At 36.2% G+C, this 72,089-nt stretch overlaps 1 protein-coding gene and 2 long non-coding RNA genes across 3 annotated transcripts; 1 reads left to right on the forward strand and 2 right to left on the reverse strand.

Annotated features, from left to right (window-relative positions):
* The first annotated feature begins 21,591 nt into the window (after positions 1-21,591).
* On the forward strand, positions 21,592-24,887 carry LOC133789556 (uncharacterized). Its single transcript, XR_009873608.1, has 4 exons — positions 21,592-21,908; positions 21,999-22,069; positions 23,504-23,569; positions 24,631-24,887. It is a non-coding gene; the product is annotated as an uncharacterized LOC133789556 (long non-coding RNA).
* A 4,972-nt stretch (positions 24,888-29,859) lies between these two features.
* On the reverse strand, positions 29,860-32,348 carry LOC133791627 (uncharacterized). The gene is made up of 3 exons (XM_062229546.1): positions 30,954-32,348; positions 30,619-30,857; positions 29,860-30,148 (listed from the first exon to the last, which is right to left on the reverse strand). Exons 1-3 carry the CDS (start codon positions 32,346-32,348, stop codon positions 29,860-29,862), a joined length of 1,923 nt encoding a protein of 640 aa, XP_062085530.1.
* Positions 32,349-33,120: 772 nt separating this feature from the next.
* LOC133789557 (uncharacterized) lies at positions 33,121-34,039 on the reverse strand. The gene is made up of 2 exons (XR_009873609.1): positions 33,957-34,039; positions 33,121-33,311 (listed from the first exon to the last, which is right to left on the reverse strand). It is a non-coding gene; the product is annotated as an uncharacterized LOC133789557 (long non-coding RNA).
* Between the last annotated feature and the right edge of the window lie 38,050 nt (positions 34,040-72,089).

Below are 72,089 nucleotides of genomic sequence, written 5' to 3' on the forward strand. Positions count from 1 at the left end.
CCGTAAGGATAATGGCGCCAGATTTTTAACGCAAAGACCACCGCTGCCAACTCCATATCGTGAGTTGGATAGCGTTGCTTATACTCCTTCAACTGAAGTGAGGCGTAGGCTATCACCTCGTCGTTTTTGCATCAACACGTATCCCAATCCTAGCTTTGATGCATCGCATTAGACAACGAACTTATCGTCGGGTGTCGGTACACTAAGTACTGGTGTTGAGCAAAGCTTATCTTTAAGCAACTGGAAGCTTTCTTCACATTTATCGTTCCAGTTAAACTTTTATTGCTTCCGGGTCAGGTTGGTGAGTGGAGTGGCTGTCTTAGAAAAGCCCTCTACAAACTTTCTATAATAACCCGCTAGCCCTAAGAAGCTTCTTACTTCCGACGCGTTCTTTGGTCTAGGCCAATCCTTCATGGCCTCTACCTTTGATGGATCTACTGAAACTTCGTCTTTCGATATGATGTGCCCGAGGAACGCCACTTGCGAAAGCCAAAATTCGCATTTCTTGAACTTGTCGTAGAGTTGATGCTCGTTCAATCACGTCAAAATCATCCTCAATGTTCCTCGTGCTCTACTTCATCCTTGGAGTATACTAAGATATCGTCGATGAATACAACGACGAATTTATCTGAGTAATCCTTGAAGACCCTATTCATTAAGTCCATAAACGCGGCTGGTGCATTAGTAAGACCAAAAGACTTAACCAAGAACTCGTAATGTCCATAACGAGTCCTAAAGGCTGTCTTAGGAATATCTTCTCCCTTTACCTTGAGCTGATGATACCCGGACCGTAAATCGATCTTAGAAAATACAGTCGCGCCTCGGAGTTGATCAAACAAATCATCAATCCGAGGTAGCGGGTACTTGTTCTTAATCGTTACTTTGTTCAGCTCATGATAGTCTATGCACATCCGCATACTTCCGTCCTTCTTCTTCACGAATAGTACCGAAGTTCCCCATGGTGAATGGCTTGGCCTAAGTCTAGGAGTTCTTGTAGTTGCGTCTTTAACTCCTTGAGTTCCGTAGGTGCCATCCGGTATGGTGCCTTAGAGATAAGCTCGGTGCCTGGTACTAATTCTATCGTGAAGTCTATCTCTCGAGTTGGTGGCAATCCTGGCAAGTCATTGGGAAATACCTCTAGAAATTCTTGTATAACTCGAACATCTCCATCCTTAAGTGGCGTCTCCCTTTCCACGTTTGTGATGCTGGCTAAGAATGCTTGACATCCTTTCTCTATCCTTTGTTGAGCTTTGAGAGATGACACTAACGGGCTGCGTAATCCTGAAGCTTGTCCCATGAAGCATCGTCTCTGGCCGTCGGGAGTCTTGAACATCACCTTCTTGCGTTTGCTGTCGATCGTTGCGCCATGCCGTACTAGCCGATCCATGCCTAATATTACATCGAAGTCCTTGATCACTAGCTCTATCAGGTCTCCTTCTACTTCTATGTCCTCAATCTTGATCGGTACGCCTCATACTATTCGTGATGATAGAACTACTTTGCCCGAAGGCAACTCGGTTACAACCTAGTTCTAAATCTTTCACTAGGTTTGTCTAGTTTTTCTATCATTCCTAACGAGATATACGAGTATACTGTTACCAATCAAGCGATACTAGAACATATACTATCGAGGATAGGATCTGACCTGTAAATCCTTGTTACTAGCATGGGTTCCTCCTTGGGTCAAGGCAAAGACCTTGGTCTGGAACCATCGTTTAATCCTTCTTCTCCTTACTAACATTAATCTGAATCCTTTCTACTTCTATTGCCATTTCTAGAATATTGGCATAGGTAGTGGTTCCCAGGTTTGCTAACTTAACCCCTAATTCCATCTTTGGTCTAAGTCCTCTGACGAACTTGGTCAACCTCGTAAAGTCGGTTGGGACCAACTCTGGTGCAAACTTGACTAATCTGTTGAACTGACGAGCATATTCTTCTATCATTAGCGATGGATGCCGAGGTGTAATACTTCTTGTGGAACAGCTCCTTAAATCTTGTCCATATCATGGTGGTGACATCGTTAGTCTGCTGAACTAAGTCCCACCATATTCTGGCATCCTTCCTGAGTAATGACGAGACGCAGGATATGCGGTCCGTATTACTGAGGTTCATGCGCGTAAGAATTGGCTTCACATTCCTTAGCCACTCTTCTGCCTCAAAGGGGTCTATAGTCCCTTCGAAGTTTGGAGTGTGCTGCTTGCGGAACCTTCTCATACACTGACTCCATATTCGGTACTGGATGTGGCGCGTAGTTCATCACTGGCCATCCCCCATATAGACCAACTTGTTGGGGTGCTAGGGCCATTTGTTGTAGCTGCGGCTGCGGTTGCGGCGGAGGCTGAGGCTGAGTCTGCGCCTATTGACGTTGTTGCTGCAAGAGTTCCTCGACTTTTTGTCGCCGTCTAGCGATTTCCGCGGTGTTGTCAGCTGACGGTGTCGGCGCGTTGTGGCTAGTAGTAGCACACACTCCTTTTCTGCGAACTGGAGGGCATCATTGGTGGCTGGGACGGCGTTGGAGGCATGTCTGTTGGTGCGTTGCAGATCTGCTGAGTGGCATCTTCACCAAAAGTTCTAACAGTCGAGAACATGTTAGAACTTACCCTAATAGGCTCTAAGGCAAAAACTTATTCTAAAATAAACATATCTCGGACCTATTTATTATGACTTATGAAAAATTATATAGGTCTTTATTTATTATTAGAGTGGGTTTCTATACTTAGAAAAACAAGTCATCTTCATTTTCTAAGTGTGTTTCTAATCTTCCTATATGACTTAATTCTCAGGCTCGAAACTTATCTTTGTTCCAAAGTTAACCATATTGAGGGAGGGCTGGGATCAGTAAAATCGTTCCCACTACTAAGGCCCCCTAACTCTCAATAAAGAAACTTGGTTCATTGATTTGTATCCACCCTCACTGAACTTAGTCATTATTTATTTTATTTATTACTTATTACGATTGCGAAAATAGAATCAAACTCATACATGATGATAAAATAACATGGAATTAATTTGGAAAAATAATTTTCACTTATTACAATCATAAATAAAGAAAGAAATAAAACAAATAATGAAAACTATTATTCTAAAAATCGGGATCTTCTACATCCGATCCTTCATCTAGCATATCATCATCTATCTCCTTATAATCATCATTGTCTTGAGACTCAAAATTTCCTCGGGGAAGATTCAAGAAGATTCTATGTTGTTGCTCATTAGTGAATTGAAACTCTAAATCATAGGTGAACTTAAGTATGAGAGAATAATATCTTAGGGCTGCTTGTAAGTCATCATCATTATTTATATTCTCCCATATTTCTTCTAAAGTTAAAATTGCTGAAGGAAAATCTTTTAAAAGCCTAATTACTAGGACATATTGTTATGCAGCTCTCATCATGATTTGCTTAGACTCTTGAAGGTGACCTATCTCTTTGTGGAACAAGATCAATCTTCGAGTGATCTTTTCTAGTGCTCCTACGGTGTTTCTTGGCTCCCTTATTCTTTTTAAAGCCTTAATGGCTCGGGTATCCTCATTGCTTAAAGCTCCGTTCATTCTTAACTAAAAACATAAACACTAAAAGTGTTAGCTATACACATAAGTAACATAACTAGTAACTTAAACACTTACTTGGCGGTCCGATTCGGAGCTTTGAGCGTGTGTATCGAGGAGAACTTCATGCAAAGGAACCGTTGCTCTGATACCAACTGTAATGACCCACTACTCTAGACTTTTTGGACCATTAACGAAACTATACATAAAACTTACATTTTTGCGAAAATACCATAATTTATCAGAAACTTGTAGAAACAAAGTTTACTTTCATAAAATAAGTAGGGTATGGGTACCCATTGTCTTTAAAACAAAAATAACTTAAAAACTAAAAAGAGTTACATAGAAAATGCGGAAAATACATTTAAAACCATAAAAACATAAACAAGATTACATCCTCGAATCGAATAACGCTCGGCCCCTTGACTCCATTCACCATCGATACACATCCTCTAAGCGTCACGAATCTTACCGCCTCTAAAGCTTATTTTCCTGCACATAAAACAGAAAGGAATGAGCCTAATGCCCAGCAAGGAAAAAAAAACTAACACATAGTCATACACATAAATTTCATAAGAAACATAAAAGACTTAACATGATACACATATAACATACACTTATTATAATGGCCATTCTTACTTGGGGTCCCATAGACTAAACAAGCATATGCCCATGGGATTAGTGGGGTCCTACTAGCTAAGTAGGTCATATGCCCATAACCCATTTGGGGTCTTGTTAGTCATATGGGTCATATGCCCAAGCCTACAAACATACATGCATATATATCATAACACATTTAACAACATAAAACATAAGATAACATAAGCATATAACATATTGATTCTAGCCTATTTTCCTTACCAAAGTTACCGGGATATAATGGACTGAGTTGTGACTTTTTGGAACACTCCTAAAACCATACGAAAGAGTGAGTCGAAAGAAGAAAGGAGATGAAATGAAAGGGATGGAAAGACTAAACCATTAAAAGTCACACTTACCAAACTTATGTGCTTCAAGAACTTAGATCCCCTAACCAAAATGAAGATTAAGGTTAGAGATTGAGTAGAAGACTATGAGGAAGAAAATAACATAATACAGAAATGAACTAGAGTTTTGGTTACCTCAAAGACTTGAAAGACCAATCTACACCTCAACCGAAATACTATAGAACCTCTCTTCCGAAAGTGTTTGATAAGCTTATGATGTTTAAGCTTATGATTTTCCCAAACCAGGTGTTTACACTCTCACACTCACTTAACACTAGCAGCTTCTGAACTTAGAGCAAAAGGTGAATAATGGCTGGGTACTAGGTCCTATTTATAGAGTTTGGAGATGAAAAGATCTTGATTTTACTTGAATAAAAATAATGGCTTTTTAGGTGAAAATCATTTGAATAATCGTTCAGCAGAGGCTGAAGATTCGTTCAAAAGATGCTAGACTGTTGAAGGAGTTTGAATGGCTGAAAGGAAATGAATTCAAAAGAGTTTGAATTTATGCTGAAGGAGGCGATATATCGCCCCCTGTAGGCGATATATCGCCTGGGCCAGTATGCCCGAGGCGACCGTGCATCGTTTCGTGTTTTCCGTATCTACGTGCTGCGATATATCGCCCCCTATAGCTGCGATATATCGGCACACGCTGAATATTTAAACATGAAATTACACATTTTTAGCTAAGTTTGAATGGAGTAAACAGCCTTGACTAAGCCCTCAACGTACTCAAAGCTGCTGACTGACCCTATAACATTCAAACTTTACTCCTTATTAGATTTAATCCCCAAAAATACTTAATCCTTAATCACCATTCATAACATGTGTTTAAAATCCTATTGGTTGATGTCTAAACCTTATAATATAATAAATATAATCCTTAATATCAGTCACTTTAATCAAACCTTAGGTTATACTTAATATTCTTAAACTATATATTAAACTTAGAAAATCTATAAGTACTACTATGAGTGTCCAAATAATTCCCGGTCTGAACCAAAAATCCATAGTAACAAAGATAATGCTATAAATACTATCATACTATTATCTATCTTAGCTAAGTAAAGTTCTTGGACTCTACAATTCTCCCCTACTAAAAAGAATTTCGTCCTCGAAATTTACTTATCACATAACTCCGGATACCAGCCTTGCATGTCCTCCTCTAATTCCCACGTTGCCTCGCGTTCAGAACTATTGCTCCATAGGACTTTGACTATAGGAAGGTTCTTAGACCGTAACTACTTCATCCCTCTATCTAGGATGCTAACCGGTCATTCCTCGTAACTTAAGTCTTTCTGGAGCGCTATCGTATCGTACTTGAGGACGTGAGATGGGTCTGACACATATTTGCGTAACATCGAGATGTGGAAGACATTGTGATTATCTGCTAGTGCTGGCGGTAGGGCTAATCTCTATGCAACTGGTCCCACTTTGTCCAATATCTCAAAAGGACCTATGAATCGGGGACTAAGCTTGCCTTTCTTCCCAAACCGCTTGACACCCTTCATAGGAGATATCTTCAGGAAGACTTGATCTCCAACTTGGAACTCCACATCGCGTCGCTTGGTATCCGCATAGCTTTTCTGACGGCTTTGAACAGCAAGCATACACTATCTAATAAGCGTTACTGCTTCTTGTGCTTGTCTAACAGCTTCGGGCCCTAGAAGCTGCCTTTCTCCTACCTCGTCCTAGTGCAACGGTGATCGGCACCTTCTTCCATATAGCAACTCATAAGGTGCCATTCCGATCGTTGAATGGTAGCTGTTGTTGAATGAGAACTCGATCAGTGGTAAGTACTTGTTCCACGATCCTCCGAAATCAAGTACACATGCGCGTAGCATATCCTCTAAAATATGAATCGTACGCTCGGACTGCCCATCTGTCTGAGGATGGAAAGCTGTACTAAGGCTTAACTTAGTACCCATATCTTGCTATAAGCTTCTCCAAAATCTTGACGTAAATACTGATCCTCTATCTGACACTATCGTCTTGGGGATTCCATGCAATCGTACAATCTCCTGGATGTAGATGTCTACATGTTGGTCTGCCGTATATGAAGTCTTAACAGGCAGAAAATGAGCCGACTTGGTTAGTCTATCTATGACTATCCAAGCGAAATCATGCTGCTTATTCGTCTTTGGCAGACCCGTCACGAAGTCCATGGCTATATCGTCCCACTTCCATTCCGGTATGCTAAGCGGTTGCAATAATCCTGCAAGCCGCTGATGCTCCGCTTTCACTTGCTGGCATACCAGACACTTAGATACATACTCCGCTATGTCCTTCTTCATCCCTGGCCACCAATAGATTGCCTTGATGTCATGAGTCATCTTGGTAGACCCTGGATGAACTGAGTACGGGGTACTGTGCACTTCTTCTAGGATCGTCTTCTTAATACTCTGATTGTCTGGCACGCATACCCGATCCTTATATCTCAATAAACCTTGACTGGATATTGAGAAATCTGTAGTCTTGCCTTCTCTGACTGCATCCATGTGCGCTGTTAGTGTGTCATCATGCCTCTGACCAATCCGTATGTCCTCTAGCAGATTCGATTGGATAGACAAGTTAGCCAGCTTGCCTACACTCACTTCTATTCTGGCACTAATCAGCTCCTGCTGTAGCGGCTTCTCTATTCCGGCTAAAGCTGCTAAATTACCATAGCTTTTCCTGCTGAGTGCATCGGCAACTACATTTTCCTTCCCTGGGTGGTATAGGAAATCGTAATCCCTTACTAACTCCAACCACCGGCGCTGCCTCAAGTTAAGCCCCCTTTGAGTAAAGAAGTACTTTAAACTCTTGTGGTCTGTATAAATCTCACACCGTTCTCCGTAAGGATAATGGCGCCAGATTTTTAACGCAAAGACCACCGCTGCCAACTCCATATCGTGAGTTGGATAGCGTTGCTTATACTCCTTCAACTGAAGTGAGGCGTAGGCTATCACCTCGTCGTTTTTGCATCAACACGTATCCCAATCCTAGCTTTGATGCATCGCATTAGACAACGAACTTATCGTCGGGTGTCGGTACACTAAGTACTGGTGTTGAGCAAAGCTTATCTTTAAGCAACTGGAAGCTTTCTTCACATTTATCGTTCCAGTTAAACTTTTATTGCTTCCGGGTCAGGTTGGTGAGTGGAGTGGCTGTCTTAGAAAAGCCCTCTACAAACTTTCTATAATAACCCGCTAGCCCTAAGAAGCTTCTTACTTCCGACGCGTTCTTTGGTCTAGGCCAATCCTTCATGGCCTCTACCTTTGATGGATCTACTGAAACTTCGTCTTTCGATATGATGTGCCCGAGGAACGCCACTTGCGAAAGCCAAAATTCGCATTTCTTGAACTTGTCGTAGAGTTGATGCTCGTTCAATCACGTCAAAATCATCCTCAATGTTCCTCGTGCTCTACTTCATCCTTGGAGTATACTAAGATATCGTCGATGAATACAACGACGAATTTATCTGAGTAATCCTTGAAGACCCTATTCATTAAGTCCATAAACGCGGCTGGTGCATTAGTAAGACCAAAAGACTTAACCAAGAACTCGTAATGTCCATAACGAGTCCTAAAGGCTGTCTTAGGAATATCTTCTCCCTTTACCTTGAGCTGATGATACCCGGACCGTAAATCGATCTTAGAAAATACAGTCGCGCCTCGGAGTTGATCAAACAAATCATCAATCCGAGGTAGCGGGTACTTGTTCTTAATCGTTACTTTGTTCAGCTCATGATAGTCTATGCACATCCGCATACTTCCGTCCTTCTTCTTCACGAATAGTACCGAAGTTCCCCATGGTGAATGGCTTGGCCTAAGTCTAGGAGTTCTTGTAGTTGCGTCTTTAACTCCTTGAGTTCCGTAGGTGCCATCCGGTATGGTGCCTTAGAGATAAGCTCGGTGCCTGGTACTAATTCTATCGTGAAGTCTATCTCTCGAGTTGGTGGCAATCCTGGCAAGTCATTGGGAAATACCTCTAGAAATTCTTGTATAACTCGAACATCTCCATCCTTAAGTGGCGTCTCCCTTTCCACGTTTGTGATGCTGGCTAAGAATGCTTGACATCCTTTCTCTATCCTTTGTTGAGCTTTGAGAGATGACACTAACGGGCTGCGTAATCCTGAAGCTTGTCCCATGAAGCATCGTCTCTGGCCGTCGGGAGTCTTGAACATCACCTTCTTGCGTTTGCTGTCGATCGTTGCGCCATGCCGTACTAGCCGATCCATGCCTAATATTACATCGAAGTCCTTGATCACTAGCTCTATCAGGTCTCCTTCTACTTCTATGTCCTCAATCTTGATCGGTACGCCTCATACTATTCGTGATGATAGAACTACTTTGCCCGAAGGCAACTCGGTTACAACCTAGTTCTAAATCTTTCACTAGGTTTGTCTAGTTTTTCTATCATTCCTAACGAGATATACGAGTATACTGTTACCAATCAAGCGATACTAGAACATATACTATCGAGGATAGGATCTGACCTGTAAATCCTTGTTACTAGCATGGGTTCCTCCTTGGGTCAAGGCAAAGACCTTGGTCTGGAACCATCGTTTAATCCTTCTTCTCCTTACTAACATTAATCTGAATCCTTTCTACTTCTATTGCCATTTCTAGAATATTGGCATAGGTAGTGGTTCCCAGGTTTGCTAACTTAACCCCTAATTCCATCTTTGGTCTAAGTCCTCTGACGAACTTGGTCAACCTCGTAAAGTCGGTTGGGACCAACTCTGGTGCAAACTTGACTAATCTGTTGAACTGACGAGCATATTCTTCTATCATTAGCGATGGATGCCGAGGTGTAATACTTCTTGTGGAACAGCTCCTTAAATCTTGTCCATATCATGGTGGTGACATCGTTAGTCTGCTGAACTAAGTCCCACCATATTCTGGCATCCTTCCTGAGTAATGACGAGACGCAGGATATGCGGTCCGTATTACTGAGGTTCATGCGCGTAAGAATTGGCTTCACATTCCTTAGCCACTCTTCTGCCTCAAAGGGGTCTATAGTCCCTTCGAAGTTTGGAGTGTGCTGCTTGCGGAACCTTCTCATACACTGACTCCATATTCGGTACTGGATGTGGCGCGTAGTTCATCACTGGCCATCCCCCATATAGACCAACTTGTTGGGGTGCTAGGGCCATTTGTTGTAGCTGCGGCTGCGGTTGCGGCGGAGGCTGAGGCTGAGTCTGCGCCTATTGACGTTGTTGCTGCAAGAGTTCCTCGACTTTTTGTCGCCGTCTAGCGATTTCCGCGGTGTTGTCAGCTGACGGTGTCGGCGCGTTGTGGCTAGTAGTAGCACACACTCCTTTTCTGCGAACTGGAGGGCATCATTGGTGGCTGGGACGGCGTTGGAGGCATGTCTGTTGGTGCGTTGCAGATCTGCTGAGTGGCATCTTCACCAAAAGTTCTAACAGTCGAGAACATGTTAGAACTTACCCTAATAGGCTCTAAGGCAAAAACTTATTCTAAAATAAACATATCTCGGACCTATTTATTATGACTTATGAAAAATTATATAGGTCTTTATTTATTATTAGAGTGGGTTTCTATACTTAGAAAAACAAGTCATCTTCATTTTCTAAGTGTGTTTCTAATCTTCCTATATGACTTAATTCTCAGGCTCGAAACTTATCTTTGTTCCAAAGTTAACCATATTGAGGGAGGGCTGGGATCAGTAAAATCGTTCCCACTACTAAGGCCCCCTAACTCTCAATAAAGAAACTTGGTTCATTGATTTGTATCCACCCTCACTGAACTTAGTCATTATTTATTTTATTTATTACTTATTACGATTGCGAAAATAGAATCAAACTCATACATGATGATAAAATAACATGGAATTAATTTGGAAAAATAATTTTCACTTATTACAATCATAAATAAAGAAAGAAATAAAACAAATAATGAAAACTATTATTCTAAAAATCGGGATCTTCTACATCCGATCCTTCATCTAGCATATCATCATCTATCTCCTTATAATCATCATTGTCTTGAGACTCAAAATTTCCTCGGGGAAGATTCAAGAAGATTCTATGTTGTTGCTCATTAGTGAATTGAAACTCTAAATCATAGGTGAACTTAAGTATGAGAGAATAATATCTTAGGGCTGCTTGTAAGTCATCATCATTATTTATATTCTCCCATATTTCTTCTAAAGTTAAAATTGCTGAAGGAAAATCTTTTAAAAGCCTAATTACTAGGACATATTGTTATGCAGCTCTCATCATGATTTGCTTAGACTCTTGAAGGTGACCTATCTCTTTGTGGAACAAGATCAATCTTCGAGTGATCTTTTCTAGTGCTCCTACGGTGTTTCTTGGCTCCCTTATTCTTTTTAAAGCCTTAATGGCTCGGGTATCCTCATTGCTTAAAGCTCCGTTCATTCTTAACTAAAAACATAAACACTAAAAGTGTTAGCTATACACATAAGTAACATAACTAGTAACTTAAACACTTACTTGGCGGTCCGATTCGGAGCTTTGAGCGTGTGTATCGAGGAGAACTTCATGCAAAGGAACCGTTGCTCTGATACCAACTGTAATGACCCACTACTCTAGACTTTTTGGACCATTAACGAAACTATACATAAAACTTACATTTTTGCGAAAATACCATAATTTATCAGAAACTTGTAGAAACAAAGTTTACTTTCATAAAATAAGTAGGGTATGGGTACCCATTGTCTTTAAAACAAAAATAACTTAAAAACTAAAAAGAGTTACATAGAAAATGCGGAAAATACATTTAAAACCATAAAAACATAAACAAGATTACATCCTCGAATCGAATAACGCTCGGCCCCTTGACTCCATTCACCATCGATACACATCCTCTAAGCGTCACGAATCTTACCGCCTCTAAAGCTTATTTTCCTGCACATAAAACAGAAAGGAATGAGCCTAATGCCCAGCAAGGAAAAAAAAACTAACACATAGTCATACACATAAATTTCATAAGAAACATAAAAGACTTAACATGATACACATATAACATACACTTATTATAATGGCCATTCTTACTTGGGGTCCCATAGACTAAACAAGCATATGCCCATGGGATTAGTGGGGTCCTACTAGCTAAGTAGGTCATATGCCCATAACCCATTTGGGGTCTTGTTAGTCATATGGGTCATATGCCCAAGCCTACAAACATACATGCATATATATCATAACACATTTAACAACATAAAACATAAGATAACATAAGCATATAACATATTGATTCTAGCCTATTTTCCTTACCAAAGTTACCGGGATATAATGGACTGAGTTGTGACTTTTTGGAACACTCCTAAAACCATACGAAAGAGTGAGTCGAAAGAAGAAAGGAGATGAAATGAAAGGGATGGAAAGACTAAACCATTAAAAGTCACACTTACCAAACTTATGTGCTTCAAGAACTTAGATCCCCTAACCAAAATGAAGATTAAGGTTAGAGATTGAGTAGAAGACTATGAGGAAGAAAATAACATAATACAGAAATGAACTAGAGTTTTGGTTACCTCAAAGACTTGAAAGACCAATCTACACCTCAACCGAAATACTATAGAACCTCTCTTCCGAAAGTGTTTGATAAGCTTATGATGTTTAAGCTTATGATTTTCCCAAACCAGGTGTTTACACTCTCACACTCACTTAACACTAGCAGCTTCTGAACTTAGAGCAAAAGGTGAATAATGGCTGGGTACTAGGTCCTATTTATAGAGTTTGGAGATGAAAAGATCTTGATTTTACTTGAATAAAAATAATGGCTTTTTAGGTGAAAATCATTTGAATAATCGTTCAGCAGAGGCTGAAGATTCGTTCAAAAGATGCTAGACTGTTGAAGGAGTTTGAATGGCTGAAAGGAAATGAATTCAAAAGAGTTTGAATTTATGCTGAAGGAGGCGATATATCGCCCCCTGTAGGCGATATATCGCCTGGGCCAGTATGCCCGAGGCGACCGTGCATCGTTTCGTGTTTTCCGTATCTACGTGCTGCGATATATCGCCCCCTATAGCTGCGATATATCGGCACACGCTGAATATTTAAACATGAAATTACACATTTTTAGCTAAGTTTGAATGGAGTAAACAGCCTTGACTAAGCCCTCAACGTACTCAAAGCTGCTGACTGACCCTATAACATTCAAACTTTACTCCTTATTAGATTTAATCCCCAAAAATACTTAATCCTTAATCACCATTCATAACATGTGTTTAAAATCCTATTGGTTGATGTCTAAACCTTATAATATAATAAATATAATCCTTAATATCAGTCACTTTAATCAAACCTTAGGTTATACTTAATATTCTTAAACTATATATTAAACTTAGAAAATCTATAAGTACTACTATGAGTGTCCAAATAATTCCCGGTCTGAACCAAAAATCCATAGTAACAAAGATAATGCTATAAATACTATCATACTATTATCTATCTTAGCTAAGTAAAGTTCTTGGACTCTACAATTCTCCCCTACTAAAAAGAATTTCGTCCTCGAAATTTACTTATCACATAACTCCGGATACCAGCCTTGCATGTCCTCCTCTAATTCCCACGTTGCCTCGCGTTCAGAACTATTGCTCCATAGGACTTTGACTATAGGAAGGTTCTTAGACCGTAACTACTTCATCCCTCTATCTAGGATGCTAACCGGTCATTCCTCGTAACTTAAGTCTTTCTGGAGCGCTATCGTATCGTACTTGAGGACGTGAGATGGGTCTGACACATATTTGCGTAACATCGAGATGTGGAAGACATTGTGATTATCTGCTAGTGCTGGCGGTAGGGCTAATCTCTATGCAACTGGTCCCACTTTGTCCAATATCTCAAAAGGACCTATGAATCGGGGACTAAGCTTGCCTTTCTTCCCAAACCGCTTGACACCCTTCATAGGAGATATCTTCAGGAAGACTTGATCTCCAACTTGGAACTCCACATCGCGTCGCTTGGTATCCGCATAGCTTTTCTGACGGCTTTGAACAGCAAGCATACACTATCTAATAAGCGTTACTGCTTCTTGTGCTTGTCTAACAGCTTCGGGCCCTAGAAGCTGCCTTTCTCCTACCTCGTCCTAGTGCAACGGTGATCGGCACCTTCTTCCATATAGCAACTCATAAGGTGCCATTCCGATCGTTGAATGGTAGCTGTTGTTGAATGAGAACTCGATCAGTGGTAAGTACTTGTTCCACGATCCTCCGAAATCAAGTACACATGCGCGTAGCATATCCTCTAAAATATGAATCGTACGCTCGGACTGCCCATCTGTCTGAGGATGGAAAGCTGTACTAAGGCTTAACTTAGTACCCATATCTTGCTATAAGCTTCTCCAAAATCTTGACGTAAATACTGATCCTCTATCTGACACTATCGTCTTGGGGATTCCATGCAATCGTACAATCTCCTGGATGTAGATGTCTACATGTTGGTCTGCCGTATATGAAGTCTTAACAGGCAGAAAATGAGCCGACTTGGTTAGTCTATCTATGACTATCCAAGCGAAATCATGCTGCTTATTCGTCTTTGGCAGACCCGTCACGAAGTCCATGGCTATATCGTCCCACTTCCATTCCGGTATGCTAAGCGGTTGCAATAATCCTGCAAGCCGCTGATGCTCCGCTTTCACTTGCTGGCATACCAGACACTTAGATACATACTCCGCTATGTCCTTCTTCATCCCTGGCCACCAATAGATTGCCTTGATGTCATGAGTCATCTTGGTAGACCCTGGATGAACTGAGTACGGGGTACTGTGCACTTCTTCTAGGATCGTCTTCTTAATACTCTGATTGTCTGGCACGCATACCCGATCCTTATATCTCAATAAACCTTGACTGGATATTGAGAAATCTGTAGTCTTGCCTTCTCTGACTGCATCCATGTGCGCTGTTAGTGTGTCATCATGCCTCTGACCAATCCGTATGTCCTCTAGCAGATTCGATTGGATAGACAAGTTAGCCAGCTTGCCTACACTCACTTCTATTCTGGCACTAATCAGCTCCTGCTGTAGCGGCTTCTCTATTCCGGCTAAAGCTGCTAAATTACCATAGCTTTTCCTGCTGAGTGCATCGGCAACTACATTTTCCTTCCCTGGGTGGTATAGGAAATCGTAATCCCTTACTAACTCCAACCACCGGCGCTGCCTCAAGTTAAGCCCCCTTTGAGTAAAGAAGTACTTTAAACTCTTGTGGTCTGTATAAATCTCACACCGTTCTCCGTAAGGATAATGGCGCCAGATTTTTAACGCAAAGACCACCGCTGCCAACTCCATATCGTGAGTTGGATAGCGTTGCTTATACTCCTTCAACTGAAGTGAGGCGTAGGCTATCACCTCGTCGTTTTTGCATCAACACGTATCCCAATCCTAGCTTTGATGCATCGCATTAGACAACGAACTTATCGTCGGGTGTCGGTACACTAAGTACTGGTGTTGAGCAAAGCTTATCTTTAAGCAACTGGAAGCTTTCTTCACATTTATCGTTCCAGTTAAACTTTTATTGCTTCCGGGTCAGGTTGGTGAGTGGAGTGGCTGTCTTAGAAAAGCCCTCTACAAACTTTCTATAATAACCCGCTAGCCCTAAGAAGCTTCTTACTTCCGACGCGTTCTTTGGTCTAGGCCAATCCTTCATGGCCTCTACCTTTGATGGATCTACTGAAACTTCGTCTTTCGATATGATGTGCCCGAGGAACGCCACTTGCGAAAGCCAAAATTCGCATTTCTTGAACTTGTCGTAGAGTTGATGCTCGTTCAATCACGTCAAAATCATCCTCAATGTTCCTCGTGCTCTACTTCATCCTTGGAGTATACTAAGATATCGTCGATGAATACAACGACGAATTTATCTGAGTAATCCTTGAAGACCCTATTCATTAAGTCCATAAACGCGGCTGGTGCATTAGTAAGACCAAAAGACTTAACCAAGAACTCGTAATGTCCATAACGAGTCCTAAAGGCTGTCTTAGGAATATCTTCTCCCTTTACCTTGAGCTGATGATACCCGGACCGTAAATCGATCTTAGAAAATACAGTCGCGCCTCGGAGTTGATCAAACAAATCATCAATCCGAGGTAGCGGGTACTTGTTCTTAATCGTTACTTTGTTCAGCTCATGATAGTCTATGCACATCCGCATACTTCCGTCCTTCTTCTTCACGAATAGTACCGAAGTTCCCCATGGTGAATGGCTTGGCCTAAGTCTAGGAGTTCTTGTAGTTGCGTCTTTAACTCCTTGAGTTCCGTAGGTGCCATCCGGTATGGTGCCTTAGAGATAAGCTCGGTGCCTGGTACTAATTCTATCGTGAAGTCTATCTCTCGAGTTGGTGGCAATCCTGGCAAGTCATTGGGAAATACCTCTAGAAATTCTTGTATAACTCGAACATCTCCATCCTTAAGTGGCGTCTCCCTTTCCACGTTTGTGATGCTGGCTAAGAATGCTTGACATCCTTTCTCTATCCTTTGTTGAGCTTTGAGAGATGACACTAACGGGCTGCGTAATCCTGAAGCTTGTCCCATGAAGCATCGTCTCTGGCCGTCGGGAGTCTTGAACATCACCTTCTTGCGTTTGCTGTCGATCGTTGCGCCATGCCGTACTAGCCGATCCATGCCTAATATTACATCGAAGTCCTTGATCACTAGCTCTATCAGGTCTCCTTCTACTTCTATGTCCTCAATCTTGATCGGTACGCCTCATACTATTCGTGATGATAGAACTACTTTGCCCGAAGGCAACTCGGTTACAACCTAGTTCTAAATCTTTCACTAGGTTTGTCTAGTTTTTCTATCATTCCTAACGAGATATACGAGTATACTGTTACCAATCAAGCGATACTAGAACATATACTATCGAGGATAGGATCTGACCTGTAAATCCTTGTTACTAGCATGGGTTCCTCCTTGGGTCAAGGCAAAGACCTTGGTCTGGAACCATCGTTTAATCCTTCTTCTCCTTACTAACATTAATCTGAATCCTTTCTACTTCTATTGCCATTTCTAGAATATTGGCATAGGTAGTGGTTCCCAGGTTTGCTAACTTAACCCCTAATTCCATCTTTGGTCTAAGTCCTCTGACGAACTTGGTCAACCTCGTAAAGTCGGTTGGGACCAACTCTGGTGCAAACTTGACTAATCTGTTGAACTGACGAGCATATTCTTCTATCATTAGCGATGGATGCCGAGGTGTAATACTTCTTGTGGAACAGCTCCTTAAATCTTGTCCATATCATGGTGGTGACATCGTTAGTCTGCTGAACTAAGTCCCACCATATTCTGGCATCCTTCCTGAGTAATGACGAGACGCAGGATATGCGGTCCGTATTACTGAGGTTCATGCGCGTAAGAATTGGCTTCACATTCCTTAGCCACTCTTCTGCCTCAAAGGGGTCTATAGTCCCTTCGAAGTTTGGAGTGTGCTGCTTGCGGAACCTTCTCATACACTGACTCCATATTCGGTACTGGATGTGGCGCGTAGTTCATCACTGGCCATCCCCCATATAGACCAACTTGTTGGGGTGCTAGGGCCATTTGTTGTAGCTGCGGCTGCGGTTGCGGCGGAGGCTGAGGCTGAGTCTGCGCCTATTGACGTTGTTGCTGCAAGAGTTCCTCGACTTTTTGTCGCCGTCTAGCGATTTCCGCGGTGTTGTCAGCTGACGGTGTCGGCGCGTTGTGGCTAGTAGTAGCACACACTCCTTTTCTGCGAACTGGAGGGCATCATTGGTGGCTGGGACGGCGTTGGAGGCATGTCTGTTGGTGCGTTGCAGATCTGCTGAGTGGCATCTTCACCAAAAGTTCTAACAGTCGAGAACATGTTAGAACTTACCCTAATAGGCTCTAAGGCAAAAACTTATTCTAAAATAAACATATCTCGGACCTATTTATTATGACTTATGAAAAATTATATAGGTCTTTATTTATTATTAGAGTGGGTTTCTATACTTAGAAAAACAAGTCATCTTCATTTTCTAAGTGTGTTTCTAATCTTCCTATATGACTTAATTCTCAGGCTCGAAACTTATCTTTGTTCCAAAGTTAACCATATTGAGGGAGGGCTGGGATCAGTAAAATCGTTCCCACTACTAAGGCCCCCTAACTCTCAATAAAGAAACTTGGTTCATTGATTTGTATCCACCCTCACTGAACTTAGTCATTATTTATTTTATTTATTACTTATTACGATTGCGAAAATAGAATCAAACTCATACATGATGATAAAATAACATGGAATTAATTTGGAAAAATAATTTTCACTTATTACAATCATAAATAAAGAAAGAAATAAAACAAATAATGAAAACTATTATTCTAAAAATCGGGATCTTCTACATCCGATCCTTCATCTAGCATATCATCATCTATCTCCTTATAATCATCATTGTCTTGAGACTCAAAATTTCCTCGGGGAAGATTCAAGAAGATTCTATGTTGTTGCTCATTAGTGAATTGAAACTCTAAATCATAGGTGAACTTAAGTATGAGAGAATAATATCTTAGGGCTGCTTGTAAGTCATCATCATTATTTATATTCTCCCATATTTCTTCTAAAGTTAAAATTGCTGAAGGAAAATCTTTTAAAAGCCTAATTACTAGGACATATTGTTATGCAGCTCTCATCATGATTTGCTTAGACTCTTGAAGGTGACCTATCTCTTTGTGGAACAAGATCAATCTTCGAGTGATCTTTTCTAGTGCTCCTACGGTGTTTCTTGGCTCCCTTATTCTTTTTAAAGCCTTAATGGCTCGGGTATCCTCATTGCTTAAAGCTCCGTTCATTCTTAACTAAAAACATAAACACTAAAAGTGTTAGCTATACACATAAGTAACATAACTAGTAACTTAAACACTTACTTGGCGGTCCGATTCGGAGCTTTGAGCGTGTGTATCGAGGAGAACTTCATGCAAAGGAACCGTTGCTCTGATACCAACTGTAATGACCCACTACTCTAGACTTTTTGGACCATTAACAGAAACTATACATAAAACTTACATTTTTGCGAAAATACCATAATTTATCAGAAACTTGTAGAAACAAAGTTTACTTTCATAAAATAAGTAGGGTATGGGTACCCATTGTCTTTAAAACAAAAATAACTTAAAAAACTAAAAAGAGTTACATAGAAAATGCGGAAAATACATTTAAAACCATAAAAACATAAACAAGATTACATCCTCGAATCGAATAACGCTCGGCCCTTGACTCCATTCACCATCGATACACTTCCTCTAAGCGTCACGAATCTTACCGCCTCTAAAGCTTATTTTCCTGCACATAAAAACAGAAAGGAAATCCTAATGCCCAGCAAGGAAAAAAAAACTAACACATAGTCATACACATAAATTTCATAAGAAACATAAAAGACTTAACATGATACACATATAACATACACTTATTATAATGGCCATTCTTACTTGGGGTCCCATAGACTAAACAAGCATATGCCCATGGGATTAGTGGGGTCCTACTAGCTAAGTAGGTCATATGCCCATAACCCATTTGGGGTCTTGTTAGTCATATGGGTCATATGCCCAAGCCTACAAACATACATGCATATATATCATAACACATTTAACAACATAAAACATAAGATAACATAAGCATATAACATATTGATTCTAGCCTATTTTCCTTACCAAAGTTACCGGGATATAATGGACTGAGTTGTGACTTTTTGGAACACTCCTAAAACCATACGAAAGAGTGAGTCGAAAGAAGAAAGGAGATGAAATGAAAGGGATGGAAAGACTAAACCATTAAAAGTCACACTTACCAAACTTATGTGCTTCAAGAACTTAGATCCCCTAACCAAAATGAAGATTAAGGTTAGAGATTGAGTAGAAGACTATGAGGAAGAAAATAACATAATACAGAAATGAACTAGAGTTTTGGTTACCTCAAAGACTTGAAAGACCAATCTACACCTCAACCGAAATACTATAGAACCTCTCTTCCGAAAGTGTTTGATAAGCTTATGATGTTTAAGCTTATGATTTTCCCAAACCAGGTGTTTACACTCTCACACTCACTTAACACTAGCAGCTTCTGAACTTAGAGCAAAAGGTGAATAATGGCTGGGTACTAGGTCCTATTTATAGAGTTTGGAGATGAAAAGATCTTGATTTTACTTGAATAAAAATAATGGCTTTTTAGGTGAAAATCATTTGAATAATCGTTCAGCAGAGGCTGAAGATTCGTTCAAAAGATGCTAGACTGTTGAAGGAGTTTGAATGGCTGAAAGGAAATGAATTCAAAAGAGTTTGAATTTATGCTGAAGGAGGCGATATATCGCCCCCTGTAGGCGATATATCGCCTGGGCCAGTATGCCCGAGGCGACCGTGCATCGTTTCGTGTTTTCCGTATCTACGTGCTGCGATATATCGCCCCCTATAGCTGCGATATATCGGCACACGCTGAATATTTAAACATGAAATTACACATGTTTAGCTAAGTTTGAATGGAGTAAACAGCCTTGACTAAGCCCTCAACGTACTCAAAGCTGCTGACTGACCCTATAACATTCAAACTTTACTCCTTATTAGATTTAATCCCCAAAAATACTTAATCCTTAATCACCATTCATAACATGTGTTTAAAATCCTATTGGTTGATGTCTAAACCTTATAATATAATAAATATAATCCTTAATATCAGTCACTTTAATCAAACCTTAGGTTATACTTAATATTCTTAAACTATATATTAAACTTAGAAAATCTATAAGTACTACTATGAGTGTCCAAATAATTCCCGGTCTGAACCAAAAATCCATAGTAACAAAGATAATGCTATAAATACTATCATACTATTATCTATCTTAGCTAAGTAAAGTTCTTGGACTCTACAGAATATCCCATGCATCCTAATAAGGCATGCATGTAAGACATTTATATCCTATTTAAGCAGTTAAACACATAACCACATAAATAATTACCATATGTAATGACCCAACTACTCTAGACTTTTGGACCATTAACGAAAACTATACATACTAATCATTAATAAAACATACAAGTGAAAATACCATAACTTTATTAAGAAACTTGTAAAAATAAGAGTTAAACTTACATAAAATTTAGGTTAGGATATGGGATCCCATTGTTTTAAAAACAAAACAAAACATAATTTAAAATAAAAAGGGATTACATAACAAGTGCGGAAAAATACATGTAAAAACCATAAAAACAAAACTATCACTACAAGAAAAACTGCATTCCATAGCGTTTTTAAAACGCTGTCTTTAACAAACGATAGCGTTATTACAAACGCTATATTATCCCATGTTATTAAAAGTCTGGACCTTTTCATAGCGTTTTTAAATTGTGATGTAAAAATGCTATTGAAAGATATATAATAGCGCTTTAAAAATATAATTAGATGTCAGTCATATCGTTTTATGTATGTAGTCATTGATTATGTTAAATTGAAAATACTTACTTTTAATAGCGTTTTTCAAACGTTATGCAGAAATGATGTTGAAAGGTATACAATAGCCTTTTTAAAATGTAATTAGTTATCAACTGTAACGTCCTACGTTTTTGTGTACCTTTAAACGACTCGGGTCGGGATTTTTCCCCCGGGTTAAGAATATTATTTTAAATAATATTATATTTTGTTTGTAAGTATTCCATGAGTTATTGCTAGCCAAAATATGAATTTTGTGATTTTAAAAGTCAAGATAAGACTTTCGGTCCTGGACCGACACAAAAACCCTGATCGGGTAAAAATCTCGGAAAATAAAACGAAAAATCATGGCAATTATATTTTGGGCATAAAATACATTCATAAAAGTTAAAGTTTGGTCAAAAATAATAAACCTAAAAGAGAATGGAAATTTTAAGGCATTTTGTAGTAAATGCCTAATTTTACCGAAATGGGGAATTTTATTCCATGAATGGACCTTAGGTTAAATTTTATTATGTGATTAATTAAATTAAATGTGAGAGACATTTAATTTAATTAATTAATGTTAAGTTTGGTGATTAAAACTTAATAAGAGTGAAAAAAGGTGTCAAAAGTCAATTTGGACTTTTCTTCTTATGAAACCTTTATTAACCTTTATAAAAAATAAAATAAAAAATAAAAAAAAATTAATGGTCACATATATGGAAAAGGGTGGCTGGCCATGTGCTATTTTAGAGTGGTGTGAACCCAATTTTATAAAATTCAAATCCCATTTAATTAAGAAGTCAAGTGGGCAAGTGGGTAGAAAAGCACTCAAGTGTTTTGTGATATTTTGAAGAGTTGTGTGAGCCATTCTAACCCCCAAATCCGACCACTCTCCCTCCCTCATTCACTCTCATCTGATTTTTGAAGACTCTCTCAAGTGTTCTCTCCATTTTCAACCCCAAGAACACCAAAGAAACTTGGAAGCTAAGTCTTGGTCTAGGAAGGGTTTTCCCTAAGGTAAAGTTTCATTAATCTAGACTTTTGTCAAGTTTTAAGCTTAGAGTTTCAAATAGCTAATAAACTATGTTGTTGGGGGAATTTGGTTAGGGTTTTTGAAAGGTTTTGGAGGAGCCAAAGATAATAGGAAGGTCCAAACCTTAAGCAAGAACACCAAAGAGGTAAAAAGTTTACTTTTGATGATTTTGTTGTAGGGTTTTTAGTTTTAAGCATTATTTTGTATATCTAATGCTTAAAGTTTCTTGTTGGTGATGTAATAAGGTTATGGTAGTTGTTTAATAATTTTTATGATGCATGTGTATTGATTTTTGAAAATGGGAACCAAAACCCCCAAGGGTTTTGTAGGATACCCTAAAACAAAACATGTTTTGAGCTGTGACTTCCAAGGGGTCAAGCATCCACTGTATATTGGTTTTGTAAAATTTAATTGTACTGTGATGTTGTTGAGATTGAGTACATAAAATTGAGCTTTTGAAACACAAAAAAATGTTTAGAAATGAGTAAGTTATGCTATTTCAAAGTTTAGGTAAAAAACTGTTTTTTCGTATTCTTATTTTTCGGAACCAAGTTTGGACAGCCACTGTATAGGGAAAATGAACCCAGTTTTTTCTAAAATTTTGTGGACATATTGCGAGCATAACCTATTAGTCCACTGTAAAATTTGGTAAGAAAATATTAAACGGTTTGAAAGTTATTAACTGTCAAAGTTTGGAAAAAAATAAGGACTTGAAAATAAGGTCATTTTTACCTCATTGTTGGAAAATGATTTCACCAATCAAAAATGCTCATTTTGACCTAAGATTTTACAAAGACCTAAAGGGCATAACAAAAATGGAATTGGGAAATTTTGGTAACAATTGGGTAAGTAAATTTCAAGTTATGAACTAACGAAGTATGTAGTTAAAAATGTGAAAATTAGGTTTTTCACACTTAGGGTAAAAATGAGATTTTGGAACATAAGGTAAAAAGTAAAATTTTGTTTATTTCAAGATATAAATTGGTAAGTCTTGAAATCATATTTTCACTAAAATTACTCCTTTGAGTTTAAATGAATTATTTTTCTAGTAAGTAAAAATGATTAATTACTTTTGGAAAATTAATTAGTCAAGATGAGAAATTTATAACGGTTTTCCTAATTAAGACAAATTAGGCAATTTTCTTAAAACGGTTTTTAGATATTAAAACCTTAAGAAAAATAAAAGGAAAATTTAAAGAGTTTATTTTCTTTAAAAATAATTAAGGAATTTATTTGTATTTTCTGGATATAATACCGGCTAAAATCTTACATATTTTAACCGACTAGTCGACAGTGCGGGTTAATAACAATACCTTGAAAGAATAAGATTTTTAGCGGGTTGGGGGGAAATACCATTGTGATACCCGAGCCTAGGTATCGAGACCTTAGGATAGGTCTCCCCGAGACTTAGGGTTTAGTCTCGAATATTTTGTATGACTTTCCTTAATAGGTATAAAACCAAATAAGGATTATAAATCCTTACAAATGACTTTTATTAAAATGACCAAACTGCCCAAAATAATAATAATGAATTATTAGTGCCATAATTAATCCGAGTATACTGTATGGATAACTACAGTATTGGCTAAGCGTAACTGGACTGAACGTTGGAGGGTGAAAACTTGCTGAGCGCAAAGGACTCCAAGTAAGTCAACTTATATTGTATGGCTGCAACATGAAATGATTATTGTCTTGTATGTTAGTATAGGGATACATGCATATATATAGGCTGTCATAGAAAGTTTCTTAGAGACGTTAGTCTAGTGAGTGTTGATTTAGAAAATATGAACGGTAGAAGTCCGTCATATCCTAGACGGTTGATCCCCGTCACACTGCTTGATTTTATTTATGTCCGGTTCATTACCGCGACGAGTGGCCATGAGATGAGGATAAGCTGGTTAAACCTAGGGGCGCCAAGATAAATGGGACCTAGGGGCCCTCATGCTTACTTAATCATTGGACGGTTAGAATTCGAGCAAGTGCTCTGATAAGTTATTCCCGGATAGCAGCCGTGAATATTGGCCATTCCGTGAGAGTGCCTAGAGATACTAGGGGTTGCCAAGTTTGAGTGAGGTTGAACACCCTTGGGGCAGCTGCTCACCAGCACCACTGATTAACATAGAAGTCTCCATAAAACCGTGTAAATTGGATTACACTCTTGAATAAGTAGCGATGCCCTAGGTAACACGATAGTTACCCTTGATGAGAATATTTATTGGCTAGATCTTAGTGTGGAGACTCGGTTCTCTTTTACATATTAGCAATTATGTTGGAGGGCGCGTTACGCATGAATTGTTAGAAATTGTCGAGCGTTGGTCTCGAATTATGTTGTGATATAATATATCTGCTTGCTCTGGGATTTTCTGAGTGCAGGGATATAATTGTTGATAAGATATAGTTGTGATATAATATATCTGCTTGCTCTGGGATTTTCTGAGTGCAGGGATATAATTTTTGATAAGATATAGTTGTGATATAATATATCTGCTTGTTCTGGGATTTTTCTGAGTGCAGGATTTTTATCTAGTTACGAATTAATTTATCCTTGGTTATCAGGCATGACCATAAGTTTGCCAGGACGCTTTAGCGTTCTTGAAATTGATTGTGTAGGGTCCGGATGGGTCCGGATCCCTATTTCTCTATCTGCTTTGTTTGGAAGTTGATCTTACTAAGCGTTTTCGCTTACCTAGTTGTTTCATGTTGTAGGTAAGAACAAGGGCAAGGCAGAGCAGTGAGCGTTGGAGTCTTCCTTGCAAATGTACATGTGGACCGACCTTTTGGGAAGCCTTTTTATTTTTGGAAATGTTGTGTAATTTTCCTAAACTAGGCTCACTCTAATCTTTATAAAACATGTTTGTAACTAAATGTTAAGTATGGCCATACGACTTTTTAAAAAAGTTTTTTATCTATGGGTTTTTGAGACATTTTGTTAAATGAAAACATTTATATTTCCGCATTGTCGAGTCTTGAAAATCCGGGTCGTTACATCAACCATAGTGTTTTATGTTTGTAGTATTATTTACTTTTAATAGCGTTTTTAAAACGTTATGTGAAGATATGCAATAGCGTTTTTAAAATGCAATTAATTATAAGTCGTAGCGTTTTATGTTTGTAGTCGTACTTACTGTGAATAGCGTTTTTAAATTGTTATGTAAAGATATACAATAGCGTTTTAAGAATGTAATTAGTTATCAATCGTAGCGTTTTATGTTTGTAATTATCCTTACTTTTAATAGCATTTTTCAAACGTTATGTAAAGATATGTAATAGCATTTTGAAAATGTAATTAGTAATCAGACATAGCGTTTTTTGTTTGTAATCATCCTTACTTTTAATAGCGTTTCTTTATTGTTATCATTAATCATTTTCCTAACATTTATTAATTGTCATATGAACAATTTCATGGCATAACAAAAACTTTTATATTTTTTTATCTTTTAACATATGAATAATTGCAACAAATGATAAACATATAACACATTAAAAATTATACCTTAACATAAATTCAAATATTCTTAATATGTTCGCTACATAAAGCTAAAATATCAATATCCCAAAAGTACGAGTATATTGCAAGACAAAATACATAAGCAAAAGTTTTAAAACAAACTGATTCATAATTTGTTGATCATGGGCGTCCCTCCAAAATATTACACTTCATTCATTAGTTGTGCACCTGTAAGAGTGAAAAATATATAAAATTAAGAAAACAAATGTAGCCAAAATAGTTGAAAACACATGTTCATTCATTAGTTAGTTTTATGCAAAGATACGTACCAAAGATATCTACCAAGAAACAATTGAATTTCATCCATTATGTTCATTTCCTATACATTTTGATGATATAATTAGTTACTACAGCTGATTTGTTGTACTATTTATAAATCATTTTTAAGTTGCATGAAATTTTACCTCATTGTAACTTTATTAGAAGGCCAAGCAACAGTGCAACCAACCGCTTCTTCAATTGTACTCATATGTGATGTTGGTCTCCATAAATATGCAGTAGGTTTCTTAGCAAAATCAACCCAAACTCTCATTGCATTAGGCCCAAGACGAAGATGATGCACCTCACATAAAGGATCACTAGAAGACCATCGACCTTCTGCAACAATTTCTCCACTTCCATTCCAATCAAGTAAATTGCAAGCATTGTTTTCAGGAGTGAACTTCAGATTATTAACACTCTGTTACATGATAAAACATATATTTATTTATAGATAATATTGATACTTAAAAAATTAAAAGTGAAATGATAGGTAGTAATTAAAATTGTAGTTACCATAGGAGAAGGCATGTGTGACTCCGCTTCACTTGGTTGAGTAAACCCCTACAAGTTTGAGAATAATTTAGTCATTTATAATTTTCAATGAATAGAGTAAAATAAACAGAAGTCAATTAATTTAATTTACCTGAATGTTTACACTTTTTGCAATAGTATTAATAAGATTCATCATCTCGGACATTTTATTCTTCATCTCACATTGACTTGATTCCAATTGTGAAATATGGTCATCTCTTGCTCTTAGAATAGCTAACTTTGTATTAGTTACTCCCCTCCCATTAGCTAATGATCTACCATTCTTGTCAGGACCAAATATGATAGTGAGAGCATCTTGTACAGTATTCTGTGTTGTGCATGAATCTGGTTTTTCATTTGCAAGAACTTGTAGCTTCTCCTATAAATCATTTCAAGTTGACTGTTAAATAAGTCTATGTGCATACAAATACATATGTTTCTACAAACAAAGGGTAAATTACTTACAATAACTTCAGCAGCTTGTGCATTCACAGGTTCACCATTCTTCTTTGTGTGTGTCTTTAAGAAAGCTTGAACTCTTGTTACAGGTCTTGAGCTTTCCTACTCTGTATCCAAGTACATTTTTCAGAAAGAGAACATATATTTTCTTATGTTTAGCTACCAAAAATATTTATTAAATTTTTACCATGTCATCCATTGTTCGAGCATATCCTCTCCTGCTGCATGTATGTGGGAGTTGTTTCTTCCTCATCTCTTTAAACTTATTGCTAATCGCCTAAAATAAATAAGAAATGAACCAGAGATTGAACATACAGAATACCAAACACTCCAGCAGTAAAACAAAAAAACTAAACCAGTATTCTAGCAATAAAACAGTAAACACAGTACACATAATAGTTTTTCAACAATAAAACAGTAACTATGGCAGCAAAGAAAAGAGTATGTAATAAACACTCCAACAGTAAACACTCCAGCAGTAAAAGAAACATACAAAACCAGTATTCTAGCAATGAAATAGTAAACACAGTACACAGAAAAATATTTCAGCAATAAAATAGTAACTATGGCAGCAAAGAAAATAGTTCAGTTCAAGTTTTTAAATAGAATATATATATTCAGTTCAAGTTTTAAATGACAGTGTAACTATTGCTCAAATATATACATTTATATATATACTCAATTCAATTTTTAAATACAAGGGAAAGCATAACTTAATGTGTACTATAAACAACCTTAGCAGCAAGTGCAAAAGAATAATGAACTTCTTTTGCTAAATACAACTTTAATGAAAATTAAACCTGCTACTATTTATAGTGAACACCATGATTATAGATACCAAAAGCATTAAAACTATAATTCATCAATATCAGAGATGTAACAGCTAAGTAAGCAATGAGTGTTTTTTTTTCTCAATCTTTCTCCTGATAATAAACCAAACTGAAATAAGTATGGTACCCAATTTATTTGTAATAAGCAGAATCTATATAATACATATATCAAAATTTTGGTTACCTGAAATTGTTTACTGGTTTTTTCACGCACAAATACTCTCCATTCAGTTTCTGATTTGATATTATCAGCCTTTAATTTTAGTCGTTCTTGTTCATTTGGTAGCTCGTTCAGCTTAGTAACTAGCCTGGACTTGGAAGATCTCCACAGGTCTCCCATTACTTTCATACACCAGTCTCGTTCCCAATCTTTGTCCACCTTATACCTTGTCTGCATTCACATTAAATATTAATTTATGAGTATTCACCTAAAAATAAAAGATTTTAACACATGAATAAATATAAGTTTAGAACCTGGATTGTTGACCACAAAATATCTTTCATTGATTTTGGAACCTTTCGCCAATCAGCTATTGTGTATGGTACAAGTTCCCTTACAAGAGGACCTATAAATGATGAAAGACTAACTGAGCCTTCCCCTACAGCTTGCCCTCTTGCATTAAACCTTACAGTAATACGACCATCAGGTTGGAGAGCAATACCTTTCAGCTTTGTTGGGCCTCTTTTTCTTTTGTTTTGAGTGACATGCTCTGTAGAGTTAACTAGAAATTCTTCCTGATTATTATTGAGAGGCACATCTTCTTCATGAGCAATAGATTGGCGATGGGAGGACCTTGTATTAGCAGCAGGAGAACCTTTGGTTGATGGCCTAATCAACCTAGACTTGGGTGACTCGTTCATCATAGTTTCTGAATTCTTTTGTGGAGAGTTAAAATCATCTTCAAAATTATTGTCAACAAAATGGCACAGAGATCTTCTTGTTTTGTTCAGGTTGTGGAGTGGAGATGTTGCTTGGGTTCTACCTAACGCAGTTGATCGTTGTGGGGACATGTTTTCATCTTCGTTGTCATCCTCATTTGTTGGATTTATACCAAACGCTGCTTCATAAGATCTTTTAGATGCAGGTGGTGAATCCATTACAACTTTAGTAGAGGATGCAAAACGAAGCTTCGATTTCTTCTTCTCTGCCAAATTTCCAAACTTAGCTGCTAATTGCCTACTCTTTTCTGCCACAATTGCTTTCAAAGCACCAGGTTGCAAGTGAACTTGAGTTGAAGGTGATCCAACCTCCTTTTCATTGACTAAACCTCCATCCTTTTCATTGACTAAACTTCCATCCTGCTTCTTTTTTCTAGTCTCCATATTGTACCTGTATAAGATTAAGAGATTAAGAGATTTAGTTAAAAGTAATTTGAAATATGCACTAAATTTGCATCATACAAAAACATGTATTTTAAATATGACAATCACAATGCTCAAGTTAAGGAAACAATTTTTAAAGCAGTTCAAGAAACTTAATAAGTACAATAATAAAAAAAAATCATAAAAAAGTAATGACTATACATTTTATGATTAATAAGAAAATGTTGTACTTTTTAACTTTGAGCAATCGGATTCTCATCATGTTGGTCATCATATATTTCTAATTCGTAGTGTCCTCTTGGTGGAGCCTTTAACACAATATACCAATTTGAATTTTCATTCTCCCTTGCGTAAAATATATGTTTAGCTTGTGAAGCAAGTATAAATGGTTCTCTAATAAACTCTTTTTGTCCTTGGTGTAGGTTTACAAGAGTATACCAATCAACCTTCTTTACACCCTTGCCAACATGTGCCCAATTGCACCTAAATAAAGGGATATGAAAACTGTAATAGTCCAAGAGTATAATCTGATTAATTAACCCATAATATCCTACAACATCAGCCAATTGTGCATCATCTTTAGCACTAGATCTACACATTGTTGTTGCTTCCATATAAACACCACTATTTTGTGTCGTTCTCTCTGCATCCTTAGTATGAAATCGCTGCCCATTAATAACATATCCCTTATAGGATATGACTGCTTTACGAGGACCATGTGCTAATCTTGATAACATAGCATCAAATTCTGCAGTAGAAAACTACAGAAGGAAACATTTTTATCACATAATTTCATCATAATTTCAGATTAATACAAATTAAATAGTGTATTGGCCCATACCTTTTCTTCTAACCACAAGGGAAAAAGCTCAGTATGTTGTTTCCAAAGTAGAGTGTGATTGGTTCTTAAAGTATTGTTATTCTTTTTTAGTTGTTGTAGATGCATCCTATATTTTTTTTTAAAAATTAATCACCATCAATAATTAAGCGACAGTGAAATTAGAAGATAATAAGTTTATCCACTCACTCTAAATATTGCTCTGTGACAGCTAAATTGAATAATACATAGCGATGTGCACTAGCTAGATCCTTATCATTTAGTGTAACAGTTACACCACGATGAAGTGGACGACCTTCAAGTATCACATCACTATCATTATATTCGTTACGTCCAATGAAGGAACCTTCGTCATTAGATTGTTTAAAAAATGATGCACAAAAGCGCATTGACTCATCTGCAATGTAACGTTCAGCAATAGATGCTTCAGGATGTGTAGGTTGCATCATATACCCTTTAAGTAACTTCATATATCTACAAATAAAGTAGGAACCTTCCTCATTAGTTAAGGGAAATTCATGTTATACTATTGAAAGGTTACTAAAAATATTTACCTTTCAAAGTGATACATCCATCGAAATTGAACAGGACCACATAATAACACTTCTCGTCCAAGGTGAACAACTAAATGTACCATAGGGTCGAAGAATGAAGGAGGAAAATATCTTTCAAACGTACAAATTGTTTCAACTACTTCTGCTTCCAATTCTATGATTTATTTTACGTCAACCACATGTTGGCATATTCCATTAAAAAATTTGCTAAGTCTTATAATTGCCTCTCTTGGACCATCCTCCATCAATCCTCGAATGGCCACTACCAGCAATTGTTGCATTAAGACATGGAAATCATGAGACTTAAGCCCCATCAACTTACGTTCCTCAACTACTACACAGTTACTAATGTTTGAGCTATAACCATCAGGTAACTTTAAATCAAATAACCTTTGGCAAAACATTGTCTTCTCTGATCTAGAAAGTGTGTAAGATGCTGCTGGAAGTCGTATAATCCCATCTTTCTCCACCGGATGCAAGGCCTTCTTGATACCCAAATCCTTTAAATCCAATCGAGCATTAAGATGATCTTTTGATTTTCCATTCAAGCCCAACAATGTGCTAATAATACTATCACACACATTTTTTTCTATATGCATAACATCCAAATTATGACGAACTGACAAAACCTCCAAAGATTAAAGACACATCATCAACAAATTGAAGTTACATTTTATAAGCTTAAACTTTCAATTTTAAATAACTTCAAAATATATTAAACTAACCTCCCAATATGGTAGATTGAAAAATATAGATTTCTTCTTCGACATTCCTTCCACCTTATTATCCCGACTCCTTTTTTTGGGATTCATATTTTTTCCAAAATCGTTGGTAATTTGATTTAGTTCTTCAACAATTTCACTACCACTCAAAACTTTAGGGGGGCCTCTTTCTTCTGTAGCTCCATTGAACCATGCTTTCTTAGACCGATATGGATGATCAAACGGGAGAAATCTCCTAGTATTTTGGTATGAAATTTTTTTACTATGTTTCAGCCTAGTTGCACATGTATCATTACCACAAATCGGGCAAGCTGTCTTGCCTTTGGTTTTACACCCAACAAGATTTCCATATGCAGGAAAATCGTTTATTGTCCACAACAACATTGCCTTCAAATTGAAGAAGCTTTTGTCGAATGCATCATAAGTATGCACTCCATTATTCCACAATCTGTTTAAGTCTTCAATAAGAGGCTCCAAATAAATATCAATATCGTTTCCAGGTTGTTTACGACCTGGAATCAATAATGACAAAAATGTATTTTCGTCCCTCATGCACAACCAAGGTGGTAAATTATAGATAACAAGCATCACTGGCCAACAACTATAAGTGGAGCTTAGACTTTTATAGGGGTTAATTCCATCAGCAGCTAGTCCGAGCCTAAGGTTGTGTGGTTCAAGATTAAACTCTGGCCATCTTTCATTAATGGAATCCGAAGCAGGTGTATCCACTGGATGTCGCATCTTCCCATCAATACTTTTATGAGTGAAATGCCACCTTAAGTTTTCAGCCATTTCTTTTGATCTAAACAATCTTTTCAATCGGGGTATTATCGGAAAATACCTCAAAACTTTGGCAGCCTCACCAACTTTAACATTCTTTGTGTGTTTATCAACTTTCCATCTAGAAACACTACACTTAGGACAAACATCCATTTTAGCCTTCTCCTTTCTAAATAAGAAACAATCATTAATACAAGCATCAATCTTTTCATATTTCAAATCAAAATTTCTCAAAAATTTCCTAACTGAGTACATGGAATCAGGAAGTACATTGTTTTTGGGAAACATATCACAAAGGAGTTCTAATAGTCCAGTAAAACTTTTGTCTGTCCAACCATTCAGATTCTTCAACCTATATAAAGCTACAATTGATGAAAGTTTTGTGTATTTCTCACACCCTTCATATAAAGGAGTTTCCGCATCCTCCAACTTCTTTTGAAGATCTTCGTTAACAAATTCATCGTCTTCACCACCTCCACAACCTATATTATTGTCCACATCATCCATGGCAGCAGTCGTGTATAAATCAAATGCATCCATATCATTCGAAACTTCGTCAACTTGAGTATCAATGGGTTGCTCTCCATGGTGAACCCAAATACGATAAGTTGGATCCATTCTGGTTATAACTAAGTGCTCAAAAACATAATCAACACAATGATGATTTAAGTTTCGACACTTCTTACAAGGACAGATAATTTTATTTGGAAAACCATAATTTCTTTCTACCATTTTCACAAAGTCCCATGCCGCATCCGTGTACTCTTTTGTAGCTCTACATATTTTTAAAAAAAAAGAGATTAACCTTAATATATTTTCTTAGGCCTTCAATATTACTTGAAATTTAAAGTTATTTTTGAAATAATACCTGTTTAGTTTCACCCAATTTTTGTTCAACATTTTCTTCACTTAGCTGCTATCTAAGCTAGCTATATAAGTCCTAGTCTTCTTCATAATCAAAAAAAAAAAAATCGGATCAAGAGAAAAAAGGACAAAGATATTTAGTTGTTTATAAATTTATTTATATGTGAGGAGTGTGACATATATAGGCAAAGATACTTTGCCTTATAGGATTCATACTTTATCAATTGTTCAATAAAGAATATGAGATCAAGTTCGAAATTGGAGTAGAGACAAAGATCACAGTGATCTTTGTTCTTCAACCAATATAATTCTTGTGTTGGTTTCATTATTTCTTTTCTTCTTCTCTATTTAGTTTTCTAGGCTATATTCATTTTGGTTCACTTCTGTTTTTACTAACATTACATTCTGCACTTTACACATTTATTTAAATGTGCCATTGAATATGTTGTTCTAGTTTTGAGAAAGAGTTTCCTTTTAACTACTGACTTTGTTATTTGATCATGAGTATAACATTTAGAACAAGAGATAATACCAATACAAACAATAAATTTAGTTCAAGTTTGATTTAAACAGAATAACAAACAAATAAGATCATTCAATCTCTATAAGCATATAAGCCCATTAAGGATTAAACCTGATGCTCTACAGAAATGTCTTCTCTCTCTCTCTTTAACCTAAGGTAGAAATGTCTTCTCTCTTTATCCGAAGGAAAAGTACCTGCAACAATGCACAATATGTTTCAATAGGATTAAAAAAAATATGAGGAACAAGTTTGAGAGAATACAATAATGAGCAAAGGAGAGAGTTATTGTGCAAACATTAAAACAATTAATAGACAAACGAAACCAAATATCTTGAATGGAAATGAAAATTAGTTTCACTTTCTTATATTTAATATAACTTGTAAATACTATAGATAAGAAAATGAAATTCAACACAAATCAACCAAAGACAACAAGTAGCTAACATTCTTTCAATACATATAAATACACAGATATAATAAACCCAACAAACATTTTTTTTAGGAAGACTAGTAGATGTTAGAATTGTAGAACACTCAACAAAAATGCATAAACATTAATATCCTAATATTTAAGCTACAATTAGAACAAATTTTATCTTTCTTTCTTTCTCTACAAAAAGAAGAAATTAATTAAAATATCTAAAGAATATTCTATTGATTGTTTTTGCATATACAACAGTGACAAAAAAAAATTGTAATAGTATTGGGAGGGAGGGAATGAGCTTGTGAATATTCTTGTTCTTGATGTTGATGTATTTTGAGTGACATGAAAACATGCATGCACAGACACATTTTGTACATTGATATCAAGTGAAACTATCCATAAACATAACACTTACTTTTTGGCAAGTCCACCCGTTGTTTATGTTCGTGGAGTGAATCCTGAATAACTGAAATCGACGAAACAAATAAGCATCGAGCCTGTGCATCAATATTCAGGATTAGTCCAGCAATATAAATGATCATTTAAGCTTGTTAAGGCATAAAGGACAGTTACGAACTAGTATGAACAAAAAATGCCAAGTACAGAAACACTATACCAACTTCAACACCAGAAAAAACACTCTCCAGAAATTCAGAACCCGTGTAAATTGCTTTTATTGTACTCTTGTGGTCCTGAAATGATTGAAACAGAACTCATATAAACTGCTTTTATCATTAGGCAAAACTGATAAGATCTTCCTGCTTCAAACAATTGTTAACCCAGTAATTCAGAGAAAAAAACAGCAATAAAATCCAGACCAATCAACCCAGAATTCAATTCCAGCCAGAAAATAGTAAAGAGAGAGAGAAACAATTTAGTGCCCATCAAGTGTTCTTGTATCAAAGTTGGTAGATAACTTTAAGATGGAAGTACAACTTTAAGTTTTCTGAATCCAATCATAGTTTTGATTTGTTTTCTTTAATTAGTACCATATAATTCACTCCAAGTAGAATGAAATAGCTCACTTTACCTTTATATTTGGATATTAAATAGAACTCATCATAGAGTATATGACAAAAATAGAGCAAACTCATATAAGAAAGTAGATAATATGCCAATATTGTTTTAGTTAGTTTACATACAAAGTATTGGCTTATAAATGTATAAATCAAAATCAAAAGAACAAAAAACAAGTAAAATATTTTTCAACAGCCCAGAAATTGTCTATTTGATAAAAAATAATTGAGAACAAATAAATAATCCCATCATTTCATCACGAGAGAAACCTCTAAGAAATCAACTCCAGCAAAAATTGACTTAATTTCATTTCACCTACGAGAATCTTAGCTCAGTACATTATTAAAATTTCTTGAAAACCCAAATGCTGATATACATAAATTAGATTAATCAAATCATAGATATGGAAATTAAAGAGTAACATTAGATACCTGATAGAGATGAAATGCGGAGAACCAACGAAGAGAATTTAGGGGGTGAAGTTTTCTTTCTTTCTTTCCTTTCCGTTTTTCCTTTCCTTTTTTCCTGAGAATTCAGGGGGGAAAAAAAAAGAGTATGAAGAGCAAGCACTGTATTTGGGTTGAAGATCGACAAGTAAAAGAGGCCAATTTTTCTTCTTTTTTTGAGCAAAGCCAACTCAAAAGATGCTTGGGAGACAAATCTTTAGGGCACAATTGGAAAAAACTTGAAAAGGAAGTTGAAATTTTCAGGGAGAGAATTGAAGACATGGAAATGAAGAGAGAGCAAAGCAATGAGATTTTTCTAAATGCTTGGAGTCTCTTTCATCAGCAAATGTGAGCTTGGAAAGGATCATAAAAAATGTGGCTGTAGAAAAAACTGATGATGATGATGATGGCAAGTTCATTAAAGGCATAGAAAAGAGTGATTCAATGCGTTTGGAATTGGAATTGACTGAAGAGCTATTGGTAGTTACAAGACTTGCTTCTGAGGCTAAAGAGAAGGTGAATGAGTACAAAGAATTGAGGAAGAAGGAGAAGAGGGAGTTGGAGAATAGTGTGGTGAGTTTGACAGAGGAGAATAGAGATACCAACAGTTTGCTGAGAGCAGCCTTGTTGGAGAAGGAAGCTGTGGAGAAGAGGTTGAAGGTGAATAGCGAGAAGAAGAGAGTTTCCCTTTTGCAGATTGCGGAGCGAGGTTTGCAGAGAGTTGGTTTTGGGTTTATGATGGGAAGTGGGAACACTGAGCAATCACTAGAGAGCTTTTCAGGAACCAAGTCAGATAGCAGTGAGTGTGAAGAGGATGCAATATTTCGTAACTGTTTTTATTCGAATCTATTAGATTTTGCTGATTTTTGGTTTGTATTCTACAATTGACTTAATTGGGTAGTTAATAAAATTTATATAGATCTGGCTCCCCATTCCCCATGGTCTGTCTCACCAAATCATACCCGAGAGAATTTTGGTTCAGAATTTTCTTATATGATCACCACGCTCCATGCTTCTTATTGATTTATTTTATTGGGTCTAAAATCTGGACTTGATTTCGAAATTCTGACATGATGATTTACTTATTTGTATGTAAACTCATACTCTGACGTAGAAAATAGGTGAATTTTTACTTTTTAAATTTTAGGTGGATTGGAGATCTAGACATATATGTAATTAAGATAGTGGGATTGTTGAAAATATATAGAAGTTTCCAGGATTTTGATGAGGTATAAGGGTGTGGCTCTTCTAGTAATTGTGAATTTTAGCTGTGGGTTCATTTCAAATTTTATAGAAATTACTTGACCTGTGCGTTGTGGTGCCTAGTTGAGCTTGTTAGTGATATAAGGTTGTAAATTTTCTATCCTCTCCACGAATAAAAGCCTGGTATGTATGTACTAAGATTACCTTACTTTAGTTGATTAAGAATGGCCAACACCAATTTCATTATTAGCCTGAAACTGGAACTAGATGATTGACCTTTGAGAATCGGACAAATGTTAAAACTATCTAATTACTGTCATTTTGAAATTTTCTTATTAGGCATCAACTGTGGAGAGGATAATGAAGAATTTATGGCTTGAGATAACTAAGTTGAGGCGATCTTTGGACGAATCCAGGTATACCCTTTACCATTCAATTACTAAAGATAAAACTACAAAATTTTAAAAAATAATTCTATCTGTTCACATCTTTCTATGCCCCTTGGAGTTTCTTTTTGGTGTTTTCTATTACTTAACATCAGCACTATGCCCAGGTCAGACACCGATTGCAGAGTCTTACAGAGAAACAAGCTCAAATTATTGAAGAAAACAAGTTATACATCAAGGAGTTAGAGGAAAGAGAGAGAATTGTTTTTAAAAATGAGTTTAATGTATACAATTAGAAGAAACAAAAATGCATGCACTTACTTGCTTGGTAGAGGTGTACTTCGGAGCTGCTTGATTAACTGAGAGAGAGTGATCAGACGGGAGAGGCACCGACTGAGAGAACCGAGAGAGACCCTTGGCTGTGCTGACTGAGAGAACCGAGATGCGGGTGGGAGAGGCGCTGGGTTCATCTGGGTTCCTCTGAGAGAGATTCACAGTGAGCGGGTGGGAGAGGCACTGGGTTCGTATGGGTTCCTCTGAGAGAGAGATTCACAGTGAGTGGGTGGGAGAGGCGGGTTCATCTGGGTTCCTCTGAGAGAGAGATGGATTATGCTATGGAGTGAAAATGGAGAAATGGGAGAGACGGGTAACGTGGGAAGAGAGAGAGAGAGACGGGAATGAGGGAGGGGAAATGGGTTTTTCATTGTCTTTTCCTTTTTCAATTAAGCTGCTTTGACAAAAAAAAAAAAAACAATAAGCGCCAATGAAATAATACTCCCGCCAATTAATGAACAATGTGCTGTATAGATTATTTAACTTTTTAATAGCGTTTTTTTAATAATGTCCAAATGCAATGCTATTAATGAAGCTTTTTCTTGTAGTGTATATCCTCGAATCGTAACACTCGGCTCTTGAATCCATTCCACCTCAATACACATTCTCCAAGCTTCCAAGAACCTTTCCCGCCACTAAGACCTATTTTCATGCACATATAAACAAAAAGGAAAGAGCCTAATGCCCAGCAAGGAAAATCTAACACATAGTTCATATACATAAATTTCATAAGAAACATAAAAAACATAACATAACACTTATATCATACACATACTATAATGGCCATTATTACTTGGGGTCCCATAGACTAAACAAGTCATATGCCCATTAGATTAGTGGGGTCCTACTAGCTAAGCAGGTCATATGCCCATAATCTATTTGGGGCTTGTTAGTCATATGGGTCATATGCCCAAGCCTACAAACATACATAACATATTTCATAACATAAAAACATAAGATAACATATATAAAGCATATAACATATAAATTCTATCCTATTTTCCTTACCAAAAATACCGGGATATGAGGACAGAGTTGGGACTTTTGAATACTCCTAAGAACTATTTGAAAAGAGTGAGTATAGTGAAGAAGAGAAATGAAAGGAATGGAAGGACTAAACCATTGAGAAAATACTTACCAAAAACATATGTGCAAGTTCTTAGATTTCCTAACCAAAATAAGAATAAGGTTAGAAGGCTGGTAGAAGTTTATGAGAACTTAAAAAAAATAATACCAATGAACTAAAGTGTGGAAATACCTTGAAGACTTGTAAGACCAATCTAAACCTTGAACCGAAATGCTATAAAATCTTACTTCCCAAGTGTTTGATAAGCTTATAATGATCAAGCTTATGATTCCCAACCCAAGTGTTTACACTCTCACACTCACCTAGCAACTTGCAGCCTCTGAACTTAGAGTAAAAGATGAATAATGGCTGGGTACTAGGTCCTATTTATAGAGTTTAGGAATGAAAGGATCTTAATTTAACTTGAATAAAAATAATGGCTTTTTAGGTGAAAATAATTTGAATTATCGTTCAGCAGAGGCTGAAGACTCGTTCAGAAAGGTGCTGGACTTATCAAGAGGTTGAAGGTTTGAATGGGAAACAATTTTGAAAACATTCAAAATATGCTGAAGGAGGCGATATATCGCCCCCTATAGGCGATATATCGCCTAGACCATTATGCCCGAGGCAAACGTGCATCGTTTCGTGTTTTCCATATCTACGTGCTACAATATATCGCCCCCTATAGCTGCGATATATCGGCATACGCTGATTATTTAAACACGAAATTACACATTTTTAGCTTAATTTGAATTGAGTAAACAGCCTTGACTAAGCCCTTAAACATTTTCAAAGCTGCTGACTGACCTTAGAGTATTCAAATTTTAACTTAATAAATTAAATCCTCAAAATACTTAATCCTTATTAAACCCATACATAACATGTGCTAAAATCCCATTGGTTCTTATCTAAACCTTATAGTATAATAAATATTATCCTCAATATCAGTCATATTAATCAAACCTTAGGTTAAAATTAATATTCCTACACTATAGGTTAAACTTAGAAAATCTACAAGTACTACTACGAGTTTCCAAATAAATCCCGGTCTGAACCAAAAATTCACAGTCATAAAGATAAAACTATAATTACTATAATACTAATATCTAACTAGCTAAGTAAAGTTCTTGGACTCTACACCATACCATGAGTGGAGCATGTCTTTAGTGACGAGTGTACATGCCTAGCTTGTCTTCAGGAACCCTAAACCTTGGCACGCTCTGGTACCAAGTTGTAATGCCCTAGTACTCAAGGACCGTTATACTGTGTATTTTAAATAATGCTTAACTCGCTTAACGAGTCATTTCTCCATAATCGTGTAGCTAAAAGTGATTAATGGTTTAGGGTTAAAATTTTTAGTAAAAAGATACAACCGTTTCACTAAAACGTGTACTTCCATACATGGGGTCCCAAACTAACATTTAGAAAGGTTAATTATAATTGAAAAGTTACAACCAGTCGACCTAAGTGGGAAAATAAGGTTTGACCCTAGATCCTCTTTAAAACCCGAGCCATGGTGGTCGAGCAGCCGCATATGTACACATTGTCACCTAAGCTCTCCAACTCAAGGATGGTTCAACTTTCTTTTCCCCTTACCTGCACCACAAAGCACCCGTGAGCCAAGGCTCAGCAAGAAAACTTAAACATGCTCATAAGCAGTTAATAACACATTCCAAATCATAATAACCCTGCCTAAGAGTAATAACCCTACTCATGCCTGCATACCATTCATATAAATGACTACATCGTCATATGGGCCAATTTCCCTAGATATCTGATCAATGAATCATATAGGGGCCCGTTGCCTAAATATATGATTGATGAATCATATTGGGGCTCAATGCCCAAAATCAAGTATTGGTCCCATTGTGATTTTCCCACTAGCTTGCTCCCTAGGAACTACTGTTGCCAAGTAATCCAAATATATCCACATAATAATATGGTCCCCTACATATATCACATATATGCCAAATATACCCATAACGGGCTAAATTACGAAAGTTTCCCTTTATGTATATCAAATACACATAAACATGCATATCAAGTCATATTATAATATAACTCACATAATTATAATGATACACACATATATATATCATGTAATCACATAATTTTCCATAATTTGACATCCTGGCCCCCTAATCAAGGCCCTGAGCCTTATTTGGTAATTTGGGACGTTACACCATCACCTCTATCTGACAATTGGCGATGAAGTGTCCCTCAACTTCAAGTACTTGTACCGTGAGAGGAGACCAGTTCCCTGCTAGAGAATGCTACAACATTGCCATGAGGGGAAAATCACAACCCAGGCAGCAAGCAATGGTCATAGTTGAAGGAGTTGAGGAGCCCCGGGTGATGGAAGTTACCATGGGGTGGAAGAACCTCAAGAAGGAGATAATGAGGTCGCCCAATAGAAGGACACTTATATGCAATTAGGCGAAGACAGGTCTGAGCTCCAAGCTGTCAAGGAGCTTGAGGAAATTAGTATCGACCTAGAGGCACCTTCAAGGGTTATAAAGGTTGGGAAAAACCTTGGAGCCGAAAGGAAGAAGGAGCTGGTTGAGTTCTTGAAAAATAACCTAGATGTATTTGCCTGGTCGCACTAAGAAATGGTGGGAATTAGTCCGAATGTAATAATGCATACTTTGAATTTGGACATGAATGTGCCTACCAAGACCCAAAAACGAAGACTTTTCATAAGACAACTATCAGAAGCTTTAGAAGAAGAAGTGGCTCACCTACTTAAGGGTGGATTTATCAGGAGAGAAAAATACCTGATTTGGTTTGCTAACCGTGTTCTGGTCCCAAAATCCAATGGAAAGTGGAGAACTTGCATTGACTTCTCCACCCTCGACAACGCATGTCCTAAGGATTGTTTCCCACTCCCTAGAATCAATCAGTTGGTAGACGCAACAACCAATCACATGCTCATGTCTTCCATGGCGCATATTATGAATATAACCAAATCGCGATTAACCCTTTAGACTAAGAGCATACTAGCTTCATGACTGAGCATAACGTATACTGCTACAAAGTTATGCCATTCGGGTTAAAGAATCTCGGTGCAATGGTTAGTCAACAAAATGTTCATTAACCAGATCGGGAAAAACATGGAAGTGTATGTCGATGATATGCTCCTTATATCAAAGACTACCAGTAAACATGTATCCGACCTGGAAGTGTGTTTTGGCATGCTAAGGGGGTACGACACGAAGCTAAATCCCCAGAAGTGCATTTTAGAGTTTCTTTTGGAAAATTTCTGGGCTTCATAGTCAACACAAAGGGGATAGAGGTGAACCCAGAGAAAATCAGGTCATTGCTAGAAATGCCTTTGCCTAGGTCGCGTAAAGAACTACAAAGCTTAACTAGAAAAGTGGCAGCCCTAAACTGCTTCATTTCAAAATCCACTGACAAGTGTCTCCCAATTTATAACTTGCTCAGAAGAAACAAAAAGTTTCAGTGGACTGAAGATTTCGAACATGCATTCTGCGACCTGAAAGCTCACCTAGCTGAACCTCCCATATTATCGAAATCTGCAGCTGTAGAATGTTCGCTTCTATATCCGGTTGTGAGATAAAATGCAGCCACTGCCATATTAGTTTGAGAGGAGAATCAGGCGCAGAAACCCATATACTACATGAGAAAAAGACTTATGGGAGCTGAGTCGTGATATCCTTTAATTGAAAAACTCGTGTTCTGTCTAATTTTGGCATCAAGAAAGCTCAGATCGTACTTTCAGTCTGACACCATCAACGTCTTAACCGATCAACCTCTAAGGCAGGTTTTGCAAAATCCTGAAACATCAGGACGTCTACTAAAGTGGGTTGTCGAACTCAGCCAGTTCGAGATATTGTATATGCCACGAACAGCAATAGAGAGTTAAGCGCTCGCTAACTTTGAGGCCGAAAGCATAGGTTTTTGTTAGGATTAATGCCCTAAAAGCAAGTAAATACATTGCTTTGGTTTTAAATAAAAGTATAATTTTATTATATTTGAATGTTATAATTATTGTTTGAATTAATTATATAATAATATCAAGAAAATTCAATATTCATTCATGAGAATATGATCTTGTATTAGTACGAGAGAATTAAGATCATATATATTAAATAAAATAGTCAGTAACATATTAAAGTAATGAATCTTTAATGAATGGTTACTAGTACGACTTGCGAAGCATACAAGATGCAAATAATTTAGAATCGGATTATTGATGTGGATAAATATCTTAGTAAAGGTGTTGTATATAATAGAGATTATAATGATAGGACCGATGAGAATTAATTATCTTTATAAACTTGTCGTTTGACGTAAAGATTTAATTCTTATCATAATAGAAGAACATTTGTAGATCTGTCCAAATCCTAAGTGTTTATGAACTCCTATTTATGTTTATTGGATCTTTTGATTCACTCGTTAATGTCTCTTAGAATAATGAGGCTAATGAATTTTTTTAGAGATTCAATATCATGGATGGTTGTGAACATGAATTACAACATTGGAATCCATGCTTTCCTAACAGATCGAATATTGGTTCCCTTAATGGTTGATTCTGGAATTGAATAGTTCTTGAGCTCAAATCTATAATTAGATTATAGATTAATTATTCGCTAATGAATTAATGGTACTTAAGGATCAAGAGTTAATTAAAAGGGTAAAACTGTAATTTTAACCAGCTCTAGTTAACGAACCAATAATGGAGGACAGAACTACTTATATTGATTATATTAATGGACTACTAGAGAAAACTCTGTAAATATAGTTCTATAAATACTTAGAGTGCAATTTCATATTTTTAGTGGAGTAATCATGGAATTAATACATAAGATTATTAAATTAAAGAGTTTAATTAATAATCTGGTTTACTGGAGCTTCGTATTATAGGTCCATGGTCCTCAGACCACCTATGTCCTACACTATCGAGGGTAATGATGTCAAATAAAAGATTTGTAAAGAGAAAGGACTAAATTGCAAAAGAATTAATTTTATAGGGCAAGAAAATAATTATGTAATAATTATGGGTAATTGATTAATTGTGAATTAATTAATTATTTAACTATATATTTTTTTTTTGAAAAACTATAGGTTAAAATTAACATTAATCTTGTTTGGATTAATATAAAGAGAGAATAATAAATATCTTATTTATAATATGATATTTATTTATTTAATTTAAAACTGATATTTTAAGAAAAAAGTAACTTTGAATTAACTGATGTTTATGTTGGGATAAACATCTTGTCTTAAAAGTTGATTAAATAAACAAATGAGAAAATTAGGGAAACCCTAATAGGGCTGGGCGACACACACTGTATTGTACAGTGTGTGACACCTAACTCAGGGATATTTATCCCTGGGATTTGAATTTTGAATTTTGAATTTCAAATAAGTTTGTTTAATTATTTTTTTAAATATGATTTAAATAAATAATTAAATAAAAATATATAATCAATTTTTAATTTGAATTATATTTGAATTAAATAAAGATTATTTAATTAGATTAAATATCTTTCTAAGTCTAATCGTACGTAACTTTCAAAAAGGGCTTGGTTATTATTTTGAATAATAAATATACAGACTCTCTCTCTCCAAAGCGATAGTTTTTCTCAAAACCTGAAAATTCTTCTAAACATTCTCTCTGTCAAAACTCTCTAGATCTCATGTGCTGAGTACATCTAGGGAGTCACATAAATCAACATTCTGAATCCTATGTGCCCACACACGTTCTTGTGTATCTGAGGATTGGTCTGGAAGATCAAGGTGTAATATCTCAAAACACTAGATAGGAAGATCGTTGATTTAAACAAAAAGACTCAAGAGCACTTGATAGGCTACAAGAGGTAATCCCTGATCTATTTGTATGTAATTTAATATTTATATATGTGTATGATCCTGGCTAGTATTAATATTTATTAAAATGTGTCCATATATTCCGTTGCATACCTTTGATTTGATCATTTAATACCAATAGTTTTCAAGACAAACCAACGAGAGATCTAGTACAAGAGTTGATGAAAATATTCGTTGATGGATCCTTTAACGAAAATGGATCAGGAGCTGGGATAATTCTAATATCACCTGAGGGGCATCATTTCCATATGGCTCTCATGTTCGAGTTCAAAGCATCCAGCAACGAGGCAGAGTACGAAGCTCTATTGGCAGAAACAAGGGTGGAGAAAGAACTAAAGGCAAAAGTGATCCAATGTTATTGATTCCCAGCTCATGGTTAATCAAATATTGGTGGAGTACCAAGCTCGTGGTATCAAAATGGTGGATTACTTAGCTAAGGTTAAAGGCGATTTTTCTGAATTTGAGTTCTGCTCCGTTGAACAAGTACCCCGCGAATAAAATTCCAACGCAGATGCTTTAGCTCAACTTGCCACCACCAAAGTGGCAGACACACTGAACGTAGTCTCGGTGGAGTTCTTGGAACAACCGAGCATAATGGCATAATCTCTTGAGGTCGGAAAGATTGACATGAAACTGACTTGGATGACCCCCATAGTGGAGTACCTCACAACCGGTAAACTACCAGGCGATAGAAAGGACACAGGAAAATTGTTATCTCAATCCCCGTGGTATGTTCTAGTTGAAGGGACTCTATATCGACAAGGGCATTTTCTACCTCTCCTCCAGTGTGTTCTGCCTGAGGAAGTGTAGTCTATCTTGCGGGAGATACACAAAGGCTTCCATGGAGACCATGCTGTGGGGCAAAACTCAGCTCTAAAGATATTGAGACAGGGCTATTTTTGGCCTACGCTGAAAAGGGATTCGGCCTCATACATGCAGAAATGGGACAAGTGCCAACGTTTCTCCTTCATTGCTCGGGCAGCACCCATTGAGTTAACCATGATCTCACCCCTTGGCCATTTGAAGTATGGGGAATCGACAAGATTGATTCTTTACCAACATGAAAAGGAGGAGTTCGTTATGTAGTTTTTGCCATCAACAACTTCACGAAGCAGGTTGAGGCGAAGCCCCTGGCGACCATAACCTCAAAGAGTGTAGTGCACCAAACTTTTTTTTTTTATTATTAAAATTTTTGTGATTTATTTTATTTAAATGTTAAGTGTGATGAATTGTTTTATTTAAGTGTTGTTATTTTTATTTGGTTAATTATTTGTTTTATTTGATTGTTTATTATTTTATTTAATTGTTCGAATTTGTTTGGTTAATTAATTTAATAAGTGAATAATTGTGTAACATGTTATTTTACAATTAGTGTTACATTTTAATTAAGTGTGACAATTGAGGTAATTATGTGAGCTATGGTGGAATTCACTAAGGTGCATGGTAGATAGTAATGCACCCTAGTGATTTAGTGTGTGCTAGTGCATGGTAGCATGGTGCACATGTGTAGATTTTCTACACATTTTATGTTTCCTTATTTTAGATTTTATTTGGGTTAATGTATTAAAAAAAAAAAAAAAAGGGAAATAGGGAGTTGGGCGTGTGACCTAGTGGGAAAGGAATAATTTCCTTAAGATGGTAAAAATAAAAAATTTAAGACCATAATCATTTTGGGGATAGGCATGATCATATTTTTATTCCTTTATATCTTTTTAAAATAAAGAGAAATTAAGAAAAATAAAAGGGAAATGGAAACTTACCTTATTGTGTTAGGGGAGACTTTACGGGAGGATTTGTGATAAAGAGGCTATGAAAGGAGAGAAGAGCCTTTGCTCTTGTGTGTGTGGCTGCCGTGACCTAGAGAGAGAGGGAGAGAGAGTGGCGTGTAGAGAGAGAGAGAGAGAGAGGAAGAAAGAAAGAAAGGAAGAAGGAAGGAGAAGGTGAAGAGGAACCCCCTAGAGTATGTCTTCTTGTTTTCTCTTTTGCATAATCTCTTTATTTGATAATATGTTATTGATTTGTGTTATTTTCTTGTGTGTGTTTGGGTTCTTCCTTCTCCTCATGGTGGCTTTCCCATAAAAACCCTAGGCTTGAACAAGGGTGTGGAGTTTGGGTATTGATCTTTTGTGTTCTTGATTTTACAATCAAGAGAGGTAATTGCCTTTTCTTAGCCCTTATATTGTTTTTGGTGGGTTGTATATGAGGTTTTGTTAATGGTGCTAATGGTTGATTTTGGTAGGATTGATGTATAGGATTTGGATTTTGTGAGAGTATGATTTGTGTTTAAAGGTTGTGATGTTGATTTTGCTATGCATAAAAAATTGTAATAATCTATGAGTGCATGTTTGGTGATTTCGGCCTAGGTACACCCAAGGGTGTTCTTGATATGTTGTGTGATTTACAATATATTAGATCCATGTTTTAGGACCTATGTTATATGGGTAAGAGAATAAATGGCAATCTTGATATCTTGATCATGAAATTTTGTTAGATGCATGTTATATTTTGAATGATTAAATTATAAGATGCATGAAAATAATGATAGAAACATGTTAGGTTAATATAAGGCATATGTGAATATGGTGCTTATAAATTACCATATGTTATTTTATTGATAGTGTTTTGTTGGTTTCATGGAATTGCAACAAATGGTTTTTAAAAGGATTCATGTGAATATGTTAGTGATATTAGAATCATGCATATTATAAGAGTATAATGAGATTTTAAGCATGTATGATTTTATGTAATTTTTTAGACAAAAGTTGAGTTTTATAAAGAATTAAGCTTGCTATTTTTTTTGTAAATAATTGGGTAAAAGTTGATAAAAAAAGATGAGTTGCATGCATAAATAATGTTCTTGATGAATATGTTAATTTTTATGAAATTAAAAGAGGATTTTAAGTCTCATGTTATGATATTTTACTCAATTAATTTCCTACAGAATTTTTATTGAATTTTGGGAAAATATGGGTTTATAAACTTGAATATGGTGATTTTTAATGATAATAATAGTTGCTGGAATTTTGTAATAAAATATGAAGTAAGTTTCACTAAAAATGAATTTGAGTAATTTTTGGAATAAATTATTTTTCCTAAGTTATGGTAATATTGAAAAATGATATTTTAATGGTATGAATGCATATTTTGTTAAATAATGATTTTTCTTTATTTTGATTGAGAAAAATATTTAGACTCTATTTATTTGTGATTTTTGAATAAAATAAATGGTGGCTGAAAGTTTTTTTTAAAAAGGTTAACAATTGTTATTAAATTGTCACATATGGATTTTTGCTACTTAAAAACTAAGTCTTAAATAAATTAAATCAAAATGTATTTTTCCACACTTAAAATATACTTTTCACATCATTTTTGTGTAACACCATGATAAAATATATTTTTCTAAAGAAACATATTAAAATATATATTTTAATTAAATCCAAGCTTGTTGGGTAATTCTTGGTAAATTAATACTTATTTAATGAAAATGTCACATATTTTATTTTGAGCTAAAATAAAATAAAGTTTTGAGAAATTTAATCAACTTAGAAATTTTAAGAAAAATAAAGCATGTAATATGTCTATTGATTTTAAAATAATAAAAGAAATGTAGAATTATCGTTTTTTGAAAACGTCTTTATTACGCAACGTTCCCACGTATGCATGTTACATGCAAATCAACTTTTACGTCCAAAATCATGATTATTATTCAACTATGTGATTTTTATAAAACAATCATGTTAGTAAAATGGGTAGAACAAGCATTATTCTTTTTGGCGATAATGGCATGTTTAGTGTAACTGTTATCATGAGTGCATGGCCCATGCACACATGAGTTGTATGAAAGGGCAAAATAGTAATTTTATGAACCTAAGAAACGTTATTTTGATTATGATATAGGCTTGTTGAAAGATTGTGAAATTCTTAGCTTGGACCTGAGGTAAGGAAGTTAGATAGATTTTATGATTTTATGCTATGAATGGTAAGGTTGTTATATGAATGAACTGTTATGAAATTATGAATGCCTTAATGTGATGATCTGTTGAATGTGATATGTGTATGGATGTTAGATACATCAATCAGAATACGATGTTAGATACATCAAACAGATTTCGATGTCAGATACATCGAACGAGTTACTAAGGACATTGAGACGTGACTCCTAGGGCGGACGCGCCGAGGTTATTCAAGGACCAGTGATCTCCTGTTTACCTCATAGGATGACATGGACAACTAGCGTTCCATGCTCATCATGTATACTGTATGTTTGTGATATGATGATATGTCACATTTATGTTATGATATGATGATATGTCACATTTATGTTATGATATGATGATATGTCACATTTATGTTATGATATGATGAAACATTACGTTTATGTTATGATGTGATGAAATGTTACGATTATGTTATGATATACCATGATGTTTTAGATGAACGTTAGTGTTTGGTTGTTTGTTGTTTTCTTATTTGCTTATTTGCTTGTACTTCCTTACTGGGCTTTTAGCTCACCCCCCTTACTTTCCTTCCAGGTAGCAAATAGGTTTTCTCTATGGCACGCGTGGTGACGTGAGGAGTTCTTTCATCATGGGGTGTATGGCGTGGGGCAATCCTATGGACGATAAAACGATCAACGTAGAACGCCATTTAAATTATGTTTTGTTTTTAAGAGACTTTCCTAAATTATCAGTGGGACTCTGTTATTTAACTTAATTGGTTTTTCTTTGAACTTTGCATAAAAACCTATGTTTTATTTTAAACTTATGGCGCCAACTTGCATGATTTTAAATAAGTCCCCCTGAGACCTTTAATAATGGATGGTATTCTTTTATAAATTATGTTATGCGAATGTTTTGTAAGTATTAGTCTAGGGCGTTCTTTACAAAGAGAGTCCTGGATTTCTTCACAAAGAACATCATGTGTCGCTTTGGGCTCCCAAAAATGATCGTGTCTGACAGCACAACTTAGTTTGATAGAGATCGCTTCACAAACATTTGTGAGAAATACGGTATAACCAAGAGCTTCTCGTCAGTAGTGTACCCGCTAGTTAATGGGCAGGTCGAGGCTGTAAACAAAAACCTAAAGGAGATCTTAAAAAAGTGGTTAGATGAAGCCAAGGGATTATGGCACGAGCATCTCCCACAAGTACTTTGTGCATATATAACCTCACATCACACCTCCATAGGGCATACTCCCTTCTCTCTTACTTTTGGAAGTGAGGCGATGCTCTCGATTGAGGCACTGGTGATGACACATAAATAGAAAACCTTACTTCAAGATCAATACCATGAGCTACTCAGCACATCTTTAAATCTAATTGAGGAAAAATGAGAAGATTCACAATTTCAGCTTGCCCAATATCAGCAGAGAATCACTCGTTACTTCAACTTAAAGGTGAAAGGCCGCAGACTCAAACTCGGTGATTTAGTGCTTTGGATGGTGTTTTTGACAAGTAAAGATCCCAAGGACGGTTTTATTAGGACAGAACTTGGAAGGTTCATACCAGATCGTGGAAATCCTACATGAAGGGGCCTTTAAACTAGCTCAGTTAAATGGAGCGAGCTAAGGTTGTTTTGGTTTGTGAGAACTAAATTACAAGAAAAGCAAAATAAAATAAATAGAATAAAAACATCACTGAGCTCCGTCAACTTGCTCGTGTCATGAAATCTCCTCGACGTCCCCTTCAACAGCTCTGAAAGCATCCACGGTCTCGGAAGGCACTTGTGAAAATCAACACTGAAACCTGGCAAGATAATGTTAGGAACAGTTCCTAGTGCGCAGCGGAAATTGCGGTAATGGTATACAACAAAAATTTCCATACAAACAATTTATACTAGGATTTTTTTGTATGCAATATGTTAATCAATATATATAATATGTATATGAAAAATAATACGAAATGATTTACCTCTTGTAGCGTATCAAGAATCCTTGAATCTTTTTTTATGTATTTCGATCTTCCTAACCTTGCTTAAGTACTCACACCTAGATCTTCCAAGACACTCTACACCTAAAGATGTGGGTGGGCACATAGAGAACAAGGATTGATTTTTTGAATCAAAAGTGTTCTCAACACATGAGACTTTTGATTTTAGGCTAGAGAGAAAAGGTTATTGCTTTGTGAAAAAAAAAGATGATAGTTTTTCTTCTCTATAAAATCTTGTTAAGACTTTTTTTTTCTATCATATAGAATATATATGCATTATTGCCATTATAATAATAAAATCAATCATCTTTTATAATAATAATAATAATAATGTTAATAGACAAAAATCTAACATTCCATTTTAAGACCCCTTTTAAAATATTTTATTAAACAATTAAAATTAAATTAAAAAAATTAATATCTGATAACATCAGATGTGCCACACGCATAGAGCACTCCAAGCCCTATGTGTGTGGCATATCCCTAAAATATAGGATTTTGATTTTTTTTTCATGTGTTTTTATTTTAATTAATTAATAATTAGATATCCAAAGAAGGTATCGTCGTTTTTAGGAAAAGATAACAACTTAAATTTTAAAATTCAACATTTGAATTTCCATTATCATCATTATTAATTAAACAAATATAATAATCAAAACCAATTTTAACTATCTATATTTATTTATTCACACTTAAATAAAATAATTGATTAAAATAAATTTACTCTATTTCCACACAATTTCAAAAATTGCACAAATGCAATAATAAATTGAGCTACTTCAATTATCACATAATTGCATATTTATCCCGGAGAATAAATATTCTCTCAAATAGCCATATTCACAATTTAACTCCTGTAGCAACTCTTACCTTGATTAGTGTTGATATAGCTACCCCGGGGACCTATAGACCAATAATTCCAAGTCCCAATAAATAAAATATTATTAACCAAAAATCTTTGATTTAATAATCATATTTATTAATCTCATGATTATTCCACTATAAATATGAGACAGAACTCTTTAGAATTAAAGACATATATTTACTGAATACTTTATTGTAATCATAAAGCGTCCATTGATATAATCATTACATACAAATTAATCCTCTTTTGATGATTCATAATTAAGTGGGAATAAAATTATCGTTTGACCCTTTTTAATTATATATTGATTCCTAATGTACCATTGACTTTACTAGTGAATGTTAATTCATAACCTAATTATGAATTTGACGCCAACAGCCTTTTCAGTTCCAAAAGCCAACCCAATAGGGAATCATCATTTAATCTATAAGAAGGTATAGACTTCATATCTGTTAAGCTATGTCCCCAACCATATACATCATTGAGTCCCAAAAACAATAGTTCTTAGCCTGATCATTCTGACAAATCGTAACGCATGAATCAAATGATCAAGTGACATATATAGGAGTTCATAGTAACATTAGGGTTAAGACCAAATTGTAAATGATCAACAGTTGATGTGTTTTATAATACTACGAATTAGTATTTAAACAAGTATTATTAAATCATCTAGTCCAGTTCTACATACTCTCAACATGCAAAGTACCTCCACTAAAGTGCCCTACTACACTAATAACTCGGATCTAGGTCACATGTATTCATAATACTAGTGGATCGTACTAGCAGTAATTAATCTAAAGATTCCATAACTTTATTTTACAACGAACTATTTAAGTTCATTATCTCAATCTCGATCCCCTCATACCAATATGAGATTGAGACCACATAGATGAACTTGAGAATTTTATGATATTTACTTAATATTATTAACAATAATATAGCACATAAGCTACATATATACAATCATTCAATTCATTTATTTATTTAATTAAAACATTTGTCTACTACAATTGCTTTAAGGGCACAATTCCCAACAATCTCCCACTTGCCCTAAAGAAAATGAGGCATTTCCCTTAACCCCATGCTTCTTACATGACCCAGAAAAGATTTAATAAATAAAGTCTTTGTGAACGGATTTGCAAGATTATCTTCGGAGGCAATCTTCAAGACAACAACATCTCCTTGGTTGACATCTCTCAGATCAAGTGATATTTCATCTTGATGTGCTTTATTGTCTTGTGACTTCTTGGTTCCTTTGAATTAGCTACTGCCTCATTGTTATCACAGTACAGAACAAGTGGTTGATCCATACCTGGAACAACTTCAAGATCAATATAGAACTTCTTGAGCCACACAGCCTCTTTATCTGCTTCACAATCTATTATGTATTTGGCTTCCATGGTGGAGTCTGCAATACTGGATTGTTTTATACTTCTCCAAACTACAGCACCTCCTCCAAGTGTGAAAACTGATCCAGATGTCGACTTTCGACTATCTTTGTCTGTTTGAAAGTCAAAATCAGTATATCCAGTGGGGATCAGGTCTCCAGATGAATACACAAGCATGCAATCTCTAGTATGTCTAAGATAATTGAGAATATTATTTACTGTTGTCCAACGACTCAATCCAGGATTGGATTGATAACAGTTGACTATCCCTACTGTATAACAGATGCCAGGTCTGGTGCATAACATTGCATACATTACACTGCCTACTGTAGAGGCTGAGGGATACTGTCTCATGTCCTCCTCTTCCTAAGGAGTTTGTGGACATTGTTCTTTAGAAAATTTCACTCCTTGCCGGATAGGCATAGTGCCCTTCTTGGATTTTTGCATGTCAAAGCGTTCTAGCACTTTATCAATATAATTTGCTTAAGACAGTGCCGAAATTTTGATCTTTCGATCTCTACAGATCTAAATTCCCAAAACATATTTGGCTTCTCCCAAATCTTTCATTTGGAATTGCTCAGTTAACCATTTCTTTACTTTTGATAATGTTTCTATGTCACTCCCAATGAGTAGAACATCATCAACGTAATGAATGAGGAATACCACAATCTTATCTTTGTTTTGTTTATAAACACAAGGTTCATCAACGTTTTGTTCAAAACCAAACGTTTTGATTGTTTCATCAAATCTAAGATTCCAAGATCTCGAAGCTTGTTTAAGTCCATAAATAGACTTAAGAAGCTTGCAAACTTTTTGCTCTTGACCTTTAACTTCAAACCCTTCTGGTTGAGACATGTAAATGGTTTCGTCAAGACAGCCATTCAGAAAAGTTGTTTTAACGTCCATTTTCCAAATCTCATAATCCATGCAAGGAGCTATGGATAAGAGTATGTGGATAGATTTGAGGATGGACACAGGTGAAATTTTTTCTTCATAATCAACTCCTCTCTTTATGTAGCCCTTGGCTACTGGCCTTGCTTTGAAAGTCTCTACTTTCCCATCTGTTCCTCTTTTCTTCTTGAATATCCATTTGCAACCAATAGGTTAAACATTTTCAAGTGGATCTTCAAGAGTCTAGACAGAATTGTAATACATCGATTCTGTTATCCCCATTTCCTGCGTGGCCCCGAAACAACCGTCCAGGCGCATGGTCAGGGCATTCAAAATGTGGGCCCGGCCCAAGGCCTCTTGGTATGGGAATATCCAAGGGGGCATGGGCGTAGTGCAATTCTGGGCCACACGGGGATCCGGTATGGTTATCCGGGACAGTCATCCGGGAGACATGCAGACAGCTCGGACCCCCCCAGCAGTATACGTGCCCGGTCCTGGAGCCTGGTAACGGTCCGAGCCTGTTGTAAATGAAGAGGGACAAAGGTAAACGAACCCGGATCACGTCATCTCCGGTTAGTGGGAAAAGCGTCCAGGACCCTGAAGCCGCCCCACTCCAAGTGGATGTTGTCCCTACTTTTCACCTGCGGAAAAGGCCACCTCGGGATTGCACGCCGGTGTTTCAGATCTGCACTGCCAAGTACTCTGACTGGTCTTGTCCCCTGAATTTGCCTCGTAACTCGAAGTGTCCAGACCAAAAGCACCGTTTTGTCGGGCAAAATATAGTTCTTGGGCCACCTTATTGGACCTTAATTGGTCTGGAAGTTATGTATGTTTTATCTTTTATATTGGGCTTCCACTAGAGAGGCCAAGAATATCCATATCTCTCATGGGCCCGGGTCATACCCGGCCCTGACCCAGTGTTCCCATGAGCCTATAAATACGGGCAATAGAACACTGGAAAAAGGGATCTCTCTTCGACTTGTATACAGTTACTCTGTCAAAACATAGAGAGAAACTCCATTGTAAAAGACTTTCCAAGCTCTAATACAACTGACTCGTGGACTAAGGCTCATTAACGCCCCAACCACGTAAAAATCCTGTGTTAATCCTCTAAATTCCATATCATTAGTCTTAGCTAATATTCATTAGTATAGTTTCCGAAAATCTCGGTAAACAGATTCCATTTCAAGGTCCATGGCGTTTAGCCATTTTTCTTTGTTAGAATCTTCCATTGCGTCTCTATATGTCAATGGATCATCTTTGTTTGTGTCAGACACAAGCATCTGAACTTCTTGTTCATAGCGAACTAGTTGTTTACCAACCCTCCCACTATGATGAAGCTCTCCATTATTATAAATAGAACTGGCGATATCCTCTGGCCATTTTTCTCTTGCCATTGCTGGTGATTAGACTTGTTTATTCGAGACCATTTCCTCAGGTATGACTTTACTTTGAGGTTTGTGGTTATTTATATAGTCATGCTCCAAAAAAGTAGCATTTGTAGATACAAACGTTTTGTTATCTTTGGGACTATAAAATATACCACCTTTTGTTTCTTTGGAATATCCTACAAACATGCACACTTCAGTGCATGATTCCAACTTACTAGTCTTTCCAATAAGCACGTGTGCAGGACAACTCCATATACAGAAATGGCGTAAACTAGGTTAGTACCATTCCATTACTCCAATGGTGTTTTCTAAATAGACTTAAATGGAACAACATTGAGTAGGTATAGAGCACATTTTATTGCATAACCCCAGAATGTCAAAGGCAATGATGAGAAACTAATCATCGATCTAACCATATCCAATAAGGTTATGTTCTACCTTTTTAAAACACCATTTTTTTGTGGCGTTCCAGGTCTATTGAGTTGGGATTGAATCCTATGCTCACGCAAATGGTCCTCAAATTCATAATCTATGTACTCTCCACCTCGATCTGATTGAAGCACTTTTAGTGATTTACCAAATTCTTTTCCAGCTTCTGCTCGGAATTCCCTAAACTTATCATAGGTTTCAGATTTCCTTTGCATTAAATATAGGTAACCATATCTTGAATATCATCAATGAAAGTGACGAAATATTAATAACCTCCTATATCTTGAACATTTAGTGGACCACAAACGTCTGTTTGTACAAGTTGAAGTGGTTCTGTGGCTCTTGAACCTTTAGCAGAGAATGGTCTCTTAGTCATTTTTCCTTCTAGGCTAGATCCACAGACTGGGAGAGAACCCATATATAGTTCTCTTAAAGGACCATCTCTTGTTGGTCTGTTAATTCTGTCTAGACCAATATGTCCCAATCTCAAATGCCAGAGATATATTTAACTATGGGAATCTGTCTTTTGTCTTTTAATAGATCTAGTATTTGCAATTTAAATAATTAAGAATTATAAACATACTCAACGTTGGACTCTAACTTGTAAAGTCCACCTTCAGACTTTGCAAAACAAATGTCAAAACCATATTTCAAAATAACAATCGAATTATTATTAAAAGAAACATTAAAACCTTGTTCATGAAATTTTGATAAGGAATTAAATTTCTAGTAAATTCAGGAATAAAATAAACATGGTCCAACAGAATAAATTTATTATTATCAAGATCTAGGCGAGTTTTTCCAACTTTAGCTATTGAGATCTCCTGTCCACTTCCAACTCTCATGGTCACCTTTCCATGAGCCAGCTTCCTTGAAGTACTGAGAATCTGTGATAGAAAAACAAACATGGTTAGTGGCTCTGGAATCAACTATCCAAGATGAAAAATCACCTTCCACTAAACAAGATTCTAAAACAAGTAAATCAAATTTACCTTTCTTTTTGTCTTTCAGTTCAGCCAGGTACTTAGGACAATTCTTATTCAATTGACCATCAAATCCACAATGAAAGCATGCTCCTTTCGGTGCCTTATTTTTGGAGTTCTTTGCATAATTATTCTTCTTGGATGACTTGTTGGTTTTCTCTGGTTGTTTGTCCTTTTTCTTGTCCTACCCTTGGCCACTCTTTCTTTTCTTTGAATCACCATTAGAAGAGGAAGGCTTGGATTCAGCAACATTTGCCTCCTCAACCTTAGTGGAACTTTTGTTTAGAGATTCAAAAGTTTGCAACTCATTCAGCAGTTGGGTCATATTGTACTCCAACTTGTTCATAACAGAGTTGGTAGTGAATGCCGCAAAAGCTGGTGTGAGAGATTCAAGAGTCACACTTACTTGAGTTCTCTCATCAATGGCCGCACTATGGATTTCTGCATCGTGCAATATGTTGATCATGTCTAGGACATGTTCTCTAACATAAACATTTTTCTTCATTTTCATATTCATGAAGCTTCTAGTAGCATCATGTCTGCACTTATCAAATTGCTAGCAAAACATGCCTTGTAGAGATTCCCAAATCTCATAGGTTGTTTCAACAGTTTCAAACTTCTATCTAAGCGCATCGCTCATACTAGCAAGCATATAACATTTGGCCTTATTGTTAGATAAGACCAAATTGTCATAATTCTCTCTAGCAGTATTGGCAGCAGTGAGGGAAGGAACCTCAAGACAAAGGACAAACATGTGGTTTTCACATATCAAAATAATGTTCATGTTTGATTTCCATTTCCTGTAGTTATCACCAATCAATTTCTCATTAGCAAGTCAAGTAGTTACATGGTTTGGATTGGTCATATTGTTGAAATTAAATAAATAAAATATAATGAATTAATGCATATAATAAATACCAGTTTATATTTGGAATAGTAAACATGATGCATGAATGCAACACATAAAATAACACACAAAAAATTAATTACTAGTCCACGATAGATTAATTTGAAAATTAATGGACCACCTAAAGGTAGGTCAGACTAATCACAAATTAACCTTGAGACAAGATCTCAACTCCATAAGTGAAAAAATAAAAACTCATTTTTCTCTTTTCACTTATGAATTACCGTTAGTTTGGTCAAGATGCAATAGTCGCGCTCAAAAGCCTAGATACATCTTCGGAGTGTAACCCTTTATTTTTCGATCAATGACTTAACTCAAGAGTGTGCCTTAGGGTCAGTCTAACTTGAAATACATCACCAATCTTATTCTCATATGAGAAGTCAACCTTGAGATAAAATAAACATATTCAGAAGTCTTTCCTTAGGGAGGCCGCAAACGGAGGCGACATGAGGCCCTTCCTATGCCTCTTGGTGTTCAACCAATAATGGAGACCATGAGACATATTGTCATAATTCCCTTTCCCACTCACTATTTAAAAATTTTGTTTTTCTCAAAATCAATATTTTTCAATTAGGTTGTAAAACTAATTAAATTAATTTTACCAGATGATATTCTAATAAATACTAATCCAATTATGCAAAATAAATAATCGTGCCCTAACTTTTATTTTCCCTTTTTAAATAGAATACCATTTTATTTAGTAAAACAATTTTATTAAATAAGAAAATAAAAAACTTTGAATTCTTTTTACCATCTTAACTAATTAAGACTAAATTAATTATATGAGTTATCAAATAAAAACATATAATCAATCCTAAGCATGTTTCTTTAAAAAATGCATGCTTAATATGTATTAAGTGGGTAATATATATGGCATGTTATTATGCATGATAAAGCATTAAACAATTTAATCATGTTCAAGCAAATAAATAAATAAAAGCAGGTTGGGTGTTTTGGGTATTTCTAGAAAATTACAACACTTGCAAAAAATACAAAAAAATAATATAACTAACTATGGCCTAATAAAGAGCCACTCCTTTGATCTTGAATGTTCTCTTTTAGTCTTTGGGTCATTACCATTTTAATTAACCATTATGAGTTAAATAACCTTTTAATTATTTTAAACAAATTTAAAATAATCAAACTCTGGGTTTTAATACCCAACAAGTTATTGAGGCCCAATTGGAATTTGGACTTACCACAATTAACTCAAAATTTATAATTAAAACACTTTTAATTATATTGGGCTTAAACATGCCCAAATGGATAATTACACATCCATTAGGGTTTGCAAGACACAAAACCTAATGGGTGTGTTAATAGTGGTCAGCGGCTGGCAGGGGTGCAACTGGAGGTGCGCTGAGGCACTGGGCCACAAGGGTGAAGGCACGGGGCAACCTCGGACTCAGGCGCGCATGGGCATTGGACATAGGCGTAGGGGCGCTGAGGCGTGCTGGTGTTCGTTGGGCCGCAAAGCGCGTAGGCATGAACACGGCTGCAGGGGCAGCGACTCGGGCCTCGGGGTTTGTGCTCAGGGCTCGGGCCATTAGAAATTTTTTCCAAAATTTAAAAAAAAAATTACAAAATTCCTATGCCCCATAATTGCTTACAATTTTTGTATATCTAGAAAAATTAAGAATTTTTCCTAACCCAAAAAAACACCATGAAAACCAACCCTTACAACATAAATGATTCATACGCAAACATCCATCCATTCATATATTACACATAATATAAAAATGCATATGATACCCACACAGTAATTAACATATGTAGGGATTAAAGATAGCTCTGGTACCAATAGTTAGGAACGGTTCTAGTGCGCAGCGGAAATTGCAGTAATGGTATACAAATTTTTTTTTCATATAAACACTTTTATATGAGGATATTTTAATATGCAATATGTTAATCAATATATATATAATATGTATATGATAAATAATATGAAACTATTTACCTCTTGTAGCCTATCAAGAATCCTTTGATTTTTTCGTATGTAGTTCGATCTTCCTATCATTGCTTGAGTACTTACACCTAGATCTTCCAAGACGTTCTCTACACCTCAAGATGTAGGTGGGAACATAGAGAACAAGGATCAAACTTTGTGTACACGTGAGGTTTTTTATTATAGGCTAAAGAGAAAAGATTATTGCTTTGTGAAAAAAATAAGATAATAGTTTTTCTTCTCTGTAAAAACTTGTCAAGACTTGTTTTTTATTTTTATTTTCTATCATATTGAATATATAGGCATTATTACCATAATAATAATAACAATAAAATCATCTTTTATAATAATAATAATAATAATAATAATAATAATAATAAATATAATAGACAAAAATCTATCATTCCATTCTAAAATCCCTTTTAAAATGTTTTAATAATTAATTAAAATTAAAATTAACAAATCAATATCTGATAACATCATATGTGCCACATGCAAAGAGCACTCCAAGCCCTTTGCGTGTGGCCTATCCCTAAAATATAGGATTTTGAATTTTTTTCATGTGTTCTTATTTTAATTAATTAATAATTATATATCCAAATAAGGTATCATCTTTATAAGGAAAACATAACAGCTTAAATTTCAAAATTTGAATTTTCATTATCATCTTATTATTAATTAAATAAATATAATAATCAAAACTAATTTCGACGATCAATATTTATTTATTCACACTTAAATAAAATAATTGATTAAAATTAATTTACTCTATTTTCGCACAATTTTGAAAATTGCACAAATGCAATAATAAACTGTACTACTTCAATTATCACATAATTGCACATTTATCCCGAAGAATAAATATTCTCTCAAATAGCCATATTCACAGATTAACTATTCTATCAACTCTTACCTAGATTAGTGTTGATACAGTCGCCTGGGGACCTATGGACTAATAATTCCATGCACCAATAAATAAAAGATTATTAACCAAAACTCTTTGATTCAATTATCATATTTATTAATTTCATGATTATTCCACTATAAATATGAGACTGAACTCTTGAGAATTAAATACATATATTTATTGAGTACTTTATTGTAATTATAAAGTTTCCATTGATATAATCATTACATTCAGATTAATCCTCTATTGATGATTCATAATTAAGTGGGAATAAAATTACCGTTTTACCCTTTTTGATTATATCTTGATTCCTAATGTACCATTGACTTTACTAGTGAAGGTTAATTCATAATCTAATTATGAATTTGACGTCAATAACATTTTGAGTTCCAAAAGTCAACCCAATAGGGAATCATCATTCAATCTATAAAAATGTATAGATTCCATATTTGTTAAGCTATGTCCCCAGCCATATACATCATTGAGTCCTTAAAACAATAGTTCTTAGCATGATCATTCTAACAAATCGTAACTGTTGTACCCTATATTTAGCACGAGTTCAATTACTCAGCTCGGGTACAGCTGGCAAATGAATTTGGGGGAAAATAGCCAAGTAGGATATCTGGTTAACAATGATGTGAGCAGCTCAAGACTCAATCTAGTCCGTACATGATCTATAGATTATTATCAGACCACCTCTCAAGAAAACAATCGAGCTCGAGACCTATAATGACCATATCCAAATTTGGGCACTCTGAGCTTAATACGAGCTAAGGTTCAGATAGTCTTTCCATATTTACCATTTATTATCCAAGATGGCAGGAGTATATTCTATTTTGTTATCAAATCATATCCCAATGTAAATGGGATTAATCTGTATTAAATTTATACCTTATTTATTCACGTGGTTACCCAAACCTGTCCAGAAAATTCCCTTATAAATATCAAGAATAGTGGACAGGGAAAGAGACTACTTTTTTGTATTACTGAAACTCTGCAGAAATTGGGAGAGAAAAGAAATAATACTGTCTCATGGACTACGTGGATTTTAACCACAGAACCACGTAAAAGTTGTGTGTGTACGAGTGAGTTCTTCTTATTTCGTTACGGTGTATAATTTAGGACTAATCTCCCTATTTTGTTTGTTAATATACTATTGGCGAAAAACTGCATCAACAGTTTGGTGCTTTCATTGAGAGGAAATTAGTGCTTCACAAGTTTCAGTCAACATTCATCAAGGTGCTCACTAGATCGATGCATGAAAATAAGATAGAACAACCTAGTGGGCAGGAGGCCCATCATACCGCTGTTCCCACTGAAAGGGGCCCAAATGTTCAACAACGTCCTGGGAAACAAGTGGTGGGTCAGGACAACGCTGGGAGTTCAACATCATTCCCACCAAATCCTAATCCAGGATATTTGACTACTGTCGAGATGGAAAATGCCAAATTAAGTAGCCATCTCGCTTGGGCAACCGACATTAATGTTAGAAAGATGCAAAGTGGGTCTCATAAGTCCCACAGGAATAACCAATCTAAACCTAGTCGTTCAGTCAGGACCGCCACTCTGAATTATGTGCCTTCATAGTGAAACCACTAGAGTGCTTAGCCCACTGGTCATCACATGGGTCATCATCAGTATGTCAGTCGGTCAGTAAGGACTACGACACCCAGCTCTGTACCTTTTTAGCACGTTCCCAGGAATGCCCACAACAACCCACCGGGGGAGGGCTGGGACAAGTTCGCGGAGGCAAAACGTTCCAGTGAATCCTCATGTGCAACGATCAGAACCCCAGGCACAGAGAACTCGAGACTTTGGGGTAGAGCCAAGGCGGGCAAATTTAGTTTGTCTTGATGGGACAACGATAGCCTCGCCAATAAGGTATCCACCATCACCAATTAGACATCCTACACCACCTCGCCCACAACGGCTCTAGCTCGTGGGAATATTAGGAGAAATCCTCCCCCGTCTGTAGATACTTACGCCCCATGGACATGTGCTGAGAATCCAGGTCCTCGATCTCAGCCGCGAGCCATAAGTTTTGCAAATGGAAGTTACTAGACAGGGAGCCAGCATGGAGGCAGGATTGAGAGCGATCTGAGAAATCACCTGAACACAGCACAAAGTCCTCGATTTGATCCATAGCCCGACCAGCAAGATCATTTGAACTCAAAGAGAAGGTATCCAGCTCTGTAGGAGGATGTTAGTTATACTCAACATGAGGGAGGTTCGTCCACCGTATGCAACAATGGGAATGTCCTGCCTAACTAAGCTCGAACTTGGAGGGACAATAAGTCATCAAACGTGTACAATAGGATGGGAGTTGTTGAACATCCCCCAGCTAACCTAGGGACCAAGGACCTAACCTATGAGAGTCTGGCTTTGATGGAGGAACAGATGAAGAGACTCTTATCTGGAAAGGGAATGGATGATTGTGACTTAGATGAGGAGCACGAACCTTTCACTCCAAACATTGCAGTGGCTACATATCTTATTGGCTTTAGGATGTCGAACAATGCTGACATTTGATGGAAAAACATATTCATCTGATCACCTCGTGTAATGATCCAACTACTCTAGACTTTGGACCATTAACGATAACTATACATAGACACTAATTTTTAATAAAACTTACAAGGGAAATAAATATTACTTCATTAAAAACTTGTAAAAACAAATGTTAAACTACATAAAACTTTAAGTAGGATATGGGATCCCATTGTTTTAAAAGAAAAACATAACATAATTGATTACATAGAAAAATGCGGAAAAAATACATATAAACCATAAGTAAAGAAACTTCATCCTCGAATCGAACTCTCGGCCCTTCGATTCCATTCCACCTCAATACACATGCCCAAACTACCAAGAACCTTTCCCGCCACCAAAGCTATTTTCTTGCACATATAAACATAAAAGGAGTGAGCCTAATGCCCAGCAAGGAAAATCTAACACATAAACCATTTACATAAAATTCATAATGTAACATAAAACATATCATAAACATATGTCACATACATACTATAATGACCATTATTACTTGGGGTCCCATAAACAAACAAGTCATATGCCCATTAGATTTGTGGGGCTTGCTAGCTAAGCAAGTCATATGCCCATAAATTTATTGGGGCTTGTTAGTTATACAGGTCATATGCCCAAGTCTACAATCATACATAACATCACATAAATCATAGGTTAATCATAACACATATATTATAAGATAACACATAATATAACATATAGAATCCTATCCTATTTTCCTTACCAAAAATACCGGGATATGAGAACAGATTTGGGACTTTGTAACACTCCTAAAAACATAAATGGAAGGGTGAGTATACTAAAGAGAATTAGATGAAAGTGATGAAAGAACTATACCATCAAGAATATACTTACCAAAAACCTTATGTTCAAGAACTTAGATTTCCTATCCAAGAATAAAGAATAAAGTTAGGGGCTGAGTAGAAAACTATAAGAACTTGAAGAAAATAATACCAAATGAACTAAAGTTTTGGAATACCTTGAAAGCTTTTATGACCAATCTAAACCTTGAACCGAAATGTGTTATAAACCTTACTTCCCAAGTGTTTGGTAAGCCTATAATGATTAAGCTTATAATTCCCAACCCAAGTGTTTACACTCTCACAATAACCTAGCAACTTGCAGCCTCTGAACTTAGCTTGATGAATGAATAAATGGCTGGGTACTAGGTCCTATTTATAGAGTTCAAGAATGAAAAGATCTTCATTTAACTTGAATAAAAATAATGGCTTTTTAAGTGAAAAATGTTTGAATTATCGTTCAGCAGAGGCTGAAGACTCGTTCAGAAAGATGCTGGACTTATCAAGAGGTTAAGGATTTGAATGAGAACCTTTTTGAAAACTTTCAAAAATACACTGAAGGAGGCAATATATCACCCCCCCCCCCCCCCCCGTAGGAGATATATCGCCTGGGCCAGCATGCCCGAGGTGATCGTGCGAAGTTTCGTGTTTTTCGTATCTCCATACTGCGATATATCGCCCCCTGTAGCTGTGATATATCGGCATACACTGAATATTTAAACACGAAATTGCACATTTTAAGCTTAATTTGAATTGAGTAAATAGCCTTGACTAAGTGCCCTAACGTTTTCAAAGCTGCTGACAAACCCTAGGATAGTCAAATATTACTCTTAATAAACTTATTCCTCAAAAATACTTAATTATCATTAAACATACACATGACAAGTGTTACTTTTTATTGGGTCTATCTAAACCTTATAATATAATAAATGTCACCATCAATATCAGTCATATTAATCAAACCTTAGGCTAAAACTAATATTCTTAAACTATAGGTTAAACTTAGAAAATCTATAAGTGTTACTATGAGTGTCCAAATAAATCCCGGTCTGAACCAAAGTCCACAGTCATAAAAATACTACTACTACTATTACTATTATACTACTATCTAACTAGCTATGTAAAGTTCTTAGACTCTACACCTCGGGATGTTCAACACAATGATAATGGCCCACAATATCGGGCTCGATCTAAGATGTATCATGTTCCCCGCAACTCTGGTCGGACCTACCAGACTATGGTATAAACAATACAAGAAGCATTTGAGAAGCTCGTGGAAGAAATTTTCTTCTGAGTTTAAGAGAGCATTCCGAGCTTCACAGGAAGCTTGTGTAGAGGCAGATTCATTGGCCAATGTAAAATAACAACCTGATGAATCACTGAAAGCATATCTGAGCAGATTTGCCAATGTTGCAGCACGAGCTTAGGACATTGTTGATAGCTCCAAGCTCATGGAAATAAGGACATGAATCCTTGTGGGAGGCGACCTATGGAAAGAACTCCAACAAAAATGAGTTAACATTGTAGATGAATTCTTGGCCCGAGCCTAGGAGTGGATAAACCTGGAAGAGGTGCGATTTGTTGTTGCAGGAACCAGCCAGTCCCCTATCCAACCTGTTGGAGCGGGGACAGGTGTTGCAGCTACGGCTCCACCCGTTACCTAGAATAACCATGCGGGAAACAACAAGAGGAAGGGAAATGGTGATGGCCAACAGAATGGAATGAAGAAGAACAAGTGTATGGAGAAATTCACGCTCGTCTATGCCACCAAGACCGACCTAACAGACACACAGGAATGTATCTTCCTGGAAAATTCAAATCGCCTCCCGTGGAAGAAGCCAGAACCTTTAACTCATCAGAGGGCGAGAGAGACGCCTCAAAGTTCTGCCGATTCCATAATGACATCGGTCATAACACTGATGATTGCCGACAGCTGAAGAATGAGATTGAGACTCTGATTCTGGTTGGGCCATTAGCCCAGTATGCCCGAAATTGAGTAGTTACCACAACCTGTCTGGCATAATCCTCATCCAGCTCTGAAAGCCCTGACAGGTCAACCTGGAGCTCATACGAATCAGGTTGACCCTCCCTCAATAGTAGGAAGAGATATAAATACTATTGCCAGAGGACCTCATTTGGCGGGCACGAATAGCGGGGCTTAGAAGAGGTATATTAATGAGTTAAAATATCATAATAGTGTGGAGTATGTCCCGGAGCGACAGTTATCAAAACAACAGCAGTTGGAAAAACTACCAATTATTTTCATGGAAAAGGACACTAGCCATGTTCAGTTCCCGCATAATGACCCGCTGGTGGCAACTGTGCAGCTCACTAACCAAAGGGTACGGAGGATTCTAGTGGATAATGGAAGTTTCGTAAATGTGCTTTTCAGGTCGACCCTAGAAAAGATGGGATTGTCCATAACCGATTTGAAGGCGACCTCAATGAATCTATACATATTTCAGGTGAAGGAACGGTGGCCATAGGGATGATCGTACTAGTGGTTACACTGGGAGAAGAGGCACAAACTGTCTCTAAAATACTTGAGTTTGTGGTAATCGATTGTCCGACCGCGTATAACGTGATTTTAGAACGTGCGGTGCTAATGGCTTTTGAGTCCATCACCTCAACCTCTGGGATTTGCACAGTAAGGGGAGACCAGCTCGCTGCCAGAGAATGCTATAGCATTTCTATGAAGGAAAAATCACAACCCGGGCAGCAGGCGATGGTCATAAGTGAAGGAGGTGAGGAGTCCTGGGTAATAGAAGTCACCCGTGGGACGAAAGACCCTCGAGAAGAAGATGATGAGGTCTCCCAACAAGACGACATTGATCTGTGGGTAGGTGAAGATAGGTTTGAGCTTAGAGCAACAGAAGAGCTCGAAGAAATAAACATCGAACCAGAAGAACCTTCAAGAGTTGTCAAAGTTGGAAAAAATATGGAAGTCGAAAGGAAGAAGGAGCTGGTCAAGTTCCTAAGGAAGAACCTAGATGTTTTCGCCTGGTCGCATGAGGATATGGTGGGAATTAGCCCTAGTATAATAATGCATACTTTAAACTTGTATAAGAATATGCCTACAAAGTCCCAAAAAAGGATGCTTTTGGGGACAATATGATCTGAAGCATTAGAAGAAGAAGTAGCTCGCCTACTTAAATGTGGATTTATCAGGGAAGCAAAATATCTTATCTGGGTTGCTAATCCCATACTGGTCCCAAAGCCAAATGGGAAGTGGGAACTCGTATCGATTTCTTCGACCTTAATAAGGCTTGTCCCAAGGATTGTTTCCCACTACCAAGAATTGATCAGTTTGTAGACGCCACAGCCAGTCATGAGCTCATGTCTTTCATGGACGCGCATTCTAGCCAGATCACGATGAACCCTGTACACCAAGAGCATACCAATTTCATGACCGAGCATAACGTATATTGCTACAAAGTTATGCCATTCGGGCTGAAAAATGTCTAAGCTACATACCAATGGTTGGTCAACAAAATGTTCGCTAACCAGATTGGGAGAAACATGGAGGTGTATTTCGATGATATGCTCGTCAATTCAAAGACTACTAGTAACCATGTGTCCAATCTGGAAGAGTGTTTTGGCATATTGAGAAAGTACGACAAGAAGCTGATGTTGGGGTTTTATGCCCTAATTAAAACCAAATTTCTCTGTAATCTCATTTATTATCAAAAAAAGAATAGAAATTATTTTTTGACTTGGTAAATCACTTTGCTCACATGTTTTATTTTCATGATTATTTGTTTAATATAAACTTCTATTAAATATCGAGCATATAGCTAATCGTATATATAGTGACGTAATCACAGTGGAATATAAATATGATTATATGTTCAAAATAAGTTAGTCCTAAGATTAGTTAGTGCAAAAGATTTACACTGACTTGCCAATCTACGATATGATATACTTACACATAACAGTGTTATGTTATTTCCTAAACATTACTAAAGTAGATAAGATCGGATGTATTTGTTACATAGGACAGGATCGATATTGACAGTAGATAGGATAAGTAAACATACCGTTATTATCTATTCTAGTCATATCATATAGGTAACCATAGGTCAATTCAATCTCAATTCTGAGTGGTTAGTATTCTAACTGATTGTCTTATTTGAGTTCTTTGACTTGTTCGTTACCAGCTCACCCTACAGACTATCCCATACTTACATCTTGGGAACTTGGTAGTATGATTGAGTGAGAGTGTTAATCATAGATATGAACATCTATAGCTTCTGATGAAGAAGTGAAATGATGGTTTCCTTTTAGTTTTATTCAAGGTGTTAAATGATAGAGATCTCATTTCAGTAATTAATACTAGTTTACTGAAATATCATTTACAAGGAAATAAGTGTTTTAAGGATAAAATACAATGATGAGTAAAACGGTATATTAGTCTCATCTCATTGTAGACCATCTATAGAGGATTGAGTGACAATTATTGTTGTAAAAATGGATAATTAATAGCGTATCTATATTTGTTCAAGGTGTTAAATGATAGAGATCTCATTTCAGTAATAAATATTAGTTTACTGAAATATCATTTACAAGGAACTACGTGTTTCAAGGATAGAATACAATGAGGGGTAAAACGGTAATTTAGTCCCATCTCATGTAGACCGTCTATAGAGGATTGAGTGACAATTATGGTTGTAACAATGGATAATTAATAGTGTATCTATATTTGTTATAGAGTGTTCTATGAATTCAAGAGTGCAATTCCGAGTCTTTAGTGGAGTCACAAGGAATTAATAAGTTAGTAAATTTATTTGTTAGATTTATGATAACTTATTGGAGCTTGATTTCATAGGCCCATGGTCCCCACTGTACCTTGGATAAAATCATCTAGATAGTCTCAATTAATTGATTTGATTATCAATTAGAATTATCAATGTTGACCAGGCTAATTTGGATAGTTTCACAGAGTTATGTAATTTAGAGAAGAAAAGAGAAATTAGGACAGATTTATTAATTAAGATAAATTGGTATATAAATTAATAAATAAGTTTAAATCAATGTTCAAATTATAAATAATTAATTTGATAAAGAAATTGTATAATTATTTAATTAATCAATAGAAAATAATACAAGCCTTGATTTTAAGTCCAACGGGGTTATAATCAAATGGGAAATTTCACGGGCCTAAAGCCCATGATAATTTTGACCTAGGGTTGTTAATTGGCTATTATTGTATTGATTTTTTAATTAAACTAAATGACCTAATTGAGTCTATAAGAGGGGTGCTTAGAGAGAAGTCAAAACACAAGTTTGACAAGTTTAGAAGTCAGATTTTCTGATAGTTTTTAGATTCTCTCTAAACACAAGTCCTTTTCTAAGCCTCTTTGTTATTTTCTCTTCTTCTATCTGTATCTATCTCATGTGTTGAGAATCGTCCACTCTAGTCTAGGTGATTCTAAGGATACATTGGAAGGATGTGAATAAATTAGAAGAACAGTTCAGTTTCTTGATAATACTCAGCGATAGAAAGGTTACAAGAGTTAGAGAAACTGAAGGAAGAACTCTTTCATTCCGCTGCATATACTGTAAGTATTCTTATCTTTGTTTCTCTTTGAATTCAATTTTAGAAACATGTTCTAGGTTATCTCTTATTAATTTTTTTAATATTAGATCTACATGAAAATAAATAAAGATCTTGTATAAGTTTTCCCAACTGGACCTAGAATGCCCTACACTTAAAAAAGTATTATCAATAGTTTCACTGTCTTTAATGTTTTCACAATTACCATTTATGTAAGGCTTGTTTATAAAATCCATTTCAGTTCAATAAATAACGATTTTTATCATTTTTATTATCACGAGCCCACTTTGTAAAAAACAATCAAGAACGTTTATACGTTTTGGTTGCTTGGGGACACATAACCAAAGAAAGTTTAACTTATTTGGATAAAGATTGAAACTTTGAGTTTGGAAATATTGATTATTCAACGGCTTTTTAAAGCTCAAATTTTCAACAACAAAAAAAAACGCGAACTAAGTTTGAGAAATCTCTAAAACCCTGGATATAACCAGGTCCGAAGCCTGATCCCTAACAGGTACAATGCTATTAAGCTTATTAAAAAAAACCCTGGATATAACCAGGTTCGATGCCTAATTCTTAACACGTATGACGCAAATAAGCAAGCAAAATCGTGGACACAACTAAGATATCAATAAAATCCATCTCGTTCTAAAGTCAACCCCTAAGATTTCGAATGTACAAGAATCTAAGGATTCATAGACATGAGAAAACAATAAAACTAGGGGGAATACAATTAGATCATAAGTTAAATGAATATTCAAAAATATATTGTCATCTCGAGGAGAAAAAAACATTGACCTAAGCCCGAAGGCAATTTTTTTAGTCCCAAGGGACTTGATTACAATACTTGAAAATAAAAACAAAAGTAATAAGTCACTGAGGTCTGTCAGCTCGCTATAGAGAAATCACCTCCTCACCATCTCCCTCAACAACTTCAGAGGCTTCGGCAATCTCCGAGGGTTCCTGAGAGAACCGAATCTTGAACTTGGCAAGAAATGGTTTGTAACACCCTGAGTAACCAAGACCGTTACACTGTGTATTTTAAAATAGTGCAAGACAAGCTAATCAAGTCGTTTGAACATAAATGTGATTCTAAAGTCAACTAACAGTTTATGGATAAAAGAGTTTGATCATAAATGATTAATTTTCATTAAAATAAATGTTTCATACATGGGATCCCAAAAACAAAGTTTATGTGGTAAATACAACTCTCAAAAACTGATAAAAAAATCCAGTTTAATGGCTAAACACAATTTAGAGCTCTATTCGTGTAATTTTCCCTCGGTCGGACTGTCGAGCAGCTGACGATGTACACTCCACCCCCAGAGCTCTCCAACTCATGGTTGGTCCAGTTTCCCTTTGCCTTTACCTGCACCATGTAGCACCCATGAGCCAAGGCTCAATAAGAAAACCATAAACAACAAACAAATATAGCAACTGTAGCACTTAATCAACTTTAATCTAACTAGTTCAATTATTCATTAAGGTACAAGCATTGAGCTAAACAATGGTAAGCATATATTCTCAGGTATACGTTTCAATCAGTAATATAAATGTTTAGGGTCAGCACCCTTAGGCCAAGCCCTCTGTTTATCTAGTTGATCTCGACTCGCTTAGGCCGAGCTGCATTCAGTACGCGTATCATCAGCCCTGGTACCCATTGTTTTAAAAACAAAACAACATAATTTAAAATAAAAAAGGATTACATAACAAGTGCGGAAAAATACATGTAAAAACCATAAAAAAAAACAAGACTACATCCTCGAATCGAAACGCTCGGCTCTTGAATCCATTCCGCCTCAATACACATTCTCCAAGCTTCCAAGAACCTTTCCTGCCACTAAGACTATTTTCCTTCACATATAAACAAAAAGGAGTGAGCCTAATGCCCAGCAAGGAAAATTCTAACACATAGTCCAAATACATAAATTTCATAAAAACATAACATAACACTTATATCATACACATACTATAATGGCCATTATTGCTTGGGGTCCCATAGACTAAACAAGTCATATGCCCATTAGATTAGTGGGGTCCTACTAGCTAAGCAGGTCATATGCCCATAATCTATTTGGGGCTTGTTAGTCATATGGGTCATATGCCCAAGCCTACAAACATACATAACATAACATATTTCATAACATAAGATAACATATAGAAGCATATAACATATAAATTCTATCCTATTTTCCTTACCAAAATACTGGGATATGAGGACAGAGTTGAGACTTTGGAACACCCCTAAAGACCATTTATGAAAGGGTGAGTCTATTGAAGAAAAGAGGTGAAAGAGAAATGAAAGGAATGGAAGGACTATACCATTGAGAAAATACTTACCAAAAACTTATGTGCAAGTTCTTAGATTTCCTAACCAAAATAAAGAATTAGGTTAGAAGGCTGAGTAGAAGACTATGAGAACTTAAATAAAATAATACCAATGAACTAGAGTGTGGAAATACCTTGAAGACTTGTAAGACCAATCTAAACCTTGAACCGAAATACTATAAAACCTTACTTCCCAAGTGTTTGGTAAGCTTATGATGATCAAGCTTATGATTCCCAACCCAAGTGTTTACACTCTCACACTCACCTAGCTACTTGCAGCCTCTGAACTTAGAGCAAAAGATGAATAATGGCTGGGTACTAGGTCCTATTTATAGAGTTTAGGAATGAAAAGATCTACATTTAACTTGAATAAAAATAATGGCTTTTTAAGTGAAAATAATTTGAATTATCATTCAGCAGAGGCTGAAGACTCGTTCAAAAAGATGCTGGACTTATCAAGAGGTTGAAGGGTTGAATGGAAAATGATTTCAAAAAATTTCAAAATATGCTGAGAGGGGCGATATATTGCCCCCTGTAGGCGATATATCGCCTGGGCCAGTATGCCCGAGGCAGTCGTGCATCGTTTCGTGTTTTTCGTATCTTCGTGCTGCGATATATCACCCCCTATAGCTGCGATATATCGGCATACACTGATTATTTAAACACGAAATTACACATTTTTAGCTTAATTCAAAATGAGTAAACAACCTTGACTAAGCCCTCTAACGTTTTCAAAGCTGCTGACTGACCTTAGGGTATTCAAATTTTTAACTTCATATATTAAATCCTCAAAATACTTAATTATTAAGCCCATACATAACATGTGCTTAAAATCCTATTGGTTCTTATCTAAACCTTATAGTATAATAAATATTATCCTCAATATCAGTCATATTAATCAAATCTTAGGTTAAAATTAATATTCTTAAACTATAGGTTAAACTTAGAAAATCTACAAGTACTACTACGAGTGTCCAAATAAATCCCGGTCTGAACCAAAAATCCACAGTCATAAAGATAATACTATTAATATAATAATACTACTATCTAACTAGCTAAGTAAAGTTCTTGGACTCTACAGATCCTCAGTCCTGAGCCTTAACAGTAACCCTAGTCACAAGCGATAATGGATAAATATCAAATTCTAACCCAATTAAATGTTTTGGAAACAAATACTAGCCTCCAGGACCTCGAATTCTACTAAACTTGGTAGTAGAATTCATCCCGAGAGCTTAGGTTTCACTCCTCAAGCCTCCCCGAGCCTAAAAACAATCCTAAGGAAAAACTGCCTAGGCAGGCTGCAGCCTGGCTCAAAGGGGTCACGGCGTGCGTCAAGTCAAAGGCACAAACTCTAGCATCTAGGGGGAGGCGGGCCACGACTTTCCCCCTAGG

The sequence above is a fragment of the Humulus lupulus genome, chromosome 7 (genome assembly GCF_963169125.1).
Source record: "Humulus lupulus chromosome 7, drHumLupu1.1, whole genome shotgun sequence".
NCBI classification, from domain to species: Eukaryota; Viridiplantae; Streptophyta; class Magnoliopsida; order Rosales; family Cannabaceae; genus Humulus; species Humulus lupulus.

Excerpts from the sequence above, each read along its gene's own strand:
- LOC133791627 (XM_062229546.1), bottom strand. The coding sequence starts at position 32,348 with ATGGATCCAACTTATCGTATTTGGGTTCACCATGGAGAGCAACCCATT. Across the intron at positions 30,858-30,953 it reads TCAATCTACCATATTGGGAG|GTTTTGTCAGTTCGTCATAA; the intron begins GTTAGTTTAATA and ends TAATCTTTGGAG. Across the intron at positions 30,149-30,618 it reads AAGACAATGTTTTGCCAAAG|ATATATGAAGTTACTTAAAG; the intron begins GTTATTTGATTT and ends CTTTATTTGTAG.